The 69,638-nt window shown below is 42.0% G+C and overlaps 1 protein-coding gene across 6 annotated transcripts; it reads right to left on the bottom strand.

Moving 5' to 3' along the window:
• Positions 1–28,488: 28,488 nt before the first annotated feature.
• KMT5B (lysine methyltransferase 5B) lies at positions 28,489–56,901 on the bottom strand. Of its 6 annotated transcripts, none has more exons than XM_071558700.1 (10): positions 56,283–56,901; positions 48,791–49,030; positions 47,786–47,933; positions 38,119–38,284; positions 36,851–36,960; positions 35,093–35,259; positions 34,467–34,486; positions 34,162–34,298; positions 32,263–32,459; positions 28,489–30,964 (listed from the first exon to the last, which is right to left on the bottom strand). In XM_071558700.1, exons 2-10 carry the CDS (start codon positions 48,942–48,944, stop codon positions 29,499–29,501), a joined length of 2,565 nt encoding a protein of 854 aa, XP_071414801.1. In that variant the 5' UTR covers positions 48,945–49,030; positions 56,283–56,901; the 3' UTR covers positions 28,489–29,498. The 6 variants fall into 6 exon arrangements, with proteins under 6 accessions (XP_071414801.1, XP_071414800.1, XP_071414802.1 ...); XM_071558699.1 differs by having other exon boundaries at positions 48,791–49,027; XM_071558701.1 differs by having other exon boundaries at positions 32,272–32,459; positions 48,791–49,027; positions 56,283–56,900.
• Positions 56,902–69,638: the final 12,737 nt, after the last annotated feature.

Raw genomic sequence — 69,638 nt, 5'->3', positions numbered from 1 at the left:
TTGTAGCACACCTGCCAGAGCACACAGGGTTAAAGAGGGTGAAGCAGAGGGATTTACCCTAGGCAGTAGTTGGTACTTGTGTCTCCTGTGAATGCAAGGGGTGTGTTACATGAGAAAGCAGCCCTACTGAAGGGATAATACACTCATTCATTTGCTATGTTGGTCTAAGGTAACCACAAAGACCTAGAGCTTGTATAGTGCCAGGTACTCCAAGCAGTATCCTAAGATAACATTACCTGGCCCTAGTCCCAGAGAATGACTTTTCCCAGAGTCAAACTGACCAAGCCTTTGTTATATTACAAGCTATTTAATTTCTTACTCTGCATCAATTTGGCTTCATTGAAGAAACCCATCTGGGAAACTTTCATAGGACCTCAGATTTAAAAATCCAGCAGGGATTAGCTAAATATTCTCTTATGTCTTTTAAAAATTGCAGTCTTAAAACCCCTGGTCATGTCAGGTACTGAGGTACAGTGCCAGCTTCAGGTGTAGCTGCAACCCGCAGAACAATACACTATGACGTATCGCTTTTAATACAGGCCCAGTTAGTTTAGTATTCTCTCCCATGAGTTCAGGCACTTCAACATCTGCTCTACTTTTTGACAAAGAGTCAAACTCTTCTACAACTCTATCCTAGCTCCCCCTCTCCCGCCCTGATCCCAAGCAGAGTTCAAGAGTGCAGCCATGCAACCTTTGTCAAACGAGATTAAGCAACCTCCCCCTCCAGCCTGGGGACTGCACAGAAATCCCCTTGCAAGGGAGTCCTTCCAGCCTATGCTCAAAGAAGAAAACAGTTGCTATAGTAACCAGTTCTTTACCTGCACTGAATTTGCTCTCTCTTTCCTCTTAATCTTTGGTTTTATTGGTTCTGAGCAAGAAGCAGCTCGTCAGGTCAGGGCTGCACTTGGTTCTGCAGGCTGGAGGAATGTGTGGAAGGCACCAAAGGAAGGTCCTCACCCACCAGGTCATCATTGCTTGCTCACTTTGCACCACTCTCCTTTTGTGGCAGAGTCACCCACACTGCAGAGGGACAGGCTCTTTGCTTTGCCTTCCTGCCCTCAGCTTGTACTGCGGTCCTTCTGATCTGTTCAAGAGCTGACCTGCCACCTGCACCCACCTGCACTCTGTAGCTTTCCTTGCTCATCCTTTGCAAACTCACTGGAATAGATTTCAGCCTGCCAGTAGAAAAAGAAACTGGATATAGTCTCTTTTCTTTGATAGCATGTTTATGTATCTCCTCCTAGGGTTAAATATGACCAAAAAAACACTGAAAGCACTCAAAAAATTCAAACTGCATTAAATTGTGTCTTTTCCTACTGTGGCCAGGCATTGAACTAATAGTTTTCTGCATTATGGATTTCACTGTGGAAGTGTATAGCTAAGAGGCAAACAAAACTGCTGCAAGGAAGACCATGCCAGAGCCACCTCTAGCTGTTTCAAATGTGCAACACAGACAAATAGCCAGCACAAGGTGGGGCATGTTTCCCCTGACAGCATGAGGTGGGCATGACATGGTGACTAGGGAGGGGAAAAAAAAAGGCACAGAATTAATTACCATGGATGTAACAATGGCAGAATAAAAAGATTTCAGAGCATACCCACATGAATATGTTGCTTGAACAGCAGCCAGCATTAAAATAAAAATGTGTGTATGTTTCTAAAACGTTTCAAAATCTATTATTTATCCAAATAACGAGGTAGGTCACAGACTAATCTTAGAATGACTTGGACTTCTAAAATATCTTTTTTCCCTCTTCTATTTCTACTTGTTATGCAGCAATTTGCTATGCTAAGTATGCATAGCAATGGACTAATAGCAAGCTGAAATGACTGATTTGTGACTGAAATGACTGATGGAACTTGCAACTCCAGTAATGCTGGTTATTCAAGCATGGTTCAGTTTTTTCCAATGTTAGGATGTAAAAAGGTGGATTCCAGATGCAGATTCCAGATACCATAGTCTTGACTTGGGTGTTGATTATGCTTAAGCAGTTGGCTTAGTTATTTGCGGCATCTTGGCAGAGTTTCCCGTTTAAGCCAAAGAATGGTTTCTAGCCTGTTATTTCCTTGTGGGCCATTAAACCTCTATCATGGGCACACTCAGAGTAAGGAGATGGCAGAGAGAAGTTTTGGGCTCTTTGGGGAGCCAAACGTGCAGCAATGGCAGCAATGGAACTATGCTGGCAGAGCCTGGGGCAAGATACCTGTTCCAGGCAAGAGCTTCAGCTATTCACCTCCCTCAGACACATTTGTTCCTTCCCAGTGATAACGAGGAGCAGCCTGAGGCTAAGAAAAGGTCTTTAAGTTAGAAAATGATTCCAAATATGCCCCAGTGTGATTACTCATGTTGAACTGACTGCCGAGGAAGTGGTCACTGGACTTAGAGCACAGACATGAAGGGCAGACAGAGTAAACACAGGAGAATCATGAGAACAAAGAAGTTACAGGACTTCAGGGGCCAGCTGCATTCTTACACACACAAACACACACGTACACACGTTGATTTTTAAGTGTTCTAGCTAGAAAACTAAAGGTCTTGTCTGTTTTACACTGACATTGGAGATTTCTTAGCCTATTTGGAGGGATTTAAGTGACCATTGCTGTTTATAGGGGGAAACACATTACTTTGAATTTCTTGTGATCATTTATTTTATATTTTAAAAAGTCTCTTCCAAAAGATCGAATAACATTGTCAAAGTAAGTCCTCTTACTTAGTATCTTGGATTAACAATATCTGCTTGTTTTATAGGTCTTTAGACTTTCACTAATCTTTTTATTGCAATATTGGCATAAACTGAGTGGAGTGGATTTTTGTGTGAAACACTCCACATCATCCAGACAAATGGCCTTCATTCAGAAACAGTCACTGATAATGACTGGGAGGTGAGGGTAGCTCACAGCCACAGTGGTTTTGTGTCATACCTAAACTTCACAGCTGTGGGCTGTTTTTTGACTCCAGAATTAAGCTCACTGTTAATAGTTACCAGAATAGTGCTGCACTCCACAGAGGTTTTTAATGTGCCATTTTGTAAGTAACTAATTTAATCCAAATTAGTTTCCATTTTGACTAAGAAGAATAACACAATTACTCATGACAACTAGAAAACGGTCACCAAGAAATTAATTCAGATCAGAAACCCTCTGAAAACAGAATGAAACCAATTGCCTCTCTAACCAGAGCATGCAGTACTCAGTTACAGGTATTTAACAGATTAATGAATTAAATACAAAATTATATAATTAATTTCCTCTTTCCATTCTGATGATACCACGTGCCGACTGAATTTACAAATCTGGTTTGTTATGTATTAACCAGTCATCTGGGAATCCAATTGAGTAACACAGCAGTTGTTGCAATACCAAGACTCCCATATAAATCATGCCCAAGTCCTAAGTAAATATTGGTTCAAATATTGATTCACATGAGAGATGGGGTTGCAGTTTAAGAGGTTACAGGTGCCGGCTGAACTACTTTAGAAAGGACTGATTCCTCTGTGTTCATTTGAAATTCACATCAAAGTCCTCACTTCACTTTGAATTCATGAAAACAGAGCACTTGCCTTGAATTTTGACACTGCCACTTTCTATATCAGAAAGTTTTTTAATGCACTAATATCAAAGGTATCACATTGTGTATAAGCACTAAGTTATTCAGTTATTGACACTCCAGAGAAATGTAATATCTGGGAAGATGAGAGTGAGACACAAGAATTTATTTTTAGGGAGCATTAAAAGCAGGAGGAAAGGGGAGACATGCAATTTTTTTCCTGTTTATAGATGCAATAACAACTGCTACACAAACAAACAAGCAAACAAATGGAAAAAAAGAATGTGAAGTGAAGGAAACATCTAACAACAAAATGAAAACCTATCTTTCACACTGTGTAAAATTGAAGGAGCCTCTCATCAATGGAAGAAAGCTCAAGGGAAAAGGGGCCCCATCACATTCATTTTCACTCTTAACAAGATGTGTAGGGAGCCACATCTACACTAGCAATCTGCTCTTCCATTCCCATGTAACTATCTCCTGCACTTAGCTTTGAATCCCAATTGTTCTTCTGAGTAGGACAAGTGCAGATCCTTCTGGAAACATTTCAGTTAGAGATCTAAACAAGAATGAGTTTTCCCAAAGTCTCCTGGGCACTTCTGTCCTAGCAAGTCCTAAGCCAGCAACCAGAGAAAGGAGCAAGAGTCCACCATTCCAACCAGCCTGAATAAGTGGACTGTGAATAACAAACCAGCTGCTTTAAATCTTCAAGTCTTGTAGATATTCACTTCTAAGAGTGACTCTGTAATTGCTATATTGATTAAGTTGGCAAAAAAATGGTTTACACCATAGAAATGAAGTTCCTGTTTTGAGCAATTACGCATAAATACATTTACATAAAAAAGCTCAGCCTGGCATACCTTTATCTCTTAGAATAGCTCATTGCTTTTATTTTTTAAAGGCACAGAAAATAAATCTATGCATTGTCTTAGCTTTCAGAATAACACTGTTTTCTTAATAATATTTGTCACAACTCTGTTGGAATCAAAGTCTAGAGCATCATGCCACATGATATAATTCATAACAGTTTGGAAGTGAATAATCAATACCTAACTAGTCACTGAATTCAGAGTAATTAGAGTCATAGAATATCCTGAGCTGGAAAGCACCCATGAGGATCATTGAGTTCAACTTCTCACTGCATGCAACCTAAAAAAACAGTTAAACCATCTGAGAGCATTGTCCAAACGCTTCTTGAACAGTGACAGGCTTGGTGCCATGACCTCTTCCCTGGGGAGCTTGTTCCAGTGCTTGACCTCTCCCTTCAGTGAAGAACTTTCTCCTAACATTCAGTTAGCCCAACAAAACATTGTCTAGGTGACATCTTTACTATGATATGTTTTCCACAATGTTGTAGCACATGGAGAAAGTTGTGCTTTGTGCAGACTCTCCTTGCCATGGACACATCCCATGCATGCTCAGCTGAATATTTTTGGCCTGCAGTACTTACAGTGGTTGAGCCTCCCTCTGCTCCCCAGAATGAAGAACAGAGCGAATCCTTCTAATTGCCAATGTCTGTGAGAAAAAAATTCCCCACATGTGTCATTCCTTAGCACGTTGTGCAATTTTAAACCCTTTCCTTAGAAATGTAGTTAGCATATTCCTCTGAATTGTGCAAGAAATTCTTTTGTCCACTGGCTGACAAACTAGTTAGTGTTAAGGATATTTTGTGCTATTTCAATTAGCTGCTGCAATGGAAACAAACTTCTAGTGGTTCCCAGCTGTTCCATAGCCGTAATTTTTTTCCCTACAGAAGCTGCCTTACCTGTCACAGGAATTCAGTTTGCCAGTCCTCTTCAGAATGAGCCTTCTTTTTGAGACAGGATTGGGCCAGACGGAAGTCTGTCTTAGCTTCTCTGCAGACTCTGATATGGATGGTGGGCAAATCCATCCACCTGGAAAGAGCACAGGATCTCCAGCAGCATATGGGACCTCTGTGATGTGACTTCCCATGGGACACCAGGGATATCAGCTATGCACCTCACCAAAACATGTCATGCCTCACAGCCAGATGTCACATAATGCACGCAGTGATTCATTGCTGCATCTGGACAGGAGGATGAGAGTAGCCACAGCACTCATTCCTCCACATATTATTGTGGGATCTGTGCCCCAGGCATCCGGGAAAGCTTGTGCTGCCATTTGGAGAAACGCTGGCAGCAAATCCAGTGGCAGCCAACGCCAGCTTGGGGAACCAAAGCTGTGTGGTACCCAGAAGAATCGCAGCTACATTAGGCATATGCTGAAGCAACTAATTTAGGAACTGACTTCAAGAAGTGCTGCTCTGGACCTAACATGCACCTTTTCCACTCAGATAAAAGGATCTCCTCAGCCACTTTGCAGTTCTCAGTGCAACACTGGAGCAGAGAAAGTACTGTAATCAAGGTGTGATCAATTATTACAGCATTCCCTCCCAGTCCTTCTCTAGTGCTGGGTTCAGGGAAAGGGGGCAATTTCAGACCAGTGTCGCAGCTATTACTATATTTAGAGGATTTTCTCCCAGCTCCTAATCAATAGCATGTAAGAGTTAAGATGTGTACTTTCTGGGCATGCTTGAGATGGGAAAGTATCAAAACGCATCTCTATGTCAGCAATTGGTTCCGCTGTGAGAAATAATTCTAGCTCACCAATCATGTAACCTAAAAATTATTGTAATTACAGGGCTCCACAAGAACAGGAAAAAATCTAACTTAATTTTGACTCCAAGCACAATATCTGTAAGATTTTACTGTCCCTCTGAGGTTTCGGGAGACTGTACTCAAATAAGAATAAGCTCTTCCAAACACAAGTCCTTAATTTGTTTTCTTACTCCTGCATCACAGATTTTGCCAAACATTGTTTTGCAAGGCTCTTTGAAATAAGCTTTTATGCTAAGTAAGGAACTAGTGGATAAGAATTTTTCTCCTTGGGGAATGGATGAAAAATCCTACTTAAACCTTTGTAAGAGGTTTCCTTCCTTCATGTGTACTTGCCAAGGCTATTGCTAAACGAGGTTTGACTGAAGGATGGATAACTTCTTAGCACACTGACAGAGTGTGCAGGATCTTGGTAAGATGCTCCCCATGCAGAAGTTTTGAAGTGAGCAGCTTATAGTCTTGTGACTTACCATTCCCTTCCTCCTGGAGATCCACTGTTGAGGACATCACAGACAAAACCACAGCCACTTAGTGTGCCAACAGAGGAGCAGAACCAGGCCACTTCTTCCCTGTCATTAGCCTGTTTGGCTTAGGACTTTGTGTACTTCTCTTTAGAGAATACCAGTGACCCCTTACCTGTCTGGCAGTTGGTATTCCCTGGCACAGCCCCAGCAGTCCTGCTATCCCAAGGAGCTGGGAGGCAGTGGCCCAGCAGTGATGGCCCCAGCCTGGGTCAGGCCATTCTGGCACTTGTGCATGACCAGTCTGTCAGTGCGGCCTGAGGGATGCTGCCAATCCTGCCTCTTACTGCCCTTCCAAACTCCTCCTAATGGCTGCATGGCTACATGCCACTGAAAGACGCTGCTCAGTTAAAGTTCAAACCAAATTTGTAGCCAAAAAAAACAACTCCTGGTCCCTTCCAGTCCCGAATTAGAATGACTTCAAAACAAATAGAGTGACCTCAAAAAACCAAAAATAGAAGCACTACTCAATCACCACCTGCCTTTCTAGAAAATCCTATTTCCTTTGCACCCACTGGCAAGCTCCACAGGAACTTTATATCAGTGTCCTGAGGCTACACAGTGCAGCAGAATAGCCCTGAAATGGATGACTTGCTGTCTGTTGTGTTTTGTCTCCCATATTGAAATCTACATCCATCTTCGTGTTAACTTCGTAGAGTCACAACCTTAACAAAACTTTCTTGTTCTTAGTAGATTGTTCACTCACAGTCTTCCTGTGTTCCACATCTTCCTTTCACAGTGCAGAATGATTTGGGCTCAGAATCTCCCCCAACGTTTTATTACACCAAGGAGGGGATTTCACCCCAGACACTGCATCTCAGCTCAGATCAAACTCCTGTCAGCAGCACCAAGGGCAAGGTTCATGTAACCCTGAAAATTCTCCAAACAACTGCTAATTTCTCTCCTTCGGCTATTAAAGGAAACCAGATCAGGGAACCTGAGTGTACATACCTGCTTTGCAGATACCTAGAATGAAGATGAACACCATCCAAAGTGACTCTGAGTTCTGTCTGTACTCCTGATTGCTTTCCCACTGTTCATACAAATGAAGGGAAAGCTAAGCCTTGGGCTGTCAGCATGCCAGGAGCAGTCTCTTTTTTCCAGTAGAAGGGACAGGCTTCCTTTTGTTTTGTAACCTTTGCAGCAGAGTCTCTTTCCTTTAAAGCACACCATGAACAAATGAGATTAGATCCACCTAAATTCAGAGTAGTCCTCAACACCTTGGGCTAGACAGTCTCTCTTATTTCCCTAAAGAGAATCTCCACTCCAGAAAGATGCAAAGTGCCTGCACAAGTCAGTCCATGCATTTTCCCAGTCCTGACCCTTATAGGAGTTTTTTTGTGAGACACATATCATTTGTCTTCCATGGTTTTGAACTTGGCAACTTGTTTGTGATAGGGCTCCCTTGAAAAGACAGAAAACTGCCATGCACGCACACACACAGGAAGAAAAGGTAGCAACTGCTAAAGGCAGCAAAAAGGAGCTGTGAAAAAACCATGTCTTCATGGAAAAGTGAGCTTGGGCAGACAGGAGGTATTGCAGATTTGCACTGGGAGGGTGGGAGAGTGTTGGCCTGCTGAAAAGAGGGCAGGGGGCCTGTTCTTAGATGGATTAGGTAGACCGGATTGGGATAAGATGAAGATCTCTGTGTTCCCTTGTCTCTTCAAGAAAGATCTAGAGAAGTAGAAGATTCAGCATACATGCTGAAAAGGCAGAAAGGATATTTTCTGCTTTAGTCTAGCTGTTGATTTTGGCTGATAACCAGTAAAAACAAAGCTTTACCGTTATTATTACCACATTTGAGAAATCAGTGTGAAGGACAACCCTGCCACCAGAGAGTAACACAGGGGAGGATGGGAGGATCTAATAGCTCCCTCCTATCCTTTTCTCTTAGACTGTGCTAAAATGATAACACTTGCCTTATCTGCAAATGGCATAGGAAAGTTAAACAAGCCTTGAGTCAAGGGGATGTAGACCTTACCCCCGTGCACTGACCACATACTCTTCCAGGGGGAAAAAAAAGCGCCAATCTGCAAAAAGAACAAGTTTTGAGGTGTTACTGACCTAAAACTATAGTCCTGTAGTTCATCATGTTCCACCTACAAATGTCTCCCCCTAGGTCCTGATCACAGGCTAGCAAGATCACTGATATGGAGTTTCTGCCTTTAGATCAGAATATAGCACCCATCAATTGCAGATAATGCTCTAACAGTGGATTTCATCCATGCAACAACAAAAATAGGAGAGAAACCCTGACACGGAGCCAGTCATCAATAGACAGGCACTGCACGGTGACTGAGCTCACATGCCCGCAGGAACTGTGCTGCTGTGGAAGGTTTGCTGCACGTGACAGGGAAGGGAAGAAGTAAACTGGGAAATTTCTGCTCTTCTCTTTGTGTTCAGAATCAGGTTGTTTGCAGCTAAATGGTAAATTCTCTTAAAGCACTTCTAAAGTGCTTGTCAAGACAGAAATGCAGTTTGGAGCCAAGGAGCTTCCTTGCTAGAGCTGCATTAACTCTGGATAACTCTGCTGCACTGCATCATGCTAAGCAGAATAGGACCCATCTACTTCTTAAAAAGTTTTTGTGCTACTAGTTACTGAAGTCTCTGGCAATATGATTTGCATGGTACTTGTATGATTCTCCTCCCATGCTACATCAATTTAATCAAAATATTACAGACTTCTGAGAAGAGCTTTGTTTGTTGGAAGAGAGTGGTTTTTTTAAAAGTTCTTAGCTTTCTTCTCAATAAGGTGTGTTCTTCCACACCCACCCTTTGGCCTTGAGAAGGCCAGTCCCTTAACAAACCACTCCATGCTCTGTTTGTTTTAGTAATTCTTACCCAAGGTCTTTATCTTAGAATCCTGTTTGTGCAGCTTTGGACAAGTTTCAGTACTTGGTGGGGAGGGTGAGTGAGGTGGGAAGGATTTCTTAGTGCCTTTAGTATTTAAAATGTTATCTTACCTGTGACTATTAAGTAGATGATTTACAAGCTTGTTGACACTGAGGTGGTGTGAATTTCTGCCCCTTACAGTAGGCGCAAACACAACTTGACACAGCAGCTATAGGAGGGATAAGGACTATATTGAACTAGAGTTTCTGGACTGTGCACAAAGCACCCAGGAAACCTTCAGGTAAACACTGTGGTGAGTAGCCCCCTGCAAGCCCTACCATCTGCTTCTGGCAAGTCTGTTCACAATGGCAACACACTACAATCATATCCATCTTCTCTTGCAGCTGCAAATTCACAGCTTGCAGTGCTACTCCACATAGTAAATTTGCTAATGAGAGCAGTGTGTCTGAGAGTCCCTGACCAAGAGACACTGGCCAAGGCCAGGCTGCTGCAGCCTGAGCAGGGTGAGCTGCTGCTGTGTGAGCTTAGCAGCACAGCGCAGGAATGTCTGGAATGTTTCAGTCAGCAGGTACTTCAGAGATCCTGCTCTAGGAAATGTCTGAACTTCTCATAGAAATACTTTTCCTCTCCATTGCCCCTCCAATTCAGTAACAGTGATCTCTTCTGCCCTCCAAGACCCACACAAATCAAAATCTCTCCAACTCCCCTTTGTGAGGCAAAATCATCATGAGAAGTGAAAATTCCACAAATCAGCAACATACCAGTGTGTTCCAAACATTCTGTGAGTTGGATACAATCTTGGAAGGCAGGCTGCTTTTAGAGGATGATCCCCGTAACAGCAGTGGGGCCAAATGCCTGCAGCCCATCAATTCAACAGCTTCCAACAGGCAGGAAAAGAAGTTGTGGATCTGCCTGTTTGAGGCAAGTAGATCTCTCACAGTTATAAAGACCATCTCTTTTTGTAGTAATCTTCCCTATGCTGTCATCATCTTCTTCCACCTCTCCAACACTGAAACACTGTGTACACTTCATGAGTAAAATTTTCTAACAACTGGTTCTCTGATGTCTGTTAAACTTCCCACCTCTGCAAATCAGTGTTTGGGAAAAAAAGTTTGCCCCTACCACAATAATCACCAGCCCTGCATACCAAGGATTTATTCTGCAGTATCCAGGGCTGTTCTGGGATAGAAGGAGATACAGTATGGAGCCCTCTTTAATACATCCCGATGGGAGTCCTTGCAAGATTCCCAAACTACTGTAAGCATGAAATACCTCTGTCCATTGGATTAATTCTTATCACTTCTGGACAGATAAAGTGACTGTCAAGGAAAATATTTTTCTCATTTATAATTGATTAAAAAACTTCACTAATGGAAGGGAAGAATGTAAATCACTGTAGCTGGCACTTAAATTGACATGAAGGGTAGATGTGTCAGTGTGAGGGGAAATGAAAGCAGAACTAGTTGCCAACTCAGCAGTGTAAACCTCTACAAAGACTCCAGTCAATAACATCTCCTTTCTTGTGTCCAAATTCACTTGTGCACATGAGAAAAGATATCATCAGCCAAGGCAAAGACTTCCAAGTTCTATACCCACTGCCTGCCCGGTTCATGAGATTTGTGCTGGGAACACAGTACCAGAAACAACCAAACCAGCTATTCCAAAATACTTCATAGTCGCCCTGTGCAAATAGAGGTTTCCTAAGTAAGATAAAGCTACATATCTTGTACAGAGGCAGGATGAGCAGAACTTTCTGAAAGAAGAATTAAAACAAACTCCAATATTTCTTGCACAGTGGCAGGCACAGCTAATTGACTTTATGAATACAAAATATTAATTCAACTTATAAATATGAGAGGAAAAAAGAGATGTTCACTTGATGCAAATTTTCTTTATGTTGGTAATCTACTAAAATCTGATCATCTCTGTGGTCAAAGGAGAGATTCTTCCAACATTCAACTCATTTGTTCTCACTGTTGATCTATGGCACTGGCAGTGGCTAGCCCAGTCCATCCCAGGTGTGTAGAGCACAGAAAGGCTTGTTGGATAGGATTCCTCCATTTCAGTATCACAAACCCCATCCTAAGACAAGCTGCTGCTGCTTGTGGCTCAGCAGGAAGGGGGCCCTGACAAAGTGATTGCATCAGGGATCTTCTACTGTGGCAGTGTTAGCTGCACAGACAAAGCTGCAGTCTTGAGCCAAGGAGCCTGTGTACCAAAGCTGCAGCCCCAGCAACGGTGAGAGATGGGATTTTAATTCCAGCTGGAACATCTAGGACTGTAGCATGCCAAGCAAACTGCCTTAGCCAGGTTTCTCAAATGCTGTGTACTCAGAGACAGACTGTACAGAGCATGCCCTACACAGAGAACACTACAGTAATGCAGTAGCTATTCCTCTGGGACTCAAGGTCACACGCAAATCCTCAGCAAATGGAGAAGTTCATCTGCCAAAGACACACCCAGAGAAACTTTGAACTAGTGCAGGATGGGTGATATTCAGTCCAGGTGCTTTGTGTTCCTTTTGTACTCCTGTAGGTGAGATAATCCATCCTCAACTTTTCCCTGAAACAAAGCTAAGTAATGGGACCCTTCCAAGACTGCTAGAGGGGAAATAGGGCCTGTCTTCCATATGCACTAGAGTGAACTTGAGCAAAAAGGTAAGAAGCATCTACCTGAGCTCTTGCATGGCACTTCTAGGGCCCCAAGAGTTGTATCAGCAAAATTAAGGCAGCTTCAAGGTTTTATTAACTCAACAGTGCAGTGACATCCACCCTATAGTCTTCTGTGAACCTGCTAAGTGTGTGGTAGAATCGGCAGGACAGATTTCACTCAGTCCCTCAGTGGGTCTGGTCTGCCACTAACTGGAACTTCAAAGCAGATGAGAAATTTTACCTGCTCAGGCTAGTTTGCATGGATGGTGACACAAGTTTCAGGGGAGAGGTGAATCTGGCATGTCCTAACTTGTACAGAGAAAGGAATTTCCTTTAAATTGTTATTGCTTTACCAGCCATAAAACCTCAAATTTCTATTTGTGCACAGCACTTCTCCAAACAAAGCCTTCATAGTGCATGTGTAGTTAAAATCTGCACTCTGTGGAACTGCAAAATTGAACGTGCCTTCTGGAGAAGTAGCTTCTAGAGGAAAAGTCAACAGATCTACAAAAAGGACAAAACTTTTCAGAAAACTGGGAGAGAAAACAGAAAAATTCCTTACTCTTGTATTTCTGCTTTATAACACATGGTGCATATGTTTATCTCTTTCACTGTGTGAGAAAATGGTTGCACAGCTGCGTAGAAATCTCAGTGCAAGGTCCCTCCTCCTCAGCACAGCTTAGTCTCGTTAATCTTTCCAAGGTCTCTTCTTTCCACTGTCTGCTGCACTTCCATCTTCTGGGCCATCAGTGTCTGTTATTCTCTCCTGTCAATGTCACTCTTACCTCTGTTCTTGTCCCACTTTTTCTGCCTCCTCCCTTCTTCTGTTACCATCTTCCCATGCAAGTGCCACTCAGCCTTTCTGTTGTCTCTCTTGCTAAGTCATCCACTCTTGATCCATTTTCAAAGCAGCTGAAAGCCAGGAAATGGGTAGAAATAGGAGAAAACCACAGCTTTCAAACATGGCCACAGGACCAGCATTTCTGCTGCCCTTTGCAAAGAGACTCTGTGCCCTTCTGTTCTGGGTGAAGACATTGTGTTTTCACATAGTGTCTCAGTTTATAACAAAAAGGCTTGTGCGTGCTGACTATAACAGGAGAGGCAGAGAGGTGATATTCAGCCTGAACTGCAACTAATAGTTTTTCCAACTGAGAGTAAGTGCAATCCATAGTGTCAGCTTCTGTCTTTCTGATCCACAGCTCAATAAACCTGTGTTTTCCACAGGCCTGTGTTCAGCAGGTAGCATGGCACATGCACGTCTGCAAATTCCAAAGCAGACAAGTGATGTTCACTGACTGGCAGTGATCCAGCCATTGATTCCTCAGTTAGGTATTCAGTTCCATCCCTGCACCCCGAATCCAGCAGCTTAAAGCACTATCACCATCCTTCCTGCATAGTTTGCTCTCAGAGCATGAGTGACAGAGGCTGTCCTCTCAGTGCTCCAGAAGCAGGACAATAGCACAGGATTTACAGAGCCTGAGGGAATGATTTGCTGGAGCATACAATATTGGCCTAGTGCCACTACCATGGAGGTCAGGGACAAATCAGCCATTGGCTTATGCAGCAGCTGGTACTATTGAAAAATGCCACCCTTGGGCTCTGTGAACTTGGGCTGTGTTCTCTATCCCACAGCAGAACTGAAAACTTCTTTCATCCACATCCCACAGAGAAGACAGGCAGTAGAGAAGAGCTATCCAGACAAATGTCCTTTTCTTCCTAACAGCACTTTGAGATCCGTCCTTTAACAAGACTCTTCCACTAACTGACAAAATCACAATCCTTTAGACAGGAACTTCTTCTCAACACAGATTTGTATGCAAGTAGAAGTGAGTGAGCCTACCAGTTGTCAGAACCCACCCAAGGCCACATCCAAAACTCCAGCTGAATTTATTTCCTTGCAATACCTTATGCTGTTCGGTAGTTTTTCTCCTTGTTTAAACAGGTGCACCAACTCAACCAAAAAGCAACAAATTAAAAGTCCTGGGAGACCTACTATGCATGACTATCACAGCTTAAGCATTGCTGCTGTGCTTTCAGATACAGTCATATTCAGGCAGTGCAGTGACAGTAAGTAGAAGGACCATCTGAAAACAATTTTATAACTTAAGTCACACAATTGAAGTAATGAGACATGGAAGCAAAGAGCTATAAAGACACTGAAATGAAGCCTAAAGAGACTTGCCAATGTCAACAGACAAAATCTGCTGCATGCTCAGCCTTAACAGGAAGCAGAAACTCTTTGCCTAGAGATGTCCTCTGAACAGAAAGTCCTGGAGATTATAAACTCTTTTTGAGCATTGTCCTTTGGATGGCACCAACTCACAGGTCTGTGGTGAGATAGCAAAATGCATTCCTCTGAAGTAATACATGCTGTTATCTCAGAGCACATTACAAAATTCAGGTGGAGATGGCATTTAAATTGAAGTTCAAGTCATGCTTTTGTCAATGGAAATTCAGTGGCCCTTTAGTGATTCTTCAACTGTGGAGGTCCAGAGTCTAAGGTCAGACCTTCATAAATGTGAATTTACTCATGCTCAGCTGACTCTGATGTTGCCCTTTGAATGGTCACATCAACAATATGAGTTAAACTGCCTCACCCATTTCCACTAACCCCCTTCTTTTTATGCCATTTTGTCAATGCAAACTGGAAGCAGAGATGACAACTCAGACCTCCAAGAGTGAACTTTGGCTGCTGTGTGAACTGTTTACCCTGACCACTGTGTAGTGTCACCACTAGATTCCAAAATCAACATGAACTACATGATCTGATGGGCTTAGATAACATCCACCGACAGCAGACAGAGCAACACTGGAGAAGTAAACTGTCATACTCCAGCTACTGCCTCATGAATTGCAACACTGCTCAGGGGTAATATACTCCTCCAGCCAAAGAAAGGACACACACAGCTTATAGCTCAAATCCCTCTTGGCTTATGTACACAAAAGGGGACTTAAGCATGGGCCTAGAGACTGTTAAATTGTAGTGTAGGGGGCTGCTCATAATACAAAGGTTTTGCAGGCACTTCATCATGCCTGCTCATCCTAACTTAAAAGAAGCTACACACTTACAAGTTTACCCCCTTTCAGGCTACAACTCTAGCACAGTTCTCTCCTAGGAATGCTGCTAGCACTGATACCTTGCACTTGTCCTCAATCTGTCCTTCAGAACTCTGCCCGATGCTCCCTGGAAAATTTCCCAGAGTGGTTCAGCTGACAGTAGCATTAAAAATCACAGCATGTGTCTGTAGTCTTCTTTGTATCAGACAAGCAGAGATAGCACACTGCAGAGATGCAATTGGTACAGCTATGTGCCCTGAAAAGACTGCTTCTGTCTCAGGGAGTGTCTTTACCACGGATGACCATGTCCAAGAAGACAGCTGCATATCTCAGCCAGTGAAAAAAGTTTATTCCCTAGCAGCTGTATAACTTCAGGTCTTTGCTGCAAAATCCACCACTCAAGTTTTGCTCTTAATTTGAGGGTCATCCATACACAAACCTGCTTAAAAGCTTTCCACTGGCACACTAAGATTAAGAATAACAATATAATTCATGCCAGTCACTGCTATGACAGCCTCCCTGCCACACTAGTTTCCCAGAACTACTGTTGAACAGATACCTTGTGCTGTACTTCTCCTCTTGTCCTTGAGAATTCCTCACATTATTCCTTGGAAATTTTCCCAGAGTGGTTCAGCTTACAGCAGCACTAAGAATCAGAGCACATGTCAGTAGATGGTTTTGTATCAGATGTACTGGAATACAGTGCGGTATCCAGATACAATTATCACAAGGTTAACTCTGTTTATATCTCCTCTTGGGAAAGAAGGAAAGAGAGAAAGAGAGAGAGAAAGAGAGAGAGAAAGAGAGAGAGAAAGAGAGAGAGAAAGAGAGAGAGAAAGAGAGAGAGAAAGAGAGAGAGAAAGGAAAGAAAGGAAGGAAGAAAGGAAGAGAAAGAAAAAGAAAGATGAAGTAAGTCAACAAGAAACCGCAATCCCTTCCTTAAACAGTAACCAGACTACTTTGCTTTGGAACTTTTCCTAATATAACAAAAGACACCATGAAGACAGGAACTTTGGCAGCAGTGGTTTTGAACTCCACAACCCCCAAGTTTCCTCTGGTTTTCTCTGCATATGTCACTGGAAATATAATCGACTGCTAGGGAGGCAGTGAACCTCCAAATGGATATCTAAGCAACAGCAAACTTCTGGAAGTTACTATTGCTAGAACTGAAAGGAGGTTTTCAGCAAAGCAGCCCCAAATTCCTGAGTTAACCGATGTCTTTTTATCCCTGACCACGATCACCATAATGACTGCTGGAGCTGTCGCCGAGCCACTGCCCTGTGGCTTGGGCTGGAGGCGAGTGGGACCCTGTGCTGGGAATGAAGTGATTCAGGGCCCAATGATGGAGGTGTGGGTTGTGGCACAGGGCGCTGAGGGCAGCCTTGGGGTGCACTGTGATGGGAAAAGCAGCTTAAAATGTGGAGAGGTGCAAATGCCTTCCCCAAAAGCCAGCCTCGAAGAGTCAGGCTGTTGCAGTGCTATGAGAGGAGTCAGAAGGTGAAGGAAAAGGATGAGCATGAGGAAAGAAGGCATTCACAGCAAGGTGGCAAACACGGTTTAGCTGGAGCTAAAACAAGCTAATTCACTTCCCGCAACATCATTTGTGTGAACTGCTCCCTCTCCTGGGGAAAGCTTGCAAAGAAAAAAAAAATCACAACTCAAATCCTTTCTTCGAGCAAACAATGCACCCACAGAGCTCCCAGGCAGACAGCTGCCATGCTTCCAGGTTCAACAGAGCAGGGGGCAAGACCCGCGTGTTGCTCTTCCCAGTGTGTGGGTCTGCCCTGGTTAGAGGAGCCCCGTGTGGGCAAAGCAGCTGTAACCTCCAGCCCTCGGTGCACAGCCAAGCACCGCTCCAACCTGCGCAGACAACAGAGACACTGTCCTCCGCCTGCTGTGGTGCTGCTGCCAAGCACCACCCAGACCATCCTCCACTCTCCAACCAGTGCAGTTATCCAGTGGCGCAACAGGCGAGGATCCAGGAAACAGCGCTTTCAAGTGCTTTCAAAGTGAATGCTGGAGTACAAATTCCTCTTTGATGGGAAATGGACAGAAATCAGTTCCAGTCTTTAGTGCTGGCAAGGACAGACAATTTTAGCCACAGAAATAAATTTCAGAATCTGTGAGAAAAAGGAAGGACAATCTTGAATTTCTCTCATGATGAGAAGTATCAGTTGGTCAGTTCAGCCTGGACAATAGGAGACTGAGGGGAGACCTCATTGCTGTTACAACTTCCTCATGAGGGGAAGAGGAGGGGCAGGCACTGATCTCTTCTCTGTGGTGACCAGTGACAGTACTGGAGGCAATGACCTGAAATTGTGTCAGGGGAGGCTTAGTTTGGGTATTAAAAAAATGTTCACCCAGAGCATGGTTGGGCACTGGAACAGGCTCCCCAGGGAAGTGGTCACAACACCAAGCCTGACAGAGTTTAAGAAGCATTTGGATGATACTCTCAGGCACATGGTGTGATTGTTGGGGATAGTCCTTTGCAGGGCCAGGAGTTGGACTCCTTGTGGGTTCCTTCCATTTTGGCATATTCTGTGATTCTGTACCTAATCTTTACTCCTTTAGTGTTCCAAAGTACAGTTAAAATCTTTGCAATGGAGCTAGCTCAGAAGATCTTGCAATAAGATTAGAACCAGCTAGTGAAAAATGGCATGTTACAGCAGCCAGTAAATATCCACAAGAACCAGCCCTGGAGAGGTGAAAGGCTCTGCTGAGCTTAACAGCTCATGAGCATATACCACACTGTTGAATACTGGTGTATGACTAATACCTTCTTCCTTCTAAATCCTTGCTCATTTGATGTCTGCTGTAGAAAAGAGATGATTGAAATGCACAAAATTAAAAATGAAAGAATAATTATTCCTATTTTACAAGGGGGAAAAGGGGGACAGGTTTGCCTGTAAGTAGGAAAAAGTGACAGGTCTGTAAAAAAACCAAACACTTTCCAAATTCCTGGAATTTGACCAAAGTCATCCACCTTGTATATCAGCAAATACTATGAGAGCTTTGTGAAAGCTTTCATCCTGGTGATGCAAGGACAAAAAAAAGCCTTGCTTGATTCTTAATAGTCTCTCAGAGTCATCATATGATACCACGTCAGGCAATCACGCAATCAGCAAAGGTCACAAGACACAGAGCCATTCCTCTTGGCTTTATAGCTGCCTTCCACAGCCAAGACTCCTCCTTCTTACACCATTTTGCAGTGAAGTGCAGCAGCACTTGTGCCTGCCAAGCACTGGGAAGCCCTGCCATCAGTCAGGTCCTGTAAGAGGGACATAAATTTTTAGTGTCTGCAGGTGTCAACAAAAGAACCATAATGGATTTGCAGCATCTCATTAGTCTAAATAGATTCTTACTGACTGCAGCTGCAGCTGCTTGGCAACATAAAAGGGATACAAATCTCACCTGTATAGATATGCTAGGTTGGGGGTGGGGGAGAAGATTTTCGAAATGATAGAAAGTAATATAGGAGAGTCACAGCTGTCCTACATCTACTAGCTCAAAGAGAAAAGAGGGCTTCTAGTAACTGTGCTGTTCTAACCACGTGAGTTACAGCTTCCTAATTCAAGACTCATCCTCCATACATACAAGTCTGTATAACTAGGAAAAGTCCTTGTCCTGAAGAGCTTATAGCTTTATTAGACTTACAGGCTTTGTTAGATGGCAGGTAGTATCATCTCTGTTTTGCAGATGAAACACAGATCAGGAGTCAGACTTCAAATGCTTCAGTGATGTGTACATAAGGCAAGTCTAGTAAGGCAAGACAGAAGGATACACAGGAACAGAAGAAGTAATAAATACAAGGTGGAAAAGTTCAGGACTATAAAAATAATATCCATTGCAACTTTCCCTGGGCAATGCAGCGAAGCAGTCTGAATCCCAGGCACTCAAAGAAACTGCTCTTCTGTCCCAGAAACTGCCCCTCTGCTGCTGGAACTGTAGCATAGGATGGCAGCCAGTGCCTCAGACTCCAGAGTGCAGGTCCTGTGCTTGTCACCAACCCACCTCTACCACAGATCAGGTTTGCAAACTGCAGTGGTGTGGGGCAAGTTCCCTTCTGCCTTTCTTGGCCCACTACTTCTGGCAGAGACATTTCTCAGTAAACTGTGGAAAAGCTCAGTTCTCAGGGCCCCTAACCCACTGATAATTATGACTACTCACTCACTTATTAAAAGCATCTACATATGCTTTAGATTTGTAAAGCCTCCTATCTCCCCACCTTCCATTCTGTGAGTCAATTTGACTTTCTGGAGCACCCAACCTAAGCCAGACTTTCAGAGCAGATCAGCTTGTGGGTATTGTTCTGTTTTTTCTTAAAAAGCAATATTCAGGTTCTGGGACCTAGTTCAAGGGCACACAAACAGCATGTATCAAACAACCAAGACTTCCTGCATCTCTGACCAGTCATCCTACTGGACACCCCAGTGTCAGGGAATTCTTAAACCTGCATGAAAGGTGATGCATCAAGTCTTTTCCCTGCACTTTAACCAGTGGTTAGGAGATCAGTGCTGTTCACTTCTGTCACTACTGCGTTCCCTTAAGGAAGCCAGTTCATGTTTCTGTGCCCCCGTACCTCCATCACTTGGTAATTCTTCATCTAAAGAAGGCATAGACAAAAGTAAGAGTCTGGAGACTAAACCTGTGAGAACAGCAAGACAGGGCTGCACAATAAAGAGAGAGCCACATGGCTTGGATTGAGGGAAGGACATGTAGAGTTCAGCCACACCTTGCACTATTTGTATTAGTCCATAATTTTCATTAAGACTTCATAGAAATTGATTACCAGGTCTGTGTAGATAAGAAATACCTTGCAGTGTGGGGGAGAATAGCAAGTAAACCAAACATGAGAGTTCAATATTCCAGAAAGCAATGTTGCCTAGCTGGCCATGATCTTCCTGCTGCTGATAGCACATAGCATGGGGTTGCGACCCCATAGCAAATACTAAATTAAAAACATTGCATAGCAACAGGACAGGCAGCAGCCAACTTGTTCTGACTTGATTCTGGGAGCTCTAAGACCAGCCAACCACCCCTCCCCCTCAAGAATGCATACGGCATTCCTGAGGCAAGTGTTAATGCTGGATCTCAACCAAGAAAGAATTCCTATAGACCCAGGGGATGAGAGGAGGATGTTACACTGCTTGCTTCTTTCCACTCTTTCCCCTCATGCCCCTCATGTCCCTTTCCTCCTGTACTTGTGCTGCCCCTTTTAAGCTGGTGGCAAGCGGCTCCCAGCAGGATGAGAGGCACAACAGCACACGCTGCCTGTGAGCTCTTGGCAGGAGATGTTCTGACTAATGGAAACAGCAGAAACTCGAGAGACAGGCATGGATAAGGTTGGAAAGTGCTGAAGGGGGAAACTCCTGGTGGAATGCAAAAGGGTTAAAATCAGCAAGGGCACAGCAGCACTCACCAAGTTACCTCCCGACTGCCCTTGTCGCGCATGGCCGGTCGTTGTATCCCCCCAGGTAACACTCAGATGCACTCCCAAGATACCTCACAGTTCAAAACAATAAATGACCAAATAACTTGTAACTAATGCACACTGGTCTCTAACTGGAAGCGGGGCTGCAGGGCTAAGAAATCCCTCTCTTGGAATCTGAGTGCCACCATGTGCCGGGAGTGGTAACAGTCAATGGATAAAACCCAGCTTGGCCAGAAAAGCAAAGGAGAGAAGTGAGACTAGAGGCTGTCCTTGGAATAACGCTCCATTAGGCGTTTTGGCTTTCGGAGTTTCTTCCCTGGTACCAACCAGCATCACTTCCAATATCCCGCTGCAGGGTAGAGTCTGTTTTGTGAAGGGACAAGTGGGGTATAGGGAGCAGCTCTTTGCAGGTATGACATGACCCTGAACAGCAGCACCGAGTCAGACCTCAGCTGCAACAAAAAAAGCAGTGCACAAAGAGCTGCCCCTGTCAGGTGTCAGCTCTGTCCTTGCCAACTTCAGGAAGAAGCTTGGTGTCACCTCAGACTGTGAAATTTTGCTGAGTGTCATTGACATTCCCACTAGAGCCTGGTTTGCAACAGGTAAACCTGTGAGTAGTGCAGGTATGGAAGATGAACCAGCAAAATGCAGCAGACCAATTTCCAAATGCAAAATACAGCTAACCTAAACCCAAGTGGAGGTGAGAGAAGGCAGCTGGCTTGCTTGGGAAAGATAAAAGCAGGGTTTGAGTTTCTTATTATTTTCTTTTAAAATTTATTTTGAGGCTTTTCTCTAAAGATGGGTTAAGTTCCATCTGGTCAAATTACATGCTGAAGATGAACTTCTGGAAATGCCTGCTTCTCCACACTGATTAGCATAGTCAGCCTCAAGGAAATGTTTTGTTAGTTTGTTCAAAAATAGGAGGTTGTTACTGTGTGAAAATATATTTCAAAGTCAGCCTATAAGATTTTGCACTGCTGTGGGTCAGTTTAGGTTTAATCTTTTTACAACTTGGAAGCTTTTTACAAGCTGGCTATAGGACTGGAGACAGTATTGCTTTGTGTTTTACTCATTTCAGGGTTTCTTCACAAACTTATGTGGAATAAAAACCCCAAGCAGCTTTTGGAAAATATTTCTGTAGCAAGGTAGGAATTTTCTTGCAAGCATCTTGGAAAAAAAAAACAAGGCAGGAGTATCCTTTCATGAAAACTGCTCACAATCAGGATTCAGTAACATGAATTTTGAAGTCAAGACTACAGCTAGGTAGGACTAAAATGCCACAAAGACAACTCTGTTTTCTCTTAGAAAAGGAATGATAAACCTAGGAAATTCAGAATTCAACTTACTTTCAAAAGAAAACCGACTGTGCCACAGGAATGCAATGAGAGTGCACAGCTCTTATCCCAAGGGGTCTCACACAAAGCACAATTCCAAAGCTACACATCTAAGCAGTGCCTCCGTCCCCAGCAAGACCATAGATGTAGATAAAGGCTGCCCTCTAGGCACATCCTCACAACTTACAGTCAGACAGATCACTTTTACCATCAGTGATTAATCACCACAAGTGCTCGTGGGCAGTGAGTACATCTCGGCTGTCCCACAGAACACAACGCCGCATCCTACGGAGGAGGGAGACCACCACCAGGGCTGAACTTCCTCTTCTGCTTCCCTCTTCCAAATTCCTGTCCCCTTTGGCATTTTCAGCACACAAGCTCTGATATAACAGGGCAAAGGAACGTCATTAGTGATGTCACCCAGTTCAGCACCAAGGCAGCCAAGTGGGGCTGGTGTTGGTTACCAGCAGCAGTGCTGCTCTTGGCTGCTTTGGTGCAGCTCCTGCTGGGAGCAGCACTCTGGGTCCTCACTGACTGTGAGCTCTACAGCTGCAGCATGAGCTGTGAAGTGGTTTTTTCCAGTTTCCAGACACCTCTCTCCTCCCTCTGTAGAAGCACCATTTCTGGGGCATCAGCTGCATCTGGTGTGCAGATCAGCTGCATAGGATGGAAGTGTGATATTGGAAAAGCCCTTTAAGGAAAGAGCCAAAGATGGGGTAAACATTAAACTCCCAGATAGAAGGAGAGAGCAGGAAGCAGGACTGTGTGACCCAAATATTTCCCATCAGAGAAATGTACCATTTAACTGGATGTTTGATGCCACTGAAATGGTATTCCATGTTCTCTGCCTGAAAGGGCTGTGAGAAGGGATATGTGCATATGAACTGATTAGTCCAATAGCACTATGCATAATGTTGTCCTATAATGCTTTTACTGACAGCATAATTACTGCCCAGCATAACAGAGAAGTGTTACACATGAGTAGGCATGAGAGAATGATCTGCTCATCCCCTATTAACCTGTGTGTTCTCACTAGCCAACAGCAATCACTTTCTCTTCAGTCCTACCAAACACTCCCCATAGCTCTTCGCTCTTGGTGTTTCCTCCTCTTCAAGCCTCTGAAAGTCCCGTAGGTCCTGTTCATCCTGACAGACCTTGTCTTTAGAGCAAAGCTGTAGTGGCTCAGACCAAAACAGGTCCTGGCATCAGCAGGGTCAGACAGTAAAGTTTTGTTAACAATGCATACTTTGAGGGCACACCCATGGTTGGATCCGGAAGCTTGCTCTTCTTAAATTGGAATGTGCCACACTGCTGAAGGATCAGCAGTTTGGCATTATGAGAAGGTAATCCCCCTGATACTGTTGCCTACTGTGACTAGCTGGGCTATGGCTCATCTTGGCTCTAGGGCATTTTGCACTTGAGCTACAGGAGAGGACTTAATCTCTGGATCTGGAAAGACTGTCCTTATGTCTTGGTATTCAGTACTATTCAAGAGATTTTGGTAACCCGAATTAGCAAGCAGTTCTGTCCTAATGCTACACATGGTTTATGCAAATACGAGTACAATCATGTCCTATGCATCACATTTCTATGATTGCCATTCTCTACCTCAGATCATAGAATCAAAGAGTGGTTTTTGTTGGAAGGGACCTTGAAGATGACCAAATTTCAATCTCCCTGCCATGGGCAGGGGCAACTTCCACTAGACCAGGTTACTCAGAATCCCATTCAGCCTTGCCTTGGACATTTCCAGGGATGAGGCACGAACAACTTCTCTGGGGAACCTGTTCCAGTGTTTCACCACCCTTACAATAAAGAATTTCTTCCTAGTATTTAATCTAAACCTACTCTCTTACAGTTTGAAGCCATTCCCCCTTGTCGCATCCCCGCATGCCCTTGTGAAAAGTCCCTCTCGAGCCTTGCTGTAGGCCCTCTTTCAGTGCTGGAAGGTGCTCCAAGGTCTCCCTGGCCCCTTCTCTTCTCCAGGCTGAACAACTCCAGCTCACTCAGCCTGCCCTTGTAGTCTCTCTCAGCCTCCAATGCCATGAAGCATAGGGTGCTCCAGCCCTTTGATCATCTTCGTGCCCTCCTCTGGACCAGCTCAAGAGAGTTGTCTCTGTCTCAGCTCCATGTCTTTCCTGTGCTGATCACTCCAGACCTGGACACAGTACTCCAGGTGGGGGGTCTCATGAGAGTGCAGCAGAGGGGGCAAATCACCTCCCTTGACCTGCTGACCACACTTCTTTTGATCTACCAGTTTACCACCAATTCTCTTGTTAAATGTTGCAGCCAAATATAGTAATTATACAGAATCACAGAATATTCTGAGTTGGAAGGGACCCACAAGGATCATTGAATCCAACTCTTAAGTGAATGGGGATTGAAGCAAAAAAATAATCTAAACAAATCTAATTATGAAATAGAACTGACATCTGATGAGCATCATAAAGTATCAGTGGAAAAATCTGCAGTTTGTTGGATTCATTGACAGCTCCACACTTGACTGAAACTCGCTACCACAACCAGAAATCTTTGCTAGTTAAGGTGATTCCTGAGCAACACTGTTTATCTGGTCCTGTACCTGTTTCACCACTGAGATACCTGTAGTACCTGTAACAAGGAGTCCTCCAACACCTCAGCTTCTGTTTCTATGGCAGGAACTGTTCTGGTCCAATTCCATGCAAGGATGAAACCAAATAAAATTATAGTTAAATTAAATGGGAAGAAGTCATGTATTTCCTTTGTCTGTGGGGAGAAGGAAACAACCTGTATACTTTGCAATAATAATATTTGTAAATAAGGTATGTGAACTCAAGCAGGACAGCCACACAGGTTCCTTTGCTGGGCAAAAAGCAGTAGCTATAAGAGGCAAGAAAGAGCAAACGTGTAGTTACTGTTGCTGCCATGAAGTGATGCTGAAGAAAAACATTCCACCATAACCTCATTATCTGTTGAATGAAGAGTTTAGGGAGGGGCATTTGAGGTCATGCAAGGCCATAGGTTTACTTAAGACCCAGCCCAAACAAGAGAAAACTCACTGGGGACACGGATTTAAGATAAACACAAACTTCAGTGATTTTGCTTTTAATTTTCATTGTCTTATTCTACACGGCTCCCAAACCTTCAACCTTTCATTCTAAAAAGGGCAACCTACCATACAATTATGGGCAGGAAAGGAATTTTGCTTCTGAGCTGTTTTTAAAGAAGGTGCACTGGTACCACTAAGCAAAATGGACAAAAAAACCCGAGAAAAACACCAGCCAAAAGCAGACATGAATACAGATTTTGTGTATGTGTAACATGGGGGCCAGCAGCATTACTGAATAACGGCAGTGCATTGTGAACAACAAGGTAACGCTCTGAACAACTGAGCTTCAGACAACGCAACACCGGAGCATTCAGAGTACACACGGCAACACCTAATGCCCAACAAACACACAGGAGAGAGGGGAAGAGAAAATAACAAAACCAAAACTGGGCATTTGAGATACAGGAGAAAAAAAAAAGACAGTCACAGGACATTCACACTAATCTCACAGAGAATCCACAGTAGTTCTATCAGACACATTTTCTTCAGGTGTGAAACTCACTCCTTGCACACTACAGCTGGAGTTACAGATGGGGCAGAGACCTTGATTGATGCAGAGGGGGGGGGACACATTTCATACAACATTGCAATAGCATCCAACTGTCACAAGCTTCTGCTGTTTGTAGAAACATTGCTGCTTCTTGGTACAAACAATTCTCCAGAAATTCCCCAATGTCCAGGGAAATATCCCTGTACATAGAAAGCAGGAAAGGCTTTATTCATATTCAGCTATATCCAATCAAATAATGCCTCCTCAGGTAAGTGTGAAATACCTTTTGTATCACTCCAGAAACACAGGGAAAGGTTAGACTGCCTTATGCAATGCAGACAGAGACATATGGAGTAATAATTTTTTCTGTCACTCTGAGATGAACATTAGTCTCCACTAGGATCAAACTGCATGTAATGTATTTTGCAGCAATTTTACTGTAGTGTGTCTATGCAAAGTTCTAGTTGAACAGAGCGCTCAGGAGTGCTCCTTCTTCTCTTGTGCTCACTGCCTGTTACAAGCACAATTCTGTAATGCTGTCATATAATCAAATGGTATCTGGTTTTGTCTTACAAAAAATCAATGCCTTTGCCCCAGCCCTAATAACTCACCACATCACAGTTTAAAGTGAGCAGTTACACCTGCTACCCAAAAAGCTCATGTTAAGTCTGCCCTCAGTTTTTTATCAGTTCAGTATGCCCTGCCAGGATACTCTCAAATCTGCAGCCAACATGCCATTTTCACAGTGGTTGTGATGTTTCCTTTATAGCCCAACAAACTGGTACACGTAACACACAAGTTGCTGGTAAAACCCATCTACAACACGCTTCCTCCAGTGCTTCAACGTGCTAAAAGGTGTGCAGTGGTCATCCCAAACTTACTGTGGCATCTTGTCTTACCAGTATCTTGGGAAATGAGAGACAGGGTCCCTGAGAGTCAAATCACTATTAACTCCACAGTGCTTTGCAATCTGGACAGAAAGAGACATGGCCAAGTTTTCAGGTTCTCATACAGGTGATGACACAAACATTCACGTTCTCCTACCACTAGGGTTAGGGAAACATGAAGGTCTGCCAATTCACATATAGATGATGAAAGAAAAACACTTCCTGGGGCAAGGAAGGAGAAAAGAGACTGGGGTTGTGGAAGCCCTGCCTACTTGACCAACTTGGAGGAACACTTTCTATTGTTTTCAAGGCAACTGTAACACAAACATCTGTGTAGCAGAAATGACCAGGAGCTTTTGTTCCAGACTCTTCAAGACAAGAAAGTTGTTCAGTGAACAATACCAATCCAGACCTCCTGATGTCCCAAGAGCTACCTGTACTTATCTTTGCACCAGAGAAAAAGGAAAGCTGGTTGCATTAGGGGCTTGGCTGAACAATGAGTTAGGAATCCAGGGAAACAGCTTCTATATCTAAGGGCACGATTCACTTGCAATTTCTTTCCCCACCAGTTTTATGATCTGCGCTCATTGCTTGATGGTGGTTTATCAAGCCTTAAACTTGCTCTCAACCACTGGTCAGTAAATACCAGCAATAGTGGGCAATGTTTAGTTGCTGTATCAACCCCCTTTCTCTCATCCCCAGGTGAATTACCTTTCTGCAAACCTATCACCCCTCCACTGCAGACACCAATGCCATCAGATGAATCTGCAAGCAGGAGCAGCAGGGAGACAGAAGGGCTGCAAGGAAAACTGGCTGTGAATCAAGCAGTGGAACTGGTATCCCAGAGCATGCTGCAGCAATACTATGAGGCAGCGAAGGGAAAATGTGCAGATGTTCTGTTCAGCTCCTCAGAGCTCTTGCTGATGCAGCCACATGCTTGGAGGGCACAGCACCCAGCGAAAACATCTGGGAATCTTGAGGAAAGAGCTGGACTAGAGTCATTTGTCATCAACTGTTTCTTGGTAAATCTCCTACTAGAGAGTAAACCCTTAGTAACACAGCTATCTTTCCTTTAACCCAATATTTAATAACCCATTTTACATGATACAGGACAACTAAAGATGCCACAAGACAATCCACAGCTGTCAGCATATTCACTTAAGTCTTTGTGATGTCCTTCCTGAACCAAAGGCCCAGCTCTGACAGGAGAGGCCATGCATGGCAGACAGACTGACCCATCCATGTTTTAGAACATACACACCCTGTGCATGAGACACAGCGGCCTTTAGAACAGTTACAAAGTTACAAGCGTTAGGTTTTAATTCTACCCTCAATTCTCTCCACTAATGTTCCCCATTTCACCCCGGGTAGTAGAGTGGCCACATAACTCAAGCTCTTGCTCTTTAGGGCAGAAAGGGCTGGACTTGACATGAAAATCCTCTGCAGCCAACAGCAGACTGAGCTGATCCAACAGCACCTGTTTAAGGATGAAACTTCTGTTTCTACATCCCCACAAAGAATCTCTAAACCTTAATCCACGGCTGAGTAGAAAGGTAACACAGACCAAAGCGATACACAGTTGTCAGCTATGATGTTCTCGACCTGTTTCAAAGAAGCAGCACATGAATGAGTTGATTTATACATACAAACAAGTCCATTGTGCCCAGAGGTTTCCTAACATTCTTTTATTAAAAACCAAAGAGCCAAAGATTGCCCTGATGCTCTTCATTGTTATAAAGCAGACTCTGAAGTATTAAGTGAACTATGTATGAGCAAAGAACTCCAACTGATGCAGTTTAAAACTAGGTTTACAGTTTCCTATTTTATTGGCAAGGATGTATTTCTAAACTTAAAAACCCTTCTGGCAAGTTATCTCAATTTCTTATGACAAAATTTCTCACAACACACAAATATTTACAACATATACATATTTTTTCAGTCTTTTACAACTGGTTCTTAAAAGACAAACAATAGGTTACCACAGAACAAAAGCTGTGACTTAGTTGTTTTTAATTTGATAAAACTATCATAAGTTAAAGTGAATAGATTTTCTTTAAATTCCTTGTAGCATTTTACAAGTGCAACAGAAAAATATGAAGAACCAATTTAGGATAGCTGCAGTTCATTGGATAAATGTTGCCCATCGTAATCACATTATTTCACAGCAAATTCTTGAAAAAATAAGCACCAATCATTCTTGCAAAGAACAATTTTATCTAAAAGTATTGAAAAGTGTTAAATACAAGGTGTTTAATTTACGTAACAAGCAATAAATACACCATATCCAAACTTTTATTCTGCATACTGCTACCCTTGTACATACAATGTACTAAAAAGTCAGCAAATTGTCAACACCTTTTCATATTTTTTTTCCTCTTTTTTTAAAGAAATCAATTTGACTTCCAACCAACGGTTTGCTACTATAACAAAGGCCACAAACAGTACTTCTGGGACAGCATACAGTGTTAAAACTGACAAACTCCAAGGGGGGAAAAACCATCTAGCAAATAAATTGGAAAGCTGCAGATCATTGCTGGTGATATTAACATATACTAGAAAACCTTAATATGCTGCTACTATGATTTTGTAAATTGTTTAGTCAAATAGTGTAAGAGCAAACTAATGCTCTTACTGATCAAAAATAATTCTGTAGCCACACTGTATTTTCATTGTCCTGCATGGAAAGATCTGATGCAATTTTATAACTTTGCTTGAGCCTTTATTTTACAACAGAGCATTACCTCTAACTCGGAATTGCACATAAGAAGGCTATTAAAAAGTACAATAAAAATCTGCACAAATCAGACTTAAGAAGTCAGGATGCTGTACACTTTCTACAATATTATGTTGATAGGTGAATAAAGAAGTGCTGCCGCTAACTTTTTCAGAAAGTTCTTTAGTTGAGGAATAATCAAATGGAATTTTTGTTGTTTTTTTTTTTTAATTTTATTTTCTATATATTTTTTAAAAAATGACATCCAGGTCAGTTTAAGACCTATAAGCTTATGCATTGAGCCTTAAAGACTGATCTTCTCTCCTCCTGGAAGAAATATCAATATCTATTGAATCCTTGCCAACAATAAGCCTTAATCTCTTCGCTGGAGGAAGAGGAATAAAGTCATCAAATTCATCATCATAGTCATCTTCCTCTTCATCGTCCTCCTCTGATGAAGATTCATCTGCTGTTTCCTCTTCATAGTGACCATAATCATCTACTTCCATTCTCGACTCCAAAAGGGAGAGAGTTTCACTACAACACACACCATTTTCACGAAGGTCCTCAGGGTATGTCCCTCTGTTTTCTTCCTCTCGCTTTAGCTGTATTTTTAATTTTGTTGAACTATTGCCTGATCCTGAGTTAAACCCATTATTTAGCTTTGCTACATATAAGTTATTATCTTTTTCATGGTCTTTACTTAATTTGATGCTTATTTTTGAAGAATTCATTCCATCACTTTCTTGATCATTTGCCTTGCTACTGCTATCATGGCGCCTACGAAGAGTCAATTTAGGGATCCCAGAGCTATTTTCAAGGATAAGTTGTGCATCATACCTTGTGATTCGTCTTTTCTTTTTACTTTTTGCAGTTCTAAAGCTGTCTTTTGCTTTAAAATTGTCAGTTGTTACAGAGCAGCCACCAGATCCAGGGATGCAGTCTTTAAAGCCAACAGGTGTGTCCACCACATTACTCCTCTCTTCAAGTTCTGAATGAGAACTAACCAAATCTGGTACTTTGTCTTTCACAGGTGTATTGTGCATAGTATCAGTTTCCTCTGGTTTTGAAGACGTTTTTACAAGCTTTCCTTGCCGAGATTTCTTTTTTGATGTGCCTGCATCACTTTTCTGGCACCGACCCTCCCCTTTATGTGATGGTCCATGAACCACACCATTTTCGTTTCCCGCACGAGACTGCTGCTCTACAACGTCCGGTTGTGTTCCAGTCAAATTATTCTTATAGCTATCCAACGTATTTGGTTCAAGCTTTGTGTCAGAGGTCTCCTTCAAACTCATCCTTGTTCTCATTGACCTCCTGGTTATGTATGTGCACGGTGGAATATCACCCTGCTCATGAGCACCTTTCACAGAATTCAGTTTATGTTCTCTCGCTGCGTGCCTCGTTAAGCATCCACTAGAGACTGCAACTTTGACTGGTCCCTCCAATTCTTTATCCTTTTTAATGGGCAAGTTTTTGTACAAAACTACTTTAGGCTCTTTGAGAACTAAATTTCCCATTTCAAGCTTTCTAGAAGCATTCTTTTGCTCTGGCCTTTTGCACTGATTTCTCAACTTTATCTTTGAAAGTAAAGGCTTTGCAGGCTTTTTCAGTCTCTTTGGTACCCTGGAATTATTTACATGAGTTAGTTTAGATGAGGTAGAATTTGATGATGCTGGAATTCTTGATATAGACTGTCTGGTTAACGTTCTATTCTTGCTGCTCTTTTTTACACCAATTGAAGATTTTCTGTTAGCTACAAAAGAAAAAAGTGGTTTGTTATGACACTGCTTTATCCTGAATTTCCCACTCCCAAATACTGTGCTTATTTCATTTATTTTAACACTTAAACAAAATCCATGAAAAAGGATTGACAGTATGCAGTAAGGAATGAGACTGCTTAAGTTGCAACTCAAGACATAAAAGGAATTGCCAAACAAGCCAAGAGTGCAACTACATTCCAGGTCAACTTCCCCTCATTACCCCTGATAGACCAAATTGTTTTGTTTTGTTTTTTAAATCTATTTGATCTTATCCATAGTTTTTACTGAGTATTATTACAGCAAAATCTGAGGATCAGTCCGCTCCAGTATTAACTCCAGGATTTTTTTTGCTGGAGAGTGAGGAAAGAATTTAAACACCTTAACTAATGTAACGGTTTCAATTTCAGGTATCACTTACTGTGGTAAGCAAAGACTTCGGCCTGGAACTCTAAATCCTGGTAATTAGAGACCATAAAATGCTTTGGGGAAATATTTTGGGGGTGTTTTTTTGGTTTTGTGGTTTTTTTCATTTTTTTTGTGGTTTTTTTTGTGGGGTTTTTTGTTTGTTTGCTTGTTTCTGTTTTGTTTTCTAATATCACAGCAGCAAACAGGAAACAAATAGAACCATAATATTTAAAGTGGTTCCAAACTTTACGAGTTAAGTCAAAGTTGAAATAATTTATATTTTGTCCATACTGAGGGTGGCGAGGGTGGGGAAGGGTGGGGAAGCAAATAAATGATACTCACTGTTGCATGTAGAGAAGTCTTGCAGGAACATTACAAACAAAAATCCCTGCCAATTTCTTCCCTTCAGAATAGGTACCTACACTATCAATTCTGAACGTGGGGAGGAAAGAGCTGCCCAACGTAATCTCTAAAGGGAATGACTATTTCTTTAATAATCTCTAAGAGGATGTGTTTAAAAATTGTTTTGCTACAGAATGCAGATAATTCAAACTATGTAAGTTTTCTTTCCTAAATCATATTATTGCCTGTGGTAGTTTACCTTATTTTGAAATATAGACATTGTTGATAGGATTAAGTGTTTATAAATACCTGCTTTTGATATAAATAAAACCCCAAATAATAACATACCACCTATTGTTCTTGAAACACCTGCAGAAAATCATGAATTTGCTATTTAATCTGCTTTCAGATTCCCAAATAAATCACAGTTTTAATGACCACTGTCTGAGAACATCTCAACACTAAGAGAGGAATTCCATCACAGTGAAAGTTTTCTGTATTTTAAAGAAACCTTTAATGGCTCCAAGCTTTTCACCTTACTTACTTGCATTACCTTTTTCCTGAGTGGTATCTGCATCAGTGTTAGAGCTGACAGACTGGCTGTCTGAATTCTTGCTGCTGTCACCCAGCTTTTTAAGCCTGTTCAATCGTTTATCTGTTTCTCTCAGTCCATATTTACTATTAATCACAGGAGCAGGTGCTGGCAATCCCACTCTTGATTTAAAAGCACCAGTTCCACGTCTACAAAAAAAAAAGAGGACCCAAAGTATTAGTAATTCTTAATGGAAACGCACAGTAGTTTGAACCCCAGGAACATCTGGACTGAATTGGTTAGCATTTTGTAGGTTGTTTTGTCTTTGGAATGCCATCTTTAGTGCTTACATGTCTCTGTTGGCCAGCATGAACAGCAGGCTCACCTAGAAAGAGCTCATAGACATATGCAGAGACAGGTGAATCTTCCTGGTGATGACTTTTGGAGGCTTGAAAAAAATTTCCAAATTTCCCACTGCTCCAAACATACCCACAGTTTCTTGGAATTTTAGCATTTTAACATTACAAATTAACACCCTTTACAGCAGTCAAAATTGAGTAATTTTAATCTGATTTTTTTGTGGAGTACAAATAAACAGTTATCTCATCTGCCTTGAACAAGAAAAAATGTGTCCTTACTAACTTCTCTAAAATAAAATCATATTTGATTGCTGTAACACAGCCTTCTGACTGACTGAAAAGCAAATTCCTAAAGCTAGAATTACCCAAACATTAGCTTTAAAAAATAACATTCTCGTGTACTTAAAATACAAACCCCACAGGTTAATGAAAATGCTCAGATATGCAAAACTAGTTTGCTCTCAAAAAGAAAACATGTCTGTAATACAATGACATCAACAATCAAAGGAACTTGAGCAAAACCCCCACATCACTCCATGTAACAAGGAAAGACCAATCATGGTGCCCATTTATTCACCACTGAACAGTTCCCAGGACTGAAGTACATTTTTATTAGCAGCTCCTGAGATAAAGTCTGAGATTGTAAACTTCACTAGGAATGATACACCAACATCACATCAGCTTGGATGTCCTTACCAGAGCTTTCCCTTGAATTGCGAGATTTGTTAGTGACCAAACTAGTCAGTAAAAATGACAGTAGAATTATTAAACTATTTATATGTAGGTGCACTAAGCTATTCCCAATATGACCAATATTTTGTCCTTTACAGGGTTTGTCTTCCTACAGTGGTAACAGAACTGTTAAAGAGCTCTGTGCAGTTCTCCTCCTGGAACTGGGGGAAGCTCAGGCAAATGATGCTGAGAGCCTCTCTGCTCACAGGGAAATTCTTTCAATGGATTTTATGAAGAAAGCAGATTGCAACAGCACATGTGAAAACCAAATATAACAACTTTGCTGCTACTGTATGATGGACAGACATAGGCAAATACTGTCCCCAACCAGCACATCTTGACAAATACAGAAACTCCCAAGTTCTAATAACAGTGGGTGAAAAACTACTTTGCCCATTCCCAGCAGAAGAGAACTTCAGGTCAACATTTAAAAGATTAGTGAAATTTGATTTTTCTAGTGCAAAATCAAGCAAAAGTTGGGGATCAGTTGACAATGGTCTCACAGAAGCTGTAACTGTTTTTCCTTTGAATTCTACTTTATTCAGTATAAGTATTTCTAAGAATCTACACTTCTGTTTTGTTGTTTTGCCTCATTTTGGGCTATCTGCAGAACACAGAATCAAAATAAAAACAGACCACTGAGTTCTCAGGAATCATGACCATTCTGTAACCACACAGAAAACTTTTTACAGCAAATACCTAGGAAACAATTATTTTTGTCCAAAAATGTGAGTACTCATAATCAAGGCCTTCCAGTTTCACAAACATGCATCATGAATATGCCCAAATCCATTTGAAACCTATTTACATAACTGCATACCTTTCACAGGTGTAACACTCGCAGTATTCATTATTTTCTCCAAAAAAACCATCTCCATAGTAACAAGAAATTTCTTCTCCAGGTTCAATATCTCTTAGAGCTTTCACACATGCTGTATCTCTGCCCGTTGATACAAACTGGGGAAGGAGATGACAGGAAGGGAACAGTATAAAATAAGGTTAATTATTAAGGCTGAATAGTATCCGAAAAAGAAATTAAAGTAAAAGTTGGGGAAGAAAAGTTGCAGGGACAAAGGAAAATAAAAAAAAAGGCAGGGGGCTTTACTTATTTAATTTCTTGCTTACCTTACAGTTAGGTCTGCAATCTGAAAAAGGTCCAAAAGATAAAGTCAATTAACTGTGGATAAGACCTGAAACATGAATAGTTGTAGATATCTAAAGTAAGGATTCACTCTGACTTCAATAACTGTAGAATCTCAACTAAATATTGGGAATTAAGTTAGTGCTGCACAAAGCCATACATCAAAAGATACTTGTTTTGATATGGTTGGGTTTCTGAGCTCTCGCTACTCTACCACAAATGTTTAGTTTCTCTCCTCTTTAGGGTAAATAGACTTAAGTCCTACCTGCTCTTCCTTGAATCAGCTAAACTTCTGAGTAAAAGGTTAAAGAGGCATAAGAAGTTCACCTAAGAAAGATGTAACTGTTGGCTAAGTTCACAAAGAACTCAAGGTAACCCACAACAGGCTCCACTAATTTAGATGCCAGTCCTAAAATCTATTCCAAGTAAGAAGGCATCACCTCCTAGAGCCTTCTGTGAGTTTCCCAGTTCACAGCCAACCAGCTCTGGCTGGGAAAATCCCAACAGGATTTTGCCCTACAGTTCCTGTGTTATTCAGCTCACATGTGATAACACTTGGGAGCAGAATTGCTTATGCCCTTCAACATTGCTTCCTACACTTAGTACTCACCGTGATTGATAAATGCAGCAGGACCAAGCCACAGCTGTGCACAGTTTTTTCGTGTGGAATACATGACGCTGAAGTCATTTTCCCCATGTCTCAGCAGCATGTTTTCTTCCATTTCTGATAGTTCGGCAATACAGCCCACAAGTAATTCTATTTTATCATTTCGTTTCCTTGAGTGTAAAGGGTAGCAAAAATAAGGATACATGTGTCAAAATTACCAAAAGTTGTCAGTAACAAGAAGTGTTTTGCAAACCATTCCACAACCTCTATAAGCTTTACGTTTTAATTCCGGGAGAGACTGGATATTAGGCTAAGTGACATTTTTCATGGACACAAAGTAGATGTTTTTATGCTACTATATAGAATCAATTAATCAAATCTGATGTCAGAAACAATTATCACCCTTGTTTCTACAATTTCCTGAGACCACAGGCAAGAAATTGCAAGAGTTGATTACTTCAGCTTCTAGTTATTATAACGAAAAGGAAGATCTTTTCATTTGTGTACACTCCCTCCCCCATCAGCATTTAAGATATTCTGACTTCCTCCAGCTGCTCTTGCTTGCATTTCCTATGCCTTTTCCTGTGGCCAGGAAAACCCAAAATAATGAAAATGCTCAGAACTCTGTGGCTGCTTAAATGAGGCCCAGTACTGACTCAAATAAAGGCCAGAATTCAAGTAAGATGTTTTCCTCTCTCATGAGTAGTTCGTCAGCATGAAGCTGGTCCTTCAAATAGACCAAGGAAGGGGAAGGATACACACCAACAAAAATCACCACCACTAGGTGTGCAGACAGCCAATCTGTCGTTGTGAAGAGGGCAGAGCAGAGGCACAGAGTCCTCAGCCAGGGAAGAACCACGTCATTTCTGTTACCCTGCACGGGCATTGTCTCCTCTGCTCCTCAGACTGGCCACTCCATAGTTTGGCCAGATTACTCTGACATATAAATATGGAGATACTAAACATACATGAAGGACTCACACTAGAAGCTAAGTCTTTTTAAGTGCAAAATTCTCCTTTGACAGAGCGCCAAGAACCCTATCAGGTCTGAGTCTCAATTGTTTTCCAGGTATCAGCAGGGTTAAGAAGCAGCCTTCCTGCCTTCCTCACTTTCAGGCCACTCAAAACTTTGAGCATGGAAAGTTAATTTTCAACACACCTACACACAAAACTTCAAGGATCATCCAAGGGGTGACTTCAAACAAAAAAACACTGACTGGTATTTTTTGGGGTTGTATGACTGTGGGAACTTTCAGCGATGGTCATGAGGAGCTAAAAACTTGACTCAGCCTACTTGAAGATTACTCTACAAAACCTGGAAGTTGTGTTGCTGCCAGCCCAATGTCCAGCTACCCAACCCTATCCCACACCTCAAAATACACAAAAACACCCCTTTTTAACAATGGTGAAAAACTCATTTCCCTCACAATAATTTGCTGAGTGGCAAATCTGACATGTCATGTTTCTCATAACTCATGAATAGAGAAAAACAATCATCTGACTGAAAACAAGATTAAAAAAGCTTGTATAAAGAACACTATTTGGATATACCCAAGCAGACAAAGGAATGTCTTCCAGAGAGATGTATCCTGTGTTAAGTACTTAGTGAAAACAGACACAGAATTCAATTTCCAAGTAACAATACAAAACTGTATTTCATGGGTTGCAGTTTTAGTTCTAAATCACACCTTTTAGTATGTTTCTAGAGTCTTCCAAAATAGTTGACAGAAATAGAATGCAACAGTAAACTTCATTTCTTACCATTCTTTTGTTGCAACAATTTTGGCTCCATTTTGCTCAGAAGAATACCGATTACAAGGCAGGATCTCAAACCCACTGTCAGTTGCAAACATCCGTAAATAAATAAATACCTGCAATGAAAAACCCAGTACCTTCCTGTTACAAGCAAAACAAAATCAGCGAGGAACTTCTTACTTATAAATAATAAAAGTCAATGAACTGCACAAAACCACACACAAAAGGCATATTGCAATGGGATACTGTCTCCCGAAATGCATCTCTCTACATTTTAGTTATACACATTATGTTGATCTTGTTTCTTCACAGTGACTTGCAGGAATCCTCACATGGGTAAATGTGACTATCCAAAGAGTTTAAAGAAATTAAAGATGCCTTGGTTGGTACAAAAATGGTTAAACCAATGAAAATGCATAAGTTTTTCTTAAAGTCATTGAATAGTTGCATTAAAGTAACCTCCTCAAAACTTTAAGAACCACTGAGATCTAACAATCTACAGGAACACACTTCATTATTTGAAGTTCTGAAAAAAGGACATTTTACTTCCATGACAAATCCAGATAATGAATTCACGGGCTGTTGGATTAACTTCTTTTAGTTGAAGTGTGGTTGTATAACTCAGAAAGGACTTTAACGAAGCAGAATTCTTTTCTGCTGTTTTCTACACTACCGGATTTGGTGCACTTTAAAGTAGGCTGAATTCCTTCTGATGGTATCTGGAAACAATGGACTCATGTCTGAAGAAGTTTTTTTGTTTTTTTTTGTTAAGTAAAAAAATATGACGATTTTCTTTCACTGAAATTTGAGAATCAACAACTTCTATGCTTCATACAAAATGGATTTGGGTTATGGGGAGTGGAGGAAAAGGAGTAACACTTCCACATAAAGCCCCTATACCTAAAACAACTCAAGTAACACCAATTTGTCACCCAATTTGATTTATAATGGCTGTAAATAAAACCCCACACAACCAAAAAAACAAAAAACCGAAAACCAAAGAAATCACAAAACAAAAAACCCCACAATTAACGGGAAAAAAAACCCCTTCCTTTTTACATGTCTATTAATAAAAGGCACTGTAAGTTGATGAAAAAAAGCGAGGGTGTGTCTAGTTGGCTTTAAAAAACAAAGGAAGTTTCTGTTAAAAACCAACCAAACAACACGTAATGGAGGAAACAGTTGCTTTACTACTGCTACATTCTTTAGAAGTTTTTATGTTTTCTTAGCCCTTCAACCATCTGAAAAAGCACATTAATTACAAATACACCTACATGTTCCTTGAACAACCTTTCCTGCATTTTGTTCTTGTTAAGAAAATAGTGCCGGGCCCAGTCACCTGACGTCAAGGACTTGAAGGCTTTTTCTAAGTGCTCATCTTTCTTAAAGCGTTCAATCACCTCTTTTAGTTCTTCTTGCCTTCCTTTAATAGGTCGAAATCTGAAATAAAGAATAAAGCTATTCCAATGCACTGTCAATCACTCTCCATTATTCCCCGTTGTTACTCACAGCACAGAGCTCCTTTGCTCGCCATAGAAATATTTAACTCCCAGCACAAAGAAACTGACCATTAGGCACTCAAATCACAGGTCCCTGTTTCCTGAGGTGGGTCAGAGGTAAGGCAAGGCCAAGCATACCATATGGAACCTTTAAAACCCTGTATTCTGCAACAAGCACAATTTATTTACAAAACAAATCTCTGATAAAGTTAACCAGTGTAGAATAATATTTCCCTGTTTTCAGCATATGTTATTTGGAACAAAGCAGTTAAAGAACTATGATAATAAAAGTGTTACTGTCCTTACTTTTGCAATAAATTTACTATCGGTCCAAGTGCATGTGCAAAAAAATTCTGCAAAAGAACTGGATGCTTTTAACTTTTTAATAACATTGGTATTAAGGGATCTGTGCATTGCACTGGCTTTTGTGCCTGGGCCGTACGTGTGTGGATATATCCAATTTTAAATTTAAGCCCTTTACAACATCACATGCCACATGGATTTTTTTAAATAGGAGGCAAACAATTAGACAGTACAACCAAAAAGACTATGAAATCTCAAAACAGAAAAAATGCACAACTATCTTGAAAAGTAATTCCAAATAAATTGCCAAACCCAAAGCCGTGTTATATTGACAAATTCTCTATATGGATTTGTGTGTTGCAAACTTTGCACGTGCATTCATATAAAACAGACCTCTAAATGATACAGAAGTCTTATCTATAAATGGTAACACACAGCAGAGCTACTTAATCCGTGGAAGATTAAGGTTCCACAAGTTACTGCAATCATAAGAAGTTTTTCCCCCAAACACTGGCTACAGGAAACAGGTAACTGAAAATCATGGGCAGGTAAAATATGAAAATAAACCCCTGTACCTTAGCAGAGCACTTCACTTTCTTCCCAAAGCTTGAGATTTAAGAGAGACTATCCTTTAGATATTCAACAGTAAAAAGAACAAGTAACAGAAAAAAACTGCATGACTGCCAGAAGCAGAAGCTCCATTTTGAGCTGCAAAACCACTAGGAGAAAGCAGCATCTAATTAGAGATTATGTTGAATCTCTATAAATTGCCTTTGACTGAGCATACACTCATACAAGCTCTGCTTTGGGGCAGAGGTTGGTTGTGCATCCTTTCAGTGTATGACACACCCAGGGGACTCTGAACAAAGATAAAAATTTTCTAGGGTCATGAGAAACATTTTACAATTTGTGTGTTTGCACACAGCATAAGACAGAAGTGCTGAACAAACTCACAGCTTTTGAGTAAATTTGCAAGACTAAGTCCTGTTACTTGTTGCTTGACATGCATTAACGTGCTGATTTTATTTCCTCTTACCAAATGAAGTTGGTATTTGATGACAAGAGGAAATAAATTCTTGAAATTGTTGGAAGGAAACTTCACCAACTTCCTTACTGATACCCTGTTTTTTAAATTACCATATGAATTGGCTTATTCTCATCTTAGAATGCTGAGTGTTGTAAGTAACTTCTTTTCAAATAAGATTTTCTTTTTCTATGCAACTTGTGTGACGAAAACAAAATACCTTAAGTGTTAACTCTCCATTTTATTTCACTTTGTAAGATACTAAGAGTCTAATCAGAAATAACTAACAACTATGAGTATTCCATTTCTTTCATTAGAAGGAAAATGCTGTATTTATGCTCCCCATACAATAAAGGCAGACCTAACAGCAGCATCACTTCCAGGAGGTTATCAGTGCTCCATGTTACTGCTTTTATACATCTTCTCTGCATTCTCCATTGAAACACTTGTAATATAATGACTGAGCAACCTTTGAGAAACTTTCCAACACAGCAAAATTTACCGGCACAAACGTGTGAGCTTTCAGAGAACATGGCACTGGAAGGAGTTCTGAGCAAACATCAGATAAATTTTCTTCTGGCTGGGATGTAACATCTAACAAGATGGCAGGAGTCAGTCAAGAAACAGATGCCTGCTTAGAACTGTAGCACACACCATATCAAGGAGTTTCCAATCAAGTTCTTTACTGCAGAATATACTCATCCCATCCCCCAAGAAAGCCAAGTGTCTGACAAGCTGCTGAGACCTTACCATGGAAGAAAACACCCTTCAGCCTACAGATGACATGAGAATCATTATTTTTGTTCCACAGCACACCAGTCTCCCTCAGCTTCCTAGACACACACAGGAATTCTCTCTCTTCTCCCAATACCAAAACAACTTCTCCCAGATATGACAGTCCTACCTCACAGAGCCTCCTCATATACTAAAGGCATTTAAAGTCTTACAGCCTGAACTGAACCTGACCAGTTTCAGAATAGGACCTGCTATCATTTCTAGTTTTCATGAGAAACAGTTTTTCCAGCAAGGATCCAACTGCACTGCACACCAGAAGTAGAAAGCACAGCAATATACACAAACATGAGAGGTTAACATTTTGCTTACACCTTTATCTGTGAACATTACACGAGTTAAAAACCCCACAGGATTTACAGCTAATACTGGTCTTCAGCTACGTCTGTTCTTGCTGGGCTACATGAATGACTGCCCTCTCCCTTACACTATATACTACATGTTGAAATGCAACATTTTTGTAGCTAAGTGACCTGCAGGACCAAAGACAGGTGGAAAAGCCACCACATTCAACAGTATCTGGGACAGGCAATGTAGGTACTGATAGACATAAACACACTTGCTTATTGTCAAGAACCTTGGTGTAGGCTGGCTGAAGAAAAGAGTATCCCTACTCCATAACCAGTGGAAAAGAAAACTATCCCAACTGAACCACCACGGCCGGGGGGGTGGGGGGGGAAGGCAAAAAAAAAACGGGCCAAAACCAAAAAGCCGAAAGAAAAAAGCAGGGCAGATGCCAAGCTTGACGGTAGGTCTCAAGACCTACAGAAAGAGAATCAAGACCCTACATTTTCTAGCAATTAGAAGCACCTCTTACAGCCCCAAACTGATGTGCACATTTCAGGTTTCTCACAACCTACAGTTCTCAGAGGCTGATTTGGTGTCTGCATGACCAGCCGCCTTAGGGAGCTTGGAACGTGGCCTCAACCCTTGAGAAGGCACCTCCATATCTCCATGGATCACATTCAGCAGATGTTCCCACGGGACACTGTTGGTGGCATTCCTTTAAATGATCAGCAGAAACTCAAGTAACACCATTTCTAAGAAACAGAACAGTCAGTGTATGGCCAAGTCCCGAAAAAGCCAAAAAGGAGGCTGGAAACTAGAAGGGGGTGAAGAGATTGTAAAAACACCAAACATTGTAAGGTCAGACCCATGCTGAATGTCAGGCATCTCAAACAGGAACTGTTTGTTTCAAAGAACTCTCTGCACCCAAGGGCTCAAAAATTATTACTGAGAAAAGAATCAGGAATCCAAACAAGCAAGAAGTGTCCACGAACACATGGGAAGATGCTGCAAACCAACATGATGTACAACATTTCACTTCAAGCGTTCCCAAATCAGCGAAACAACAACACTGTGCACCACAGCCTGAGTTAGTGAGTTGGTCACAGACTCAACAGCACATGTAAACTGCACTGAGAGTATATAAAGTTTATGAGAAAATTCAGAACAGTGCAGTCCATTCTCCTCAGGAAAACTTCAGTCTTTCACAGATGTAACTCTGTATATACTTTAAAAGGCACCTTCTGATTTGAGACACTGAAGAAACCAAGAAAGCCCAGCAGTCCAGTGTTCCTCAAGAATTTGAGGGTCTGCTAATAGCTACTTCACTTCCCTCAGGAGCATCATTTTTATCTATATTATATATAGACTATATAACTATATAATCATAGTTTATTTGTTAGCCCTTTGCAACCAAAAAGCCAGTTGGTTTTGAGAAGCAGCCTTACATACTACCATTTTTGGTGTTATGGGGCTTCCACATTCACACATGACAAAAAGCCCCAAAAAACCTACAAAGCTGCTGGAAGAATCTACATGACTGTTTTTGAGCTTCACCATGACAAGAGCCTGAAAAGGCCCCACAGGAAAATGTACACATACAACATCAGCCACACAAACTGGCTTTTAAGTATCAGTCAAACAGGAGGTTAGTTCAAAGAAGAGAAACACAGAGATAGAAAGAGCACAAGCAGAAGAAACCAGCCAACCCAGTCGTTAAACAAAGAGACAATTAAAATCAGAATTGTTTATGGAGACTTCTGGTTTGCTTCTGGGAACAGTATCTTTATTAAATTCCACCATGGAAACTGAGTAAGACACTTTGGTGTTTGAAATGTGCTTACAGGCATAGACTCCTTGAGCCACCCTATGAACAGCTTTTCAGTGATCAGGTCTCACGGAACATGAAATTTGCTGCAAAACAGTCTGTTGTTAAAAGTAAGCTAAGAATGAAAAACTCAGCTATGACAGTATCTTTAAAGAAATAATAACAGCCTTTCTTTCTCACAAGCTGCAGAACAGAAACTTTTCACACTTCCTTAGAAAATACTTATTTTTCCCTGGTCAGCAAGATCCAACAAAACCACGGCTACTGCAATTTCAAAATCAGAGAGATGATCTTATCCCAGCTAAGGGCAAACTGATGTGGTCTCAGTAAGGAAGACGTAGGAAAATGGCTTGAGGAAGCACAGCTCTTTCTCTCTCAAGTTTCTCTTACCTCAGGAGTACATAAAGACTCTTGAAACTCCAAGGTATAAAGCCAAAGGTCAGTGAGATGCTTGCCTATAAAGGAAGTTAAAGGAGAGTTTCTGGTAAGTTCAGCAGTACAGCACCTTGCTCAGTCTCAGTCACTGAGAGCGGTGAGTTTGAACAAAAAGGATAAACTGATCCTGCAGGAGATCCAGGATGGAGCTCCACATAGCACAGGACTGCATGATAAAGAGTTATATGTCCAAACCTGTTTCCTAATTTCTGACTGTGGAACATCAAGAAGAGTGAATTTATCAAAACATATCATCCAATTAGCCTCTCAACAACAGGCACCTTGTCTGGATGATATTTCTTTAAAGGCCAAATTTCAAAACTATTCCTAATGAAGAAAGTTATCTGTGCTACTTTAAATTTATTGAACTGACCCTAAACACACACCAGTCTGGTCAAAACTCCAATACAGCCCAGAGCAGAAGTAAAGAAAGTTCTTTACATAATTTCATTATCCTTAATATGGTTAACAAAGTGGTATTTTTAAAAAATAAATTTAGGGGACACAACCTCCCTCCTCCCCCAACACACTCCTCCATTCCTGTTCTGATACTCCCCATGGTAAACTTAAGTCAGCAGTTACCAAGTCTACTGGACGAAAGCCACTCCATCTTTTGGAGATGTACTAATTTTTATTGGAGGTAGAAGTACAACTAGAAAAACTGTACAAGTAAGGTGATGAGTGTTGGTTTGAGGGGCAGGGCATCATTTAGTTGTTCAGGGTGTTGGGCAAATGTTGGTTGCAACAAAACAGTCAGTTCCAACATAATCACTGTGTGAGTCTACACAGTGAAGGAAGACATCCAGGAGCAAGGTAAAGGACTTTACTGAATTCAGCTACCAATAAAAATATTCTAAAAAAAATAAAAACAGAGGAAGCAGATTTTACACAAAAGCCTAACAAAATAATTTTGAAAAGTACACAGACACTGAGGACTGAAAAATGTGAAAGGTTCCGTGTGGAACAGGCTGTCTCTATGTAAGAGCTGTGTACCTCTAATCCAGCATCTCCACAGCACTACAACACTGAGGTCAAACTACACAGCCACAGAACTTTATTTAGCAGAAGTCATGTCACTTTTTCAACCTCCAAACCCCATTCAAGATGAATACAGAATGCTTTAACTGTTATACTGAAATGAGCTGAAGAATGTAGAAGAGACTCAGCACAGACCCACAGATGCAAGTGATATGGAACTACTTTGTCTTTTTTGTCTTTGTTGCGCAATGATGACTCTGAGGGATGAAGAGTGGCACACCCTGTCAAGTTCAGGAACGACTGTTTGCAGCAAAGTCAGAGACTGCACTCCTGATGTGGTGTTGAGAGACAGCTATTTCCTGTACATCATCCCCAATCACTTCAGGTTTGCCAGAGAAAACATGGAAATTCTTAAAACTTGGTCCGTTAGTCCCATGCTATCAGACAAAACCACATCCCAGTTTATAACTTTGCAAAAAGCAGCAATACAGAGGTAGAAAACACCCTTAGATTCTCCTGAAAGAGACCACAACATATTTGACTTCCTGAATCACTTGCAAACTTAGAAATACCTTGGAATTGCTCTCAGTATTCCCTATCGTGACGCTTGTGCTTTAGGGAAGCAGGAAACAACACTGACTGGTAAGAGCAGCAGAATGATCAGGAGTCTGAACACTAATAACACTTCGTATTAAGTGAGAGACAGTAAAGAGCAGATTATCCATCAGGGCATGCAATTTCAAGACTCAGTGCTCAGCCTAGGGAAAAGCATCTGAAAATAAGAGATGGCAAGATAGGCAATTCACTGGGCTTTTTAATCTCTAGTGTGTGACAAACTTCAACCCAGAAAGTACAGCTTGCAAAAGGAGTTTTGTTTTTAACACAACGAAACCAACCAAACAAGGGCTGATTAACAGGATTTGCACAAGAACGAGCAAAACCTCTCAGAACAGCTATAGACAAGACAAGAATATACTTTCTAAGATATGGAGTCTATTAACTGCTAACCTGCTATTCTGTCAAGATAAGAACCACCAATTTGATGAATGAATGACAACTCAGCCTATAAAAAAGGATCGGAAGTGCCGAAAACAACCCAATTCCTCTTAAAAATCCATGACAATGAAAAAAATTTCTTCTGGGTAAAGCCACTAAAGACATTTCCAGAGCTACATGTTAAGGTGTCCATCAAAACCCTGGTGACAAAAAGACATTTCAGAGGAACACTGGATAAACACTTTGGGGGATTCAATTGTAATCTTTTGAGAACTAATCTTCAGCTCTTTCAGCCATTCTTGACCTGACAGCTTACAGAGAGCTAAGCGCCCAGTTCTCAGGATGGAGGCCATTCAAGAACTGCAGGACTTTATACTTATGCCCCTCCAGAAAAAAAACCCCACAAAACAACAAGTAAAATAATAATCATGTTCCTATCACCATCTTACTAGGTCACTAATTCAGTATAAAGAAGATGAAAACCAAGGACATTTCCACAACAGTCTAGATATTTTACTATGAAGGTTTTTTCCCCTCTAATCAATATACTCTGAACAAATCAAGTTCACAAACTCTTAAACTAGAAGAACGAATGAAGCAGAAAAAGTGCTTATAGAGAAGACACTCATGCAGACAAAAATATAGACTTGGCTTGCAGAGGCAAAGTCAAGTACAACTTCAGCACCTGGTCAACTTATGCCAGTTGCAAACACAAAACCTCTTACGTGTTTCCAACAGCACCAGAACAGTGGCACAGGCACTTCCACAGTGCATCTTCAAACAAATCAGAGTAAGAGAACATGAAATACTTGCTTGCCATCATAAATGGCAGTTTTATTTTAAGCACAGCTCAATACAAAACCTATGTAACTAATAAGACTCCATGCCACTCAAACACAAGATGCCTAAATATAAGCTGTAAATCTTTATTTCTGCTATACTGCAGTATTTGGGTACTGGCATCTGGCATTTTGGAAACAGTCTAGTGTTTTCACACTTGCTTTCCCCCATCTTCTCTCAAAGCCATAATAACAACAATAAATCTCAGCTGTAGAAAGACTACAGTATATTAGCTGGGAGGTAGATAATCTAAGCATCACAGCTTCGGTAACAAGCAGATGCCACCACTGCACCAAAAAGATAAACAAGAACTGTGCTGATGCCGGTATTTTAATTGATTACAACAGAAACTCTCTCAACAGGAAAATATGAAAGAGGCAAGTAGATGTGCTTGGGGTGGAAGTTGCAAGCCTCACCTAAGTACTTCCCATAGTGCTCCAAGATTTTAACTACTGTCCCTGAACTCTGCCTGTAACTGTTCTCCAAGTCTGAGAAAGGAAGAAACACGTGATGATGGCCTATGGCCTCTGCTTGGTCCTTCTGTTCAAAATAGTAATAAAGAAGTATTTTAGGTATTGACAACACATCAACATAAAGCAACAGTTATGAAAGAAACTTCTCCAAGTATTTAACAATGAATACAGAACTTCCTTAGAAAAAAGCATAAGAATTAACTATCTGTCCATAACCTGTAGACTATCATTCATGCAAAAAACCAAAAAAATTCTTCGAGTATATGTATTTAGCTTGATTAACTGATAAAAATACAAAGATACCTCAAACTAACTGCAGGAATATCGACCTGGATACCAGACACAATGTGATACTGTGACCAATAGTATGGAGGAAACAGGAAGAACTGAAAAGTTCCTCTGAAAGGTGAATGTTGCACTCTCCAGTGAAAAAGAAAAGTCTCTTTGGAGCAAGTCTTTTAAGTTATTAGGACCACACTGCTGAAATTTCACGTGCAACTCACGCTGTCAGTTATACCAGCAAGCATAAATGTAACATGCCAACACCAATTAATCCAGCAATCAGTTTTGAAGCAACTGGGCTGTTGCTCACATACACACAAAAAATCTGCTTAACTGACACTGTGCTTATGTGACTGTGCTGCACAGGTGAACTGTCCCTCTTTAAACAGTCACACCAACAGTCTGAAGAGCCAAGCAGCGTTTCTGCCTCCAGTCCCCAGCTCTTATTATTGTACAGTAATAGCACACACTTCCTGTCCTTAGAAACTTGTAATTTATGTATAGCTTCTCCATTAAGCTGTCAATGCAGATCTTGTACGTAAACTAAAGCTTAGTAGAGACCTACAGAATATACTTATAACCAGTAGTACACCTGTAAAAGAGAGAAGCACAAACAACTAAACCCTGAGACCACCACACTGAATTTACACCAGAAACATTCAGATGTGTAACAGTGCAAAAAGAGGTGCAATTCTGGTAAGCAAGTTTCCAGCTGGCACATTAATTTATCTTGTACACACAGACATGCCTGAGTAGCAATTCCTTGAGCAAGAACTTCAGACCAAGTGGTGTCAACACTGAACTGTCAGGAACTGTATCTTTCCTGTGATGTTCTAAGAGTAAGAAAGGGGGGGGAAAAAGCATCCAGGCACATGAGATAAAGAGAGAACTCACCAAACACTGGCTTCTGTCTTTGAAACACTGATTTAAAACTTATGATCAATTAACCATTTAAGATAGGAAACAACCTGTTCTACAGCTCAGATACACCAGGCTAATGGAGAGACCTGTGATGGGGCACGGTCAGAGTGTGCATTTGTAGCACCGAGTTCCAGTCTCGCATGTAACACCATTTGAAAGGCAGAAGCTACTCACAAATTCATGTTTTTTTCACTTTCTTAAACATGCAAGAAAGTCCACATTTTTGCTCTGATTTACATCAACTAAGGAGATGAATTCTTTTCTAGAAAAATAAAGACAAGTTACCTAGTATTCATTTTGTGTGTCTGAAAACCTAAATAGGGATCAAGAACCAAACTAGTTGCTAGGTCATCATTTTCACAGAGTTCCTTGGCAGACATTCCAGAGGAAGGCACATAACGACTCTGACCCTCGAATCCCGAAGCACTGCTACCTGCAAACAAGAGAGCACAAATTAGATATCACTGAAGGGACATGATAAAGCCCAGCTACGTTTGGGGATAGACAGCCACAGGTTGGAGGCAAAAAATATAGAACCATTAAGGAAGACAATACAATACCTGAAGAAGCAGAGGCATAGTCAATTTTTCCCTCTTCCTTTTGTTCATTTACATAGGAGTCAATGAAGAAAGTATTTTAGAATGTTATTTTATGGCTTTGTTTAATGAACTTTGGTTTCCTTCTCTCTTCCCTTCCCCAGCTACAAACATCTTTCCAGATTGGACAGTTCAGTAACGACTACCTCTAAAATTTCTGACCTATAAACACAATAAAGCCATGAAACTTTAAAACTGATTTTCCCAAGACGTGAATAAAGGACTTAGGACTTTGAATTTGCACTTAGTCCTTTATGCCAGATCAGCAGCAAGAATAAAAATCCATATCCCTTAAAACCATTTCATAATGACTATCGAAGTATGTGATTTCACTAAAAAAATGTGGTTTAATTGTACAAGTCCATTACCTAAAAGTTGGGCTAGTACTTCAAATTATGTTATCCACTTCAAATTAAACTTGTTTTCACTTAGTACCAATCATGTGATTTATAATTATAGAGTTCAAAATCAATTTACATCCAGTTATTCTTACTTAACTTTTAAACTCTTCTGAAGAGATTTATACTCCTGAAGGGAGTTAACACATCCAAAAAATACAAACATAATTAGTACTTCTGATGGTAGCTCCGTGCTGACTGCAGACCTCCCTCATGAATTAAGATAAGACAGAAGCCTGACTTGCAAACTGATTAATTTATCCCATACAGTACCAAGCAGCACAAACATGACATACATCTGGTTGATCTTCTCTCAACTCCGTTTTTGCCTGTCTTTGGATTCTCCTTTCCTGCATGCTGCACTTTGGTCTGTGAGTGGTCATTAGATGACTTGCTTCCACTTCTCCTGCCATTCACCACCATGTTCTTGGATTCTCCCAGCCACTTCATAACCACAGACAATCTGACTCAGTTGCATTTAGTCACTTTTCAAAAGGCTTGGAGAAGTGGATGAATAAATTCAGTTCCAATACCTACTGGAAGGAAAACATAAACACAATTAGAACTTACTAGGAAACTGTTTCCTAGACACAGATTTTAACAAAAATAGTAATACTCCCCAAAATAATAAAATCAAACAATAAGGGGGGGAGGAGAAAAGATGGTGATCTGCATTTGCATGATAAAAATAAAAAAGCAGTTCATTAGCACCAGTTCATTAGCATTAGTACATGGAACTGTGAACAGGTGAAGTATTCTCTGACACATGGGTTCAATCCCCTCTGTGGGCCATTGACTTAAGAGTTGGACTGGATGATCCTTGTGGGTCCCTTCCAACTCAGAACAGTCTGTCTGTCTGAAACTTACAATGACATCTGGCAGCAAAGACTGAATTCTAAAGCTGATAAATTACAAATTTTTAAAGAGCTGGACTAGACACACATATACACCTGTACAAGCACATATTAAACACACACAGAACTATGTGACTCCAAATCCAGAGTCTTTTCAGATACATATCCAATTAAGATTGTATCTCCTAATAAATAAAACCCAGAAGCTACTAAGAGATCTACCCCAAAGAATGACATTTTACAAGTATCCTTCAAGAACTAAAGATAAACACAGTTTAAATCTTTATTTAAAAATCACCATTCAAAAACCCCTCAATGGTGACCGAGGACCCAGGCTACTATTTTTACTGTTCCATGTAACAAAAAATACAGTCACAACACACGTGGCTCAAGGTGACAGTACTAAGTAAGGTCACAAGGAGAGCTGAAGTTTTACAATCCATTGATGTCTAGCAGAGCCAATTCCAGCTTTTGTGGGCAGCCTCAATGTCTTTTGTGTAATAATAAGAAAGTCAGTAACGTTTTTTACACAGTTGTGTCTCACTGTACAAATTGCAGGAAAAAATCTGACCCTGATTTACACAATTATTTTGCAATTGCATTTACACATTAGTAATTCATTCACTTGATTTTAATTCCCCCTCCTCCTCACTGCTTCCTCACAAAGAAATAAATTGTGCCTTTTCACTTTACTATAATTATAAAAAGAACATCAGTGCTCTGCTTGCAGCAGGAACAGGCATATTGTTACAGGCATTCAGTCTGGGGGGAGGAAGTCACAACACACTAACAGATGTTTGAAATACTGTCATTTGTAGAAATTCTGCTTTTAATCAGGTAAGAGTAGTAAATTACTAGATTTCTGTTAGACACCCATGGGATTCGGCTACCGAGAGCTACAGAAACGTTTATGGCCAGATAACTATAACTAAGTAAGTTACTTACAGAAATTCAGAAGATTGAGGTAATTAGAGAAAAACAGCAGAGATAAGTGCACCACATAGAAACAGATGCACTGGCTCAAACATCCTACTAGAACATATGACCCAGAAACCCACAGGTCTTAGAACCTTTTACAAACTGTCACAAAAGCCAGTAAAGCCTCCCAACAAAGTGTAAGAGAATCAGACTGAGGAAAAGCTGCTCAACCACTGCCTCAGTATAAGGAATAGGAATTTAGTGGACAAACAATTTTCTTGCTGCAAGGGATAGCAAGGATTTGCTTTAACCTCAAGATTAAAAAAAAAAGGACAGGGTGAAGGAGAGGGAGAGGGGAAAAGAGAGATGTTTAAATGTCTCTGTTACTCCACCAATCTTTAACACAGCTCTTTAAGACAGCTGTAACTGAATAGCTGGACTACCAGAACGCAAAAGTTGCTTTGCACATTAACAAAATTCTTTAGGAAGTTATCAGATAAAGCCTAAAACAAACCAGGAACTTAAAATTTACCAGGGAAAACTCTATTCACTGTATTCAGCTACACACAGCTATATACATTTTAACTATAGTACCTCCAAAAAATCCCTTGGATAGGCTTACTTTTTTTTCTTTTCTTCACAGAGCTTGCCTGATAACACACATCTAGAAAAACCACCAACAAAAACACAAAAACAACCAAACAACTCCACAAAACTTTCCTGTTAAGCATCCCACCCGAACTTCTCTGAGAAGACCAACCCTGTGAAGATCTGCCACTGACTGCCTATCATGTGAACACTCAGTGACAAACTCACTCACTCAATTTTCCTTCTCCAACTTCTCAGTCTGTTTTACAGGTCTATATGCTCCAATTAGACCTCTCTCCCTGTTTTTGTAATAGTGGTAATGAAAAGCATGAAAACAGGAACTACATGAAAGACTCCCACTAAATTCAGCCTTGGTCTCTGTAAACCAGGACTGAACTCCACCTTGTGGTGCTACAGCTCAGGAGCAGCACAGATGAGTGAAGTCCAGCACCAAGTACGATTCTGGAGTACTGTTGTGTATCCAAGATCCTGGGGGGAAAATGATCCTAACAACAGATACAGCACCTACACTTCGGGCTGAAGGTGAGGCATTTCTGCACAGAGAAGGAAACTCATCTTTCACAAGTGCACTTGGGGAGGGTCAGTGCCATCTGTGCTGAGACACTTCTGCTTAACAAATAACAGAAATGACAAGGAAGGTACAACAGCAAAGGTAAGAAGCAATGTGGCCACAGAACAGTAGTCAAATTATACTAAACATTGGGAAAAACACTTCCTTATGCTCCAAAATAGATTGATATAGAACAACAACATAAGTCCTCCTAGAGCAAATTCAAGTGATTTAGTAAAGCCTAGCAAAATTCTTGTGAAACACCATTATTTGTTTGAGCCCTGCAGCCTAATGAGCAGGAAAACCTTTGTTGCCGTCTACTGCTGCCTTGTATTTTCTAATATCAGCCAAATTACCAACTGGAAGAATGTAACTCTTTTCAGTGCAGAAACTGCTGCTCAGGAAATTCCACCTGAATATGAGAAAGAACCTCACTGTGTGGGCGGGTGACTGAGCACTGGCACAGGTTGCCCAGAGAGGGTGTGGAGTCTCCCCCACTGGAGATACTCAAGAATCATCTGGGTAAAATGCTGTGCCATGTGCTATAGGATGACCCTGCCTGAGCAGGCAGATTGGACCAGGTGATCCACTGTGGTCCCTTCCAACCTGACACAAACCCTGCCTTGAAGACAAAACTCCTTTCCCCATGAGTATCACAGCTGCTAATGCCAACAGAAAACCCAAAAGGGGGCAGGAGATGCCCCACTCATCACCACCACATGGTCTTTAATACATCTTCAGATGTGATTTGCTCTCACTACCTTTAACATCAGACTTATTCTGAGAAGTGCTTTAGAACTGAGGGAGAAAAGCAAGTGATGAAAACCATCTTTCTATTGAAGAAAAAACTCAAACATACTTACACCACCACATAATTCAAAATGCTTGCTACGGGGCTCTGCCATCAGAAATATAACACCACACAGGGACCACTTATTACTAAGGGTTTATCTACATTGTTAAGTTTACCAGCACAATTAGAGCTCCTAAGGGGCCTCTTTTATTTGAATGTAAATGTCCACACTGTATTTTTAACCCTTTATTAATAATACCATTACTCTTAATAATTACACTGCCTTTTATAAATCTAGTACTGTAGTTTTATGGGCACATTCCCTCAAATGTCAAAAAATACCTCAATTGCACTTGGCACCTCTCATTGAGGTATCTGGCATTTAATTTTAACAGTACTCTAAAAAATGAAAACTTAGGTTTCATTTACCTGTATTTAAATTTATGAAACCTATTAACACACTTTATTTACAGTTCAGTAACATTCAGAAACACCAACCAACAACTGAAGCACACACATGGTTAATGCTGCCATCACCCAAGATACTCACAAGGCCAGTGTGTTTACCAGACTGATTAAACAGTACCATTCAGATTTATATTAAATTTGGAAAGCCTTAGTCCTTTTATACAGGGAACAGCTGTAAATCCCTACGAATTTGAGTGAGGAAGTTCTATGGCTATTAAAATGGATCTCAAAAGTTGTCTGAGCCTCCTGGATTTTGGGTTCTCATCTATCAATTCAGAAAAGTCTTGTTGTGAGGGGGGAAAAAAGTTGTACAAAACCAAATCAGTAACACTCTACACCACAGAAACAATTACATCAGGTACTATAAGAAATTCAAGTGTCAATTATTTCAGTCTCCCATAACACAGCTTTTTGTATAGAAATATTTATTACTTAAAGGGCAGGGACAGTTTGTAACAGGCAGTGGGTTTTGTTCATCCTTTCCCAGGACACAGGCAAAGAGACGAGGATCAGGAGGTTTTAGTAACAGGCAGGGGCATCTCCCCCTTTCCTTCAGCCTCCAGTATGAAGGCAGGCAAAGGACCTGCTCCAAAAATATGGTTTCTCAATGTCTTTTAAGAACTCAAACATCTAAATTTTGGCTTGTTTTTTTCTGTTTGTTTGTTGTTTTGGGTTTTTTAATTAACTCTAGTTGCAAAAAAGTCTTCCTCAATGACACAGTGGTCTAAAGCAAATATAAGATACACACACACAAAATCCCAAAGGAAAGACCCAATGCTGACAGCCTCGGATCTTCTGGACAAATCAGTGGTGTCAAGAGAAAACAAGTACGTTTCATTTCTGGTAGTTCTACAAAAGGCAACAGACCTTTCCATCTGGGAAGTGGAGCAGAACTATCCAACCAGTTTTCCTACAGGATCACCAGAGTAAAAAAGACTGATCAAAATAAAAATTTTGTTGAATGAAAACTTGCACAGCTTTATGGAGCTTTTCAAAACAGCCTCAAGTCTTATTTTGGTTACTGCCCTTGGGATGAACTGGCTCAATAAACTGGACGCCCAGAAAAAAAAATTGGTTTGAGTGTTTCTTTTCAGCAAATTAGTTCAGAGAAAAAACTCTGTGCAGAACCGGACACGGATTAACAACAGCACAGGGGAGGCTGCAAAATTTTGAACTGACCAGAGTCAGTTTTGATCCACTGTTGCAGAACTGCAGCCCCAGGATGCAGGTTTGTGAAAGCACAGTGGATTCAAACCAGAGCTAAAGGCAGGCTCAGTCTCCCACCAATAGCTCAGTGTGTACATTCCTCCTTTCTCCTGTGCCAGTTCTTTTGCAGCCATGTGATTTCTGTGTCAGTTTGGATACTCATCCAAGCACAATGAGGCACAGAAGCAACCCAGTGCCGGCACAAATGAGGGGCAGAGAGGGTGTTACACACAGAGAAGTGCTTCAGCAGCTCCTGCCCCTGCTCCTCTGCCCCCTCCACTGGGTACTCTCTCGGGGCAAAGCCAAGTAAGTGGCTGAGCAAAGTTCCTGAAGCCTGTCAGATGTCCCCAGCTCTCTGCAACAACTCCAGAGTCCAGCAGATGTTCACAGAGACGATCCAAAAGCTCCCTGCCTCCAGGAGAGGGAGAACCTCCTCCCTCCCCACTGTTCACTAATACAAACATTGCCACCAGCTCTGGAGCCCAGACCTTCACAGCCCAGTTTAACTGTGTGTGTAGCTGTGTCCCTCACGCAGGTTCAGGTTCAGTTCAGGGCAGCCCCACCAGGGCTGGATCAAAGAGTTCAATGAAGACTCCAAACCAGCACTAACAGCAAAAGCAGCCCTGCTGCCTCCTCGCCTCCTGTACCCACTTCCATGCCATCCTCCCTCTGTCCCAGCAAAACAAATACAGAGCCAAGTGACTTGAAAGATTTGGTGACTGAATCAGAGGATTCACCAGACAAGTCTGAACCTTGCTGCCTTGAACCGTCGCACAAGAAGATCCTACAGGGCAGGGAGAACACCCAAGGTCAGGGAGGTGGTCAGGAGTACTTAAGCTGGGAATTCTCCCAAATGCTTTGCATTTGCAAACCACAGCTCTGGATTCACTGTTTAGCACCGAACTATTCCACCTTACACTTCCTGTGGTAACTGAGCTGTCTGTCGCTTTAAAGCACGGCGCTGTTGGAAGTGCAGTGCACTCTGGGAATTGTAGTTCTGGAACAGGATAGCGCTAACCGAGCATTCAAGTATTTAAAAGCCCTGTTACTGAGTATATAAGGATACATCATCCCACTCATTCATTTAATATGCAATGCATTTAGCAACTGCTTTAAATAAATCTGATTTTCCAGTTTGTGAGCTCCAATGAGTATAAAGCAGAGATGTCTGTGTCCATCCAGTCCAAATAACAAAATAGACTAATAAAATCTCCATAAAATCTGATTATTCAATCAAGTAAACCTTGATTTCTTCACACACTGTTACTTGCAAGAAAGCAAGCTCACAGAATTCAAGAGAAAAGTTCAGTTTTAATGAAAACTGAAGTAGCTACAGTAGCTACAGTGACCAGGTTATGGAAACAAGGCATGACTGCGTGTGAATTTATCCTGTAAGACATTTTAACCTCACTGATTAAAACCTCATACTATGTCCTTATAGTTATGCTTTGATCAGATGGCCATCTCACAAAATCAAAAAGACTCGAGACCACCGAGTACAACCTATGACAAAATACCACCTTGTCAACTAGACCACAGCACTAAGTGCCACATCCAGTCTTTCCTTAAACACCTCGGAGATGATTTCACCACCACCCTGAGCAGTCTGTTCCAACATCTAATCACCCTTCCTGTGAAAAAATTCTTCCTGATATCCAATCTAAACCTCCCCGGTGCAGCTTAAGACCATGTCCTCTTGTCCTGAGACATGCGTTGCCTGAATTCAATCCACTGGAAAACTCCACAAAGTTCTACACTTCTGGTTCTCACACCGCCTGTGACACGCCTCAACATAACACCACGTACTTTCCCCCTCATCCCCCGCTTTTAATGTTTCCCAGAGTAACGTCCTGAAGGTAACTTGACTTTAAAGTTTCAAATACAGATGTTGGACAAAGACGTGCCTTACCCTATTCTTGAAAGCATGTATTTATTCCCCGAAGAAAAATGACACATACAAAAAATAATTAAAAAATAAAGACAACCCAAGACGTCAGGCCTTTCTACCAAACTGAGGCAAACTTGGGAGGGTCACTCCAAGCAGACCTGAAACTGCTGGAAGTGGCTGAAAGTGCTGGCTCGGCTGGCAGGGCCGGCCCGGGCGGAAGGGGAGCGGGCCCCGGGCGGCACCGCCCCCGCCGCCGGTGCTGCCCTCTGGCGTTCGCCTCCCGCCGCCTCCCGTCGCCCCCGGCCCCGGCCCCGGCCCCGGCCCCGCCCGCAGCCGTCCCTGGGCCGCGGGTCCCGCTCCGCCCGAGCTGTCAGCGCCCCCGCGGCCCTCGCCCTGCCCGCTGCCGGCCCCGGGCAGGCTCCTCACCGCCCCCCACGCCGGGGGGCGCCGCCCCCGCCCCGCAGAGCGCACACAGACCCCCCGCCCCGAGACCCGCACTCACCGCCCCGCGTTGGGTCCGCCGCCGCCGGCGCTGCCCCCGCTGCCACGGGGGGAAAATGAATCATCAAAGGGAAGGGAGGGGGGGGGGAAGGGAGGAAGCTGGCGGGGGAAAGCAAAGGCCGAGCGAGGGAGAAGCGGAGCGGGGAGAAAAACTAAGGAGAGGGGAGGAAAAAAAAAGCCGCGATAATGATAAAAAATAATTCCGAGTGGGGGGAGGAAAAAAATGGCGGATTAAAATCCAAGATGGCGGCGCTGAGGGGCGAGCGGCGCCGGGGGGAGGCGGCGGGGAGAGCCGCCTGGAGATCCCTCCGCCGCGCCCCGCGAGAAAGAGTCCCCGGGGCTCCCCCGCAGAGACCCCGCGGGGTGGCGGCGAGGACCCGCCGCCGCTTCCTCCTCCTCCTCCTCCTTCCCTGCGGGGAGCCCTCGTCCCGCCGCCCTGCCGAGCCAGACGGGCGCCGCGCCGGCCGCCGCGCCCCGAAGTTTCTTCGTGTTCCTCCCAGCGGATCCCGCGACCTCCTCGCCCCGTCCGGGGAGACGCCGAGTGCCCCTGCGCTCCCGGCGGCGGAGGGACACCGCGGGTACAGTGCCGCACTCCTGCCGCCGCGGAAGGATACTCCGCTCGGAGGGCACACACCGCCCGCCCCCGCCGGCGCCGCTCCCCGCGCCGCCTCCTCGTGGCGGCGCCGCCGCCGCCTCAGCGCGGGCAGCGCGGGGGCAGCCGCGGCAGCGGGACCGGCCGCGGAGCGGGGACGGCGGCGGGCGCGGCCCCCATGCCCGCCCGGCGCGGCGGATGGATCCCGCTGAGGGGGGAGAACGAGGCCCGGGCCTCCCGCACGGCCGTGTGTGCGGAAAGAAGTACCGGCGCGGGATCCCTCCGCGCGGAGCTGCCCTTTAAACGGGGGGACTCCGCGCCGCGGGGCGAGCTCCGCGCTGTGCCCGCCTGTGGCCCCCGCGGGAGCCCCTTACCCGCCCGGCCCGGGGCTCTGGGGGGACAGTGCGCCCTGCCCCGCAGGCGGGGGGAACGCAGGCCGCAGCCCCTGGCACCTGCTCCCCTGGCGCCGTCGCCTGACAGAGGCATTTAAAAATGGCCCCCGCGGCCGGAGGGGCTGGGACGGCACCTCCCTCCCTCCCTCCCTGCCGGGGCAGCCCCGGGGGCAGCGGATCGGCCCCCGCCCCGCCCGGTGTCCGCGGCCCGCACGGGCTCCCCCCAGCGCCGGGGCGGGGCAGCGCCGCCACCGGACCCCGAACAAAGAGGTGGCTGCGGGGCTGTCGCGCCATGTCGCGACAGCGCGGGGAGGGGCGGCTGCGATACCGCCCCGGGGCAGCAACGGGCTGAGCTGAACGCGTTTGACGCGAAAAAGGCTTTTCAGTGCGGTAGCTGCTGAGCCTTTCTGCATTCGCAGGGGTTGGAAGAAGGGGGAGTTTCTCTGCTGAAGTTCGGGAATTTTGCAGTGTGCTTGATATTTCATGTTACCCTTTTTGTATTTTGTTGCACGATGTGCTTATAACGGCACGGACTGTTCTCAAACACCAGCTTTATAAGTTTTCTAAAGCTTTTAGTTTGTTTGCACTCGTCCTAAGGTAACCAGAGAGGCCTGTGGAAGAGGAAAGGATTTGCCATGAAAGACCTCTCCTGTCAACAGCTGCTCACCAGGAGTACCAAATGCTCAGTTTTGTTCATAGTAGGATGCTAAAGATTTTCAATAAAATATAATTTTGCATGTGACATTTAATTTTGGTTTAATAACACAAGTGAGATGATAACTGGAAAGGTCATATGCCTCAAGCTAAATTGCTAGGTAAATTGATTTTACTACAATTTCATAACAAAAAACTGCCTCTGAAGATGAGATTTTGCATGCCCAGTTGTTAAAGCAGATTAACAGACTTTTACAAATAAATGATAAGCCTCTGAAAGGTTTAATTCAAGCCAGAGTGGTCTGTCAGTAGCATCCTCACAAGGAGTGACACTGATAATGTCAGTACCAACTTGTGTATGTTGTTTTATAGTGCACCAAGTTGCCCTGTATATTTATGGGAATGGCTACAGTCATCTTGGAAGGGGAGATACTGCTGGATTGGATGATGCTGACTTCGGTCCTTACAGCAAGAAGAGTTTTCCATAGCTCCAACAATGGTTGACGAGTCTTCCTATGGTTGAAGCAGCATCCAGGAAACCCCCTGTCCACATCCCTTCATTGACTCCAGCAGGTGATCTGGTGACAAAGCCCTGGCTACATCTGAGAGGATTTTTTCAGAATTCTTTCATCTAAGACTTACTTCCTCTGCTATGCTGGTAACAGTTATAAAGTTAAATTAAAACAAAAGGGCAGTATTTCTATTTCAATTACAGTTGGATTTGGGGTTTTTTTTCTACATTATAGTACTTCTCCATGGTAGGTTTTTTATTACATAAACCACATTTTTAGAGAGCAAGAAAGTTGGGTGGTCAAACTATTGTCAAATATGATGCTTGAAGAATAAATTTACTAATGTACCCAATTATTTTTTTTCTGGAAACCAGCAGATATGTGGCAACTATCTCCATCTAAATGTAATTTTAGAAATGTATTATATTTTTTATAGTGAAAGGCCCTTAGGTAGTTTCAACATTGGTTTCATTTTCTAAATTAATGATACTGGATCAGCCTAACACCTCACCATAATATGAAAAATCTCTGATAATAAACCTTTATTGTTTTCTATTTAGTTATCTAAGGATAGTGATGATGACATTATTTGTTAAAGTTGTAAAAATTCCAGTCAGTCACATGTGACTCAAGATATCTATAGCAATTTTGTGACTTCTGCTGGAGAACTTTTTTCTAGTACTATTGGGCCAAAATATTTTGAGCGTGTACTGAACAATGAGTGAGTGCATTTCAGTGTGCATTGGCAAGAATCAGTAGTCATTATTCTCAAAGTAGTCTTCCTAAATTGTTACAGTTATAAAAAATAGCTTTTTGCAGATTTTGTAGATGTTCCCACTTTGGGAATAGTTTTTACATTTTCAACATCCCATAAGTGCTATGATGTACAGTCCTAATATCACAAATATTTTTGGTCATTCAGTTATTACTGAAAAGTTGTAGTTATTAAAGTATTTTTATCTTTTAAGAAGCCAAAGGTGTACTTTAGACTTGAGTTACACGTAGAACTTGCTGGTGCACTGCAGCCTCTGGGACTTTGTGTTGGTCCAGACTCCTGCCCGCAGCTGCAGGGCCAGAATCCAGCCTGAAGCCTCCCTGTTCCAGACCACCCCTGCAACAAAACCTTTCCATTGATATGAAGCCAAATCCAGCTTAAGTTGGAAAAGATACAGCTCTAGTGGAGCAAATGATGTTTTGTGCCTATGTGTCCACTCTTACTTTATTTGCAAATCTGAGCTAAATACTGTGGGTGATTTGGAGAACTACAAACATGGAACTACAACTGAAAAGTCCATCACCCACCTGACGGTTGTACTCAGCCATTTGGGGTTTTTTGCTTGCTTTTATTCTGCAGTGCTTTTGCACAGACCCAGCATAAGCAGCTTTGAACAGACATCTGGGAGTGTTCTTGTGCCAGTGTCAGAGCAGAGTGTCATGTATGTTCGGGCTCTTTAGCAGGCCTGCCAAGGGCACCTTCATGCCACAGAAGTATTAAAACACACCATGACTTCTGCTGTAACTTATGTAGAACTTACACTGGGATTTTAAACTGGAAATACTGTGCCCAAACCCTTATTGTCAGTTCTGCCGATTTTACGAGCCCAGCAATATCACAGAACAAAGTGTGAGGAAATGGAAATGCAAGGGAGGAGCCCAAGTAAATTGCCAGGTGTAATGAGCTTGATCTTGCATTATGGTGATGTTTTATTTTCTGTGCACAGCAAGGAGATGCTCTGTAGCCCTTGTTTTCACTATTGGGAAGAAATGATGATATGCAAATAAGTAACAGGTTTCACATTATGAGTGACACTTTCCTGTTGGCATGACCACACTGAGAATTTGTTCCTTTGTGTGCTGGGTGAGAAAATTCCTTCCTGTGACACATTTGAGAGGACTGTTCACTTCCCTCTGTGCAGCAGCAGGGCCTTAAGCTCTGGCCTCTCTGTCTCACTGAAGGTGCTGTGGGGTGGACTGTGGCCATTAAGGTGTAGTCACCTCTGGCTGATGTCACAAGTTGGCTTCAGTTACAAACCCAAAGTTGAACATCCCAAATTAATATATGTAGGAATAAAATTAAAGATGTTTCTCACCAAAATCTTAATAATTTATCAAAAATGTACATATTCTTAGTAGCAGATGGTCAATAATATATGATAGATGGCCTGCTCTGTGTAAATTAATGGCTGTAATTCACTTGAGGGGATCTGCTGATGTCATAAGCTGCCAGAGTGCAGCTCGAGTGATTTATTAACAGCTGCAGAAATCCTAGACTGAATTACATCCTTGCATTCACTTACTGTTTGCAGATTTATATTTATAAAATGTGTAGTTTTTTATTTCTTGATTATTGTAGGGATCTGTTCCATGACTCTAAGACAGGGGCACAGTGAAGAAATGCTGACTATAAAAGCTCAGTAGCTTGCCTGCAATAAAGGCAGATTTTCTTCACTGATGCATATCAACAGCAACCCTTTCTGTTATTTTTGAAACAATCTCATCAATATCTGCAGAGGTTTGCCTAAGTTCTGTTTTATGTTTTGTTTCCCGCCCCCATCAAATATAAATGTCAGTATCTTCGAATCCAGAAACCTGTCACTCAGTGTTGTAGTCACTGCCTCTGTGCACACGGGGCTGTATCCAGCACAAAAACATAGGAGAGGGTTGAGAGATAAACAGGAATAGGTGCTCACTCTAGTAGAAATAACTGGATTTTTCTCTTTAGGAAGAAGACAACAAATGCAGAAGGCTAGAAAAGATGCCTGGGAACCAAAATTCTTTGTGTACAGGGAAGAAACTATTCCTGATCAGGGAGAAAACTCTTGCTTTCCTCCACAGAATTTCTGCATGGTGAAAATAAAAATTTTCTGATTATGGATCCCAGGTTTATCACACCCCTCTAACATGTAAGCATATGCGAGGAAATGAAATAATAATAATTTCCATTCCGTTTTCTCCTCCCCTTAAATTAGGAGCTGATTGGGATGATTTTAAATCCTGTTTCTCAAATAAAGGGTACAGTTTCAAAATGAAATGCAAGTTGTAGAGGAAGAGCAAAAAGGAGACGAGAATAAATTACAAAGAATTGCATAGCAGGAAGGAAAGTCAGAATTAATTTGCAAATAAGTATGCACATTATATTTGGTAAAGATGCAGAATTTCTTGACAGAACTCAGCAAATGTTTGGATGCCAGTTAGATCCCAGTGGAAACCCTTCCAGACTTCTCTCTTTTCTCTCTTCTCTGAGATTATTTTTATTTATTGATAGATTTTACCAGTCCTTTGAAGAGTACTGCAATTATTGTCCTCAGCAAGGAATGCTGCTTTGCTACCAAACGCTGCTTTACTCCTGCTTTCCTTCACCAATGTCTGTCTGTCTGGCCTGTCTCTGTATAGAGGTACAAACAGCAGGAAGGCAGTATTTGTAGAGAAAACAGAGGTTAGAATTTGAAGAAAAACAGGCTCCAGAAATTGTTCACTGCCTTGAGGCAACGCCCTTTCAATTCATTATGAGTTTACTAATTTCAGTAAGCCTGATACTGATCCTGCAGTGTCATGGACAAAGCCAAATGACATCAGGATTCCACTATGTTAGATATTATACAAATGCACAGAAAGGTATCTAAAGGGTATTTAAAAATGGCTATTTTTTTTTCATTTTTCCCCCTCTCTGCTTTCTGGAATGAAATGCTCACCTCTGGATGCTTTAAATTGCTTGAGATTTTGTAGCAGCATATATCCAAAGGCCTGACTCTCCTGGCTTACCTTTAGCTGTGTGGGAACTATACGTGTAGTGGGTGACCAGCTGGATCACAGTTTGCCCATGATTTGCAACTTCCAGGTCAATTCTGAAACAGAGTTCTTCATTTCCTCTCAATCTGAATCCATCTCTTTCCTTTTCACTCAAGTTAGGTTGCTTGGGGTTTTTTTGACCTCGTCCCTGTGTGTCTACTTGCTTGCTTTGGACCCAGCTTGTATGAAGACTGCTGGGCAAAAACACAGAACCTGGCAAGGAGCTCCCTTAAATTGTATTGATCTTTGTGATTCTTGTGCTTTGGAGGGGGGAGTTGTTACTGTCTTCCCAAAGCTCCATTGTTCCTCAGAGATTTGTTGGATTGGCAGGGTTTTTAACTTTCCTTTGCCATACCAACAAGGAAGGCTGCTAGTTCTGTGTTTGTAGCCAGCCTCTTCCTCCCTGTACAGGCTGGCAAATCAGTGCAAGGCTGTGGAGTCCAAAGGAGTTATGGTGGAGAGTACTTTTCCCTGTTCCTGCATTATTTCTGCAAGTTCTGAGACAATTTGCTGCACAAACAACAGTGAGCTGCCTAATGCTCTCAGTCCCCCAAGTCTTTGGAAACAGAGGCAAAATAGAAGTACTTGTTACAGTTGAGATAATCCTGAGTGTACTGGAAGAAACAATGTACTGTTTATTATCTATTGGTCCATGGTAAAAAGCAGTGGACCAGGTTGTGCGTCTGTTGGGGTTGCCTAGACCACACCTGTTACAAGGGAGGAAGGAATTTCATTCATCCACCATAGATTTCTGCAGAATCCAAAGTGATGGTATTTGAAGGTCTGTTACTGAACCAAGCCCTAGCCATGTGAACAGCAGTGGGAGCCAGTGTTTCAAAGTGGTAGAGCAAAGCCATGGTTTTTCATCTTGCAAACAAAAAGTTTGAGTTGTTTTTTTTTTTTTTGGGGGGGGGGGGGATGAGGGGCAGGAAAGATTTGGGCTTTTGATTTGTTTCTTTGGTTTTTTTATTTGGGTGGGTTTGGTGTTTTTTTTTTTTGTTGGTTTTGTTATTTTTTTTCTCTTGTTTTTTGGTTGGCTTGTCTTTTAAGTACAGGATCATAGAAAACTTCTGATGGGTACTGGTCTGATTCCAGCTAAGCATGCTAATCAAAGTGTTGTTTGTCCCTCTATATTACTAGTTTTAATTATCACATAGATGGAAAAAGTATTGTTTGTTTCTAAAATGATCCAAAGAGCAGGAAAAGGGCAAAAAAAGACACAGAAATATGCTTGTTTCATATTATTCTTTGCAGATTTTCATGCACTGACATTGTTCTGCCATTATCTGATTATAGAACCTAATAGTAATTTCTTCTCATCCTTGCTTTTGGATTTGATGGAGAGTTATGTGAGTTATCTTCCTCCCTCTCTTACCAGAGCCTGCCACTCCTTTGGTTTTCTCCTGATGGAGGGTGGATCTCAGGTGTTATTTAGGTTGGGGGTTTTGCCTTTTTTTTTTAATTCACGGGATGCTCAGTCCTTTTGTGCTCCATCAGCACTAAAGAGTTACTCACAGTGAGCACTGGATCCACATGCAAATTGTGTATCCCTTCTGACATAAACCACACAGGCACTTTGCCAAAAGTAAATCCCACGAGAAGGGCATTAAATCAAGCACGATGCTCTGTTTTCCCTGTGGATACTTCAAGCCTCAGCTATTGTTTCCAGAGAGGCCGCCTTACCCAGAAATGGTGCAGTGACATGGATAATTTGTGCACTTGTAATTTTGACTTCATGTCCCAGGGCTGGCATAAGATTTTTTTCTCTCCTGGAAAAAAAAGCCCAAAAAAACAAAAAAACCCCAAAATTGTAATATTTCTGTCAAGTGACAAAAAAATAAGTTGAGTGCATCTCTGTAGGATTTTCATCAAGCAAAATGGAATTTACTGTGTTCATTGCTTGCTCAGAAAGGAAAAAAAAAGTCTTCTACCATGTGATTAAACATTTTGGAAGCATGCAAGAAGTTAATTTAGGGAAGGATGTAGAATTAAAAGAATTCTTTCTGCTTCTTTATCTTTTGGGGAAGAATGAAAAGTATGAGCTGAAGTTTGGACTGGATGATACATCCACACTTGCAACAGTGGAAAATGTTTCAGGATTTAGCATATGCACCTTTTTTTCTTCTATCTCTGTTAAACTGGAAGCTTGTGTCTTATGGAGGTAGCTTTGAGACAGGTTGGAAGTAGGCCAGAAAAAATCTCTTTCAAAGGCAGCCAATTTTTGTTAGGCATTTAGATGCAGCACCAGCTATCAGTTATATGGGCAAAACCACTTTGGTTTTATTTGAGACTGAAAGACATGTAAGAATCTTAGTGTTTCACTGTTGCTACAACTCAACATCTGCTTTGCTGTACCACCCTTACAATTCTGCAGATGGGACTGTCACACCATTTTACAGGATGTTGTCCCTAAAATTGTGCTTGATCAGCATCAGGAGACCTTCACAAAGGTCTAAGGCAAATTCACACAGTATAGGTGGAAATTTCTGTGACTTTGGTTTGGTTTTTCAGAGTCACTATCTACTTAAGGTGCCAAACTTATGCTGATTGAGAGAGGTTGTTGCTCTGCTCTTTTGGTAATCAGAGGTCATGGTAAAATGTCTCAAAGTGGGCACTCTGTCTATCTGCTTTTCAAAAATTTGGTCATAATGCCCAGTTGGCTACTTTGTGCTATGATGAGTTCTGCTGAAGTTTCTGTGATAGATAATTTGTTTGCTCAGAGTGAAAGAAAAGTAGATAATTTGTCTGTGCTTACTTTTGAGGCTTTCACTCAGTGTGTCTGTGATAAGTGTGTATATCTCAGTGCAGTGGAATTACAGTTTTGAGAATGTGTCTTCCTTAAATATAATAGAAAGTCTTGCTGGACTTCAAAGAGCAATGCAATAAATCTGCCTCAGTTATTATCACTTCAGGAACTGTGATAATTGACCTGCTTCCTTGTGACTGTACAACACATTGAGATATGTCACTGGAAAAGGCCTTTTCACTCTCCTTTCAGCTCTGTATAGAAATTGAAGTTTAGAAAAAATTATCTGGTTACTGTCTTGGGTGTATATGGAGGTGGCTTGAGGCGTCTGTTCTTAAGCTATGGAAAGAGCACATTACTCATCGAGGCAGAATGGAAGGCAAGAGATGGAAATTTTTTCTCATTTTTTCATACAGGCAAGTGTGACATTACCAGCACATCTGAATTGGGCTTTGCCTTGGCAACAAGGGGGTTTTTGGCTTGAAAGAGTTTGGTTTGTTGTTTGGTTGGGTTTTTTTTTTTGTTCTCCCCCTTTTTTTTTCTGCTGCTTTATGGGCTCCATCCTGATGATTTTGGCAATTGTGTGAAACTGCAGAATGGTAGATGTAAAAGGCAGGAGTGCAAGCTCTGAAGTTGGTGAGTGGGCTAATGCTTTTAAATGACAGAAGAATAGAATCAGACAAACTCAAAAAAGGGGATATAATGTGTTCTAGGTATACCTGCCCATTCTTCTGACTTTGTTTTTCTGCAGAAGACACCTTTCTCTTGGTCAATCTCAAAAGCTGTCTGTCTGCTTTTCCACTTAGTTGTAATACTTTGCTAGCAGTTTACAGAGGAAGCATTATGAAAGCACAAAATCCTTCTGTTGAAAATGGTGCCATTAGAGGTTGGGGAAGGACTGGGATGACAGATGCCTCAATTCTGTTCCAGTTTTGCATGTGAAACATTTCACTAATCTCCTGTCTCCCTCTGTTAGTTTTTTGTCTTTCTAGTCTTCTTTGTTGTACCCTATCAGTAACTTAATGGAGTCTACCCCAAAGTTTTGGTATGTGACTTTGGAGTGTTTAGAAAGTGCATTGCAGGGAAGTAAAAAACCCTCCTGAATTTCAGCCTTTTACAATCTCCTTCTTTCCCTTTGGGGGAATAATGAACTTGCATCCAGCTTTCTAGATAAGCTGATAAAAAAAAGTTCTTTAGTATTATTAGAAGACAAAAATTGTCATTCTTGTTCAGACCATCTAGAAGGAAAATTATCAAATCTATAGTCTGGAGACTATTGCTCCCCAGCTGCAAATGCAGATTGTACCCACATATGTTATCCAATTTGCTGTAACTTTCTGACATTCCTTCTAAGTCTCCTGACAGATGGAACTGTGGTCATGGCAGTGCAGTGATAGGTCTTGCAAGATGAAGACTGATTTGGCAATTTTGGCTTTCTTTAAATTTCTGTGTGTTTTGAAGACCTGAATCAGCATTATAGGAGGGAATAGTTTTACCAGCAGGAGAATCGAGGCCCTGTGTGCAGATATGGCATTCATGAAGTGTTGACAAAGCAGCAGCCTGTCCTTCAAGGCTGAGGGCAGGTTTGGCTGACGTGATTCGGGGCTCTGAGTCTGTAGCAGAAGGCCAGCCACTTAAATGCTAAACTCATTTTACTTCTTTGAAGAGCTCCAAGATGCCTCTGAGGGGAGGTGGAGAGGAACAGAGAAACTTAGTCAGTGATGCACCAGGATAAATAAGGAGTCTCCATGTTCAGGATTACTGAGAACATGGATGGAGTGATCAGAGTAGAAGCTTGCTCACGTGTTCACATACAGAAAGAAAAGGAATTTTGCTTCTTCTGCTCTGCTGTCTTTCCTCATTCCCATTACCTGAGTGCAAAAGAATACCTAAGGATAGGGGAAATTTGTCTAGAATCTTCTGAATATTGATGGGAAACCCCTTTTTCTTTTAAGAACTCCTGGCTTTTCTACTCAGTGGTTTTTCACATGAAGAGGAACGTGAAGTGCACTGTACCATTGTTCAGAGAGCTGATTTTCTAACAGATGTCTGACAACATGAAAGATCATATCTTCCTGACCTGCCACAAGCAGAAGAGAGACTGTTCTCTCTCAAGGAGTCAGAGCCCAGTCTATCAATGCAACCTTCTTCATATCCCAATTATCCTGGAAAAAACAACTACTTGCTGGCTGCCAGGCACCTGGTAAATGCTAAGTTCTAATAAAAGGCTACTAGGTTCAAATCTACAGGTGACATGGCTGGCAACACCCATCTAGGTGGGTACAGAACACATACAGCTTGTGATTTAGGGAAAGTTGAAGGCACTGGGAAGGCCCTGGTTTTGCTGAGGACCTTGAGGGTAAGAGCAATATCTTATTACATGTCTAACTAGTCTGATAGATTCTGCCTTATATATCCACAACAGAATTCCAGGCTTGAGATTGGGCATTAAGGACTGCCTTGTGTTCCTGCGCATAATGGACACTGTGTGTAAGGCCCAGCTGCCTAAGATGTTGCTGCATGTGCAGTGTTGTGCTGAATGCAGAGAGATTAGTGCACCTTGACAGCAAACTCTGAAGGTTTTCCTCAGCTGCCTCAACAAATACAGTGAGTTTATTCTTTGCTTTGAAACAGCTTTTGTGCTGAAACTGAGTAACACAGAAGAATAACTTGGATTTTTTTTTCCCCAGTCCAACTTTGCTTTTGGTAGTTCCCCTCCTCAAGAAAGTTATAGAGCTGATATGTAAGAGCAATGCCTTTAAAGAACTGCATGACTTGAACTTGTTCTTTATTATTGTATCTCCATGAAAAGTCTTGGCCTTCTTTCTATGATGCATAAATAATATAAATTTGCTTTCATTTTTTAAATAGTAACACCTAATATCTGATACAAGTGTGCTCGTGACTTCTACCAAGACAGGGTTGGCCAGTCTCCTGCATCCTTAGCCCAAAGAGGCCACTTCACACTGATGCCCCCTCCCCCAATCATTGTCTTGTCAGAGCTGCTTTGACCAGCTGCTGATGCTTGGGTTGTGTGATAGATACTCCTTATAAGGCTGTTGCATCTTTGAACCCGAGCTCTGTGTGCGGATTTCCTGCTACACCTTCTGCATTCACACAGAAACGCATATACTTCTTTTGCACTCTTCTTCCAGCTGGTTTATGTTGGGGATGAAACTTTGGTTACTGCCATATTTGACAAGAGAGCAGAAGTGGTCTAGTCACAGTCCCTGTAAGCTCTTAAAAGCCAAATGGCCCCTTCTAGTTGAGAATAGGTAAGCAATCTGTTAGTTACTTAAACTAGACATAAAAAAGGGGGGAAAACCACTAAATCAACAAACCTCACTTAGCTGTTAATTTTTTCCTCATACATTTGTTTACTCAAGGCAGAAAAATGTGTTTGGTTAAAGTACAAATAGGTGCTATTTGCAGGACTAGCAGGAGTGGTTCTACTTTTAGTGTGTTTTTCAGCAGCATTTTGTAGCTAGTGCCTAAGTGCTGCACTGCTGAGTTTTCTGCTAGAGCATGTTCTAGCCCATATTCCTCTGCTATGTAAAGGAATTGAAACTCCACAGGTTATAAGCCAGTAATTCAGTGATTCATGATATCAGACAGATACTATAGAGCAGGTATTTTGCAAAATCCTACTGCCTCAGTCTAGCTGTTCCTCTATCTCTTTCTTGCTGTGGAAAGTTTTGTCATGTCTTATGGGCAAGATGATCTGATTTTTGTTGAAATTTGCTGTTTCTTTTTAAGTAAAAGGTTTTCTTAAGTGGAATTTTGCAGGGGGAATCTGTTAATGGACTGTGTCTCTGTAACACCTTGTGGTGAGACATTAGGTACACAGGACAGACTGACAGTGCCCTTTTCTTTGTGAGGGAGAGTAGCACATAGTCAAGCTTGCTTTCAAACAAGGGATTACTAGATCCTTGTTTGCTCTCCTGCTGTTTGCAATCTTATTTATGAGTCTACTCATAGTCCTCCTATTTTAGGAGAGGATTGTGAAGAAAGGTGATTCATGCCTGACACCCACTGACTCTTTGGAGTGTGGATAATTTGTGTACCCTATGCAAAGTTGGGTGATTGCATTAGTTTTGTGGCTGCCTTTGGTCAACACTTATTCCTTTTGGGTCATTTCTCTCTGATTCTCTTGACCATGGAAATTCTGACATACATGTCCTTTGGTGGCTTTACCCTTTGGCAAAGGACACTGGTAAGGTTTGCTTCATTGTTTTGACTCCACCATCTTCCTCTATGATCTCAAAGTGAATTGAAAATTGTGAGGTTTTCTGTCAGTCCCTCAGTGCTAGAGCCTTTTCAGGCTAACAGTGAGACCATGGAGGCCACACCGTCTGCAAGGTGTTGAATTTCTTGTTTTGGTTTGTTTGATCAGTTATGAATTGTGCTGCTGGCAGCAGAGCCTGGATGCAGATACAGTCACCAGCACTGTCAGGAATGAAGTTGGGTTAGGAATTTGGAGAAAACAGTAGTCCATGTTTGTGTCACCTGAAGGATGTCAAATGACCTCTGGTGTTCTTCTTACTGCTTGTGCCTTAGGACTAGCCCTGAACTTCAATAGTTGATGGGCAGAGTTTTTTCCTCAGGGAACTTGTGCTGTGCAATGTTTGCTGGCTTCTGGATTGTCAGATGAAATGTGATCCATGATGCCCTA

The sequence above is a fragment of the Pithys albifrons genome, chromosome 6 (assembly GCF_047495875.1).
Source record: "Pithys albifrons albifrons isolate INPA30051 chromosome 6, PitAlb_v1, whole genome shotgun sequence".
Lineage (NCBI taxonomy): Eukaryota > Metazoa > Chordata > Aves > Passeriformes > Thamnophilidae > Pithys > Pithys albifrons.
This window is presented reverse-complemented; position numbering and strand designations above follow the sequence as displayed.

Coding starts and splice junctions, on each gene's coding strand:
- KMT5B (XM_071558700.1), bottom strand. CDS start 48,944: ATGAAGTGGCTGGGAGAATCCAAGAACATGGTGGTGAATGGCAGGAGA. Junction 34,299..34,466: donor ATTGCAGACCTAACTGTAAG/GTAAGCAAGAAA, acceptor CTCCTTCCCCAG/TTTGTATCAACGGGCAGAGA. Junction 32,460..34,161: donor GAGTGTTACACCTGTGAAAG/GTATGCAGTTAT, acceptor TTTTTTTTGTAG/ACGTGGAACTGGTGCTTTTA.